The 60948-nt window shown below is 35.3% G+C and overlaps 1 protein-coding gene and 1 pseudogene across 1 annotated transcript; one reads left to right on the top strand and one right to left on the bottom strand.

The window, feature by feature from the left end:
- Nucleotides 1–19163: 19163 nt before the first annotated feature.
- On the top strand, nt 19164–20051 carry LOC102664043 (mitogen-activated protein kinase kinase kinase 20). The gene has a single exon (XM_006582608.1). It carries the CDS (start codon nt 19164–19166, stop codon nt 20049–20051), a length of 888 nt encoding a protein of 295 aa, XP_006582671.1.
- A 710-nt stretch (nt 20052–20761) lies between these two features.
- Nucleotides 20762–29775, bottom strand: LOC100797478 (probable leucine-rich repeat receptor-like serine/threonine-protein kinase At3g14840; annotated as a pseudogene).
- Nucleotides 29776–60948: the final 31173 nt, after the last annotated feature.

The following is a 60948-nucleotide window of genomic DNA, read 5'->3' as shown; positions in this document are numbered from 1 at the left end:
AGAAGCTTCTCAAGGAAGTTTTCTCAAGAAAGCTTCTCAAGGAAGCCACCTAGTCTATAAATAGAAGCATGTGTAACACTTGTTGTAACTTTGATGAATGAGAGTCTTGTGAGACACAACTCAAAGTTCAACTTCTCTCCCTTTTTCTTCCTTCAATTTCGTGCTCCCCCCTCTCTCTTTCTCTCCCTCTTTCTTTTCCTCCATTGAAGCATTCTTTCCAAGCTTCTTATCCAAGGCTCATCTTGGTGGTGAAGCTCCTTCTTCCATGGCTTATTCCCTAGTGGATGGCGCCTCCTCTCACCTCTTCTCATTTGTCTTCCGCTGCATCTCCATGGTGGAAAATCACCATTAAAGGACCTCATTGAAGCTCAAAGATCCAGCCTCCATAGAAGCCCCACAAGCAAGCTTCCATCACTTAGATTTTAATCATGGGTTAAGCAGTTGTACAACTGATGGAGATATATTACGCTTAGTTAGGGATGCTTTTGGAAAATGAGAATGAGATAAATGTTTATTTTCATCATGAAGTAGATCCAATTTTAGAAGAAGTCCCACAGATGTTGTACTTGGAATGTGATCCAATTCCAGAAGTTGTTGAAAATGAGGATGATTTAGATGATGTACCTGTTGCTGGCCATGAGGAAGGTAAGTTTTAATTCATCTGTACTTGGTCCAATATGGTTACCATAATTAATTAATATGATTAATATTTTTACTTGATCACCACTGATGCAGATGTTGGTGGTGGAGAGAGAGAGGTTGGTGTTGGTGAGCATGTTGGTGCTGGAGAGCAGAGAGATGCTGGTGAGCAGAGGGATGCTGATGATGCTGGTGAGCAGAGAGATGGTGGTGAGCAGAAGGATGCTGATGCTAGTGAGCAGAGAGACAGTGGTGTGGTGGTGAAGAGAGAGATGTTGGTGGTAGTGAGGAGGAAAAGGAAGTTGACAGTGATGAGTGGTTTACAAATTTCTCTTGTATGATGAATGAAGTTGAAGTTGAAGTTGAGACAGATGATTATCATTCAGAGGAGCTTAAAATCCCCATTAATAGTGATGATGAAGATGAGGATGTTGAAGTTTATCCTCAATATAGTCAAAGTAGTGGAGTTGGTGAACAGAAGTTGGAATTAGGGATGAAGTTTGGTACTTTGGATGAATTTAAATCTGCCTTGAGGGAGTATAGCATATTGATGGGCAGGGAGTTCAAGTGGAAGAAGAATGATAAACAGAGGGCTAGAGTAAAATGCAAGAAGGCATCTTGTGATTGGGAGATCTACTGTGCAAAGAAATGAAGTTAGAAACTCTTTTCAGATAAAGTCATTTAAGTATAACCATAATTGTTGCAGAGAAGTGAACAACAAACAAACAAATAGATAGTGGGTGGTCAGTAAACTTGAGGGCAAACTCAGAATGCAGCCAACCCTTAAATGTGTTGAAGCTTTGGATTATTTCAAGCAAGAGTTTGGAGTTCACATTGAAGTTACAAAGATGTGGAGAGCCATGAAAGAAGCAAAGCAACTAGTGGAAGGGAATGAGAGGAAACAATATGCCAAAGTATTTGATTATGCACATGAATTATTGAGAAGCAATCCTGGATCAACAGTTAAGATCAACACAGTGCCAAGTCCAAAAGGTCCACCATAATTTCAGAGGCTATATATTTGTCTTGCTGGCGGTAAGAAGGGGTTTGTTGCTGGATGTAGACCATTCATAGGTCTAGATGGATGTTTCCTAAATAGTGCATTTGAAGGAAACTTGCTCTTTGTTGTTGGGGTTGATGGCAATAACCACATCTTTGTTATTGCTTATGTTGTGGTGGACATTGAGAACAAAGACAATTGGAAATGGTTTTTAACTTTGTTGCATGAAGATCTTGGGGATTACATACAGAATGGGTGGAATTTCATGTCAGACATGCAAAAGGTATGACATGGTGTGATTTGCAATTATTATCATAAGTTAGGTATTTAATTGAAGTTAATGACATAAGTTAGGGACTAGTCTAGAAGTATTTACTACATTGCTGCAATTTTTCCGGGACTTATTCCATCTTTACAGGAAGTCATGCCTGGTGCACCTCATAGATTTTGTGTCTTGCATCTTTGGAAAATTTTTACAAAGCAATGGAAAAGCAAGGAACTTAAAGGAATTGTCTGGAAATGTGCAAAATCCACTACTGTTGCTGAGTTTGAAGGCCATATGGCCCATTTGAAGACAATCAATTGGCAGGCTTGGGAGTACTTGAATAAATAGCCCAAGCAAGCATGGACAAAAGCCCACTTCAATACAATACCCAAAGTGGACAACATATGCAACAACACATGTGAGGTATTCAATTCCAGGATTCTGCAGTATAGATGCAAGGCCTATTATCACCATGCTTGAAGAAATTAGAAGTTATATCATGAGAACCATGGCTGCCTGCAAGGTTAAACTTTCTGGAAAGCCTGGACCATTATGTCCAATGCAGTACAAAAGGCTAGAAAAAGAAATTCATTTTGCTAATCAATGGACTCCCATTTGGTGTGGTGATAACATGGGCCTGAGATATGAGGTCCACATGTGGGGGAATAAGGTTGAGGTCAATTTAGCTGAATGGACATGCACTTGTAGAGTATGGCAACTAACAAGTTGTGTTTTTTATAGTTTTTTTTTTCATTCCTAACCTACATGTGTGCTGATTTTACAACTTTGATGTAGGGATGCCATGCCGACATGCCATTGCAACAATAACTCACAAAGGAGGGAAGCCTGAGGACATGTGTCATTAGTGGTTGTCAATAGAGGCTTATAATAAGACATACCAGCATTTTATTGAACCAGTCCAAGGAGCACAATATTGGGCCCAGACACAGTATACACACCCTGTTCCACCACATAAAAGGGTCCAAAGAGGAAGGCCTAAGAAAAATAGAAGGAGATCTGTAGATGAGGACAATGTCACAGGACATAGGCTAAAGAGAAAATTGGCTGACTTTACATGTGGAAGGTGTGGCCAAACCAATCATAACATCAGAAGCTGTAAAAATATAGGATTTCCTATTAGGCCAAAGAAATATGTTGCACCACCAACTTCAAATGAGGATGACCACCTACTATCTCAAGATGAACAAGCTTTGAATGAGGCTGAAGAAGTTGCTACTCATGTTCAACAAGATCCGGTGGAGATTAATTTATCTCAGCCTGATTTGTCACAAGATAGTGACATGGAGTTGATGGTAAATATTTGTCACAACAAAGTATTTTTATCTTAACCTAATTTGTTGCAGCACTCCATTTTTATATATTACAATTATTCATGTTTGGCATTTGCATGTAGGTCCCTGCAACTATTGTTCCACCAATAGCAAGGAATAAGCTAACCATAAAAAGAGCCAAACAAAGGAAGGTTGCTGATAAAGATGATGCAGTATAAAGAAAACTAAAGACCCATTTTTTGTTGCATTTTAAAGGTTGCTGATGAAGAAAACTGAAGACCCATTTTTTGTTGCATTTTGATATTAGGATGTGTAGTTGTATATTTTGAAAGGTTCACTGGTATGTGAAACGATGTAAACATTATGGCCTGCTGAATAATTGCTTCTAACTACCATGCTTTGGGATGTCTAACATTATGTGAAATTGATTTAATGTCATGTTTCTTCTCTTTCTTTTATAAATTATACACTCTGTTGGATTTGGAGTTGGAGTAGGACCACCTAGTTTAGTGCTACTTCAATAACTTCAAAAGCTATACAGCAACAAATTATATTTAATAAACTGCAAATATCAGCAACAAATTTTACCAACAAATTATATTTAATTGAAATGGGTAATTGACAGTAGCAACAAATTACTTCTTACTACAAATTCTTCAGCAAAACAACAATTACAATATCAAAAGATGTTATTACACATTTTACCTAAAATACATTCCCCCTAAAACTAACATTGCAATTAAAAATGAAAAACCTAACAACATAGTGTTTGTTAAATTTCTCATTTTCTTCTACAAAGCTTCAATTTGTAGCCTCAAATCAGCCACTACCATTGCTTCTCTTAAGATAGAAGACGAATTAGAAAGTTGGTTTTCTTCTTCAACCCATTGAAAAAATTGACAGTTATCTGGGTCTGTTTGGGGCAATGCACAAGTATAGAATAGCCTTCCTAGGTTCCTCCTTGTTCTTGTAGTTCAAATAGCTGCACATCTTCCATGGTGGCATTGCCGAATGAAACTACCATAAAATGCACAACAATTGCCACTTGCAGACATGGAGAAATCAAGTGAACAAGCAATAGCGATTGAGCGACAGAGGAGAAGAAGAAGAAGCGACTCAGCATGAGAAACCAGCAGCTTCGTAAACCCTAATTTATTTGGGGAAGTAGAAGAAGTAACCTTGCGTGAGAGAGGATTTATAAATGCAGACCTCAGTGCCACGTTGGACAGTCTACATGGCACTGAATTGCCACCTATGCACCTCTCTAACGCTGTCACCTGGGAATTTAACGACAAGGACTATTTTGCAAAAATTATGTAAAGTTAGGGACTATTTTGAATTAAAATTTAAGTCAGGGACTAATATGCAAACTGGTTACAATCTTAGGGACTAATATGCAAGCTGAGCTTTCCTATCTTAAAGATCTTTTTAGAAAAAGAACAAAGGAAAGAGTGATCTTAGTCACTTGCTCAATGAGAAAAAGCATACTACCGATAAGATTGGTTAGGGGTATAACAAGCAAACTACCTTTTCAAAGAAAACCAAGTTTGCATCCTCAAAAAGGGTGAACCCAAACAAAGTCTCCAAAAAGAAAAACATAATGCATTATAAGCCTAAAGCAAAGACTTTTCATTATTGCATGAAAAGAGGGCGCACACCTTATAAATCCTATGTTAGGAGATTTGATGTTCCTAGAGGTAAATGTGTTTGGATTCCTAAAGATTTAATTGTGGAAATTAACCCCATTGGACCCAACCTCAATTGGGTACCACCCCTCTAATTTATTTTGTCTTGTAGGTATGCCTAAAAGCAAGAGACTCACTATAGTACTTGGATAGTAGTTGCTCTAGGCACATGAAGGATGACAAGTCCAAACTTACTAACTTTGTGTGAAAGGAAGGATGATATGTCACTTTTGGAGACAACAATAAGGGAAGAATTACGGGAGAATGAAACATTGGAAATCAACACAAGACTCAAATAAAAAATGTTCTATATGTTAATGGAGTTAAGCACAATCTCTTAAGCATAAGTCAACTTTGTGACAAAGGCTTCAAAATTGAATTCAACAAGAATTGTTGTCTCATTTGTGAATCTATATCTAGTGAGGTTGTTCTCATAGGTAAAAGCATAGATAACATCTACATGATGAATATTGAACATGCATCATTTCATGAACTTAGTTGCTTGGCAAGTAAGATTGATGATTCTTGGTTGTGGCATCGTAGGGCTGCACATAAGAACATGCATCATCTCAATGATTTAGTTAAAAAGGACTTAGTGATTGGTATTCCAAAACTCAATTTTGAGAAAAATAAATTGTGTGAAGATCAAATTGTGTCTCTCTTTGACTCAGTTTTTCGTGTATTTTACATATTGTTAGCATATGCATGAATTTTTGAAGGCATGCTAGAATAGGTTTTTCTAGTTTAGGCTAAGGGTAGGTTTCTCTTAGGTCTTATTCACAAGGACCCTAGGGTTGAGTGCCTTAGCCTCATTTTCTCGGGTAGGAACTGAGATTGATTGTGATTTCTTGTCATAATTTTATATGCATAGTGAAAATCTAATTTTGTTTAGATTAGATAACTGGAATAGCTTCTCTAGAGATAGAGAGTGAACCAGTATAAAAATTGGCATACATCTTCTCTTGATCTTATCTTTCTTTCTCATTGTATTCTTGATCAATTTGCTGAAGTTTAAAGAAACTATCTTTTTAAATAAGAACTTTAACAAAAGGATTTTGTGTTAAGGGTGATTGACTAAATATTGGTTTTAACAAAAGTTTGTGATACAATCCTTGGAAGAGAATGCCATTCAATACTCTATTTGTTTTTATTTGATTGGATTTAGAATCAATTCACCCCCCTCTTGGTTTGTGAGTTCCATCATCTTTTTTCACATATTCTCTGAGATTGCCAATATGTTGAATAATATAAACTTGATTTAGCCAATTAATCAAGTGTTAGGCTCATTTAAATTTGTGTTACTACTTCAAAGAAAATTCTAGAGAAGTGTAGAGATAAGTAGAAGTAATATTTGATAAGTATTTGGAAGAAGTGTGTAGAACTAAGTAGTTGGGAGAAGTGTGTAGAACTCTCCCTTGAAGTGTGTGAAATTTTTTTCTTGATGTATCTAGAAATCTCCCTTGGAGCCTATAAAAAGGGGAAAGGTTGTCATTTGTAATAAAGCCAAAACTAAATCATTTCTCAAGTAATAAAAACTAGTCTTCTTTCAAATATCCTATCCTCCTGCATTTCTCTTAAATACTTCCTATAACCTTCTCCTTTCCAAAAAAGTGGTATTAGAGCTTAGGTTCTGATAAGAAATCCCTATATAGTCATGGCAAGCAATGGAGTGGCATCCTTCCAAGTTCCACTTCTAAAGGGGAGCACCATGATAATTTGAGCACCAAAATGAAGGCCTTTCTTGCAGCACATGATGTTTGGGAAATGGTTGAAGAAGGCTATAAGGAGCTGCAAGATGAGACTTTGCTATCCTAAACACAAAATGAGACTTTTAGGGATTCAAGAAAGAGACACAAGAAAGCTTTCTTCCTCATCTATCAAGCATTAGATGATGATGCATTAGAAAAGATTTCTGATGCAACATCCGCTACGGAGGCATGGGATAAGCTTTAAATCTCTCACAAAGGAGAATGTCATACCCTAATTTCGTCCAGGGACCTTCATTTGCTAACATTTTGATTCTTGCTAGCCGAATTGAGCTGCTTAATGCCAGTTGCCGTGCAATCCGTAAGGTTTTTCGACGTTTTAAAAAAGAATGGGGAAAATACTCAAAAGGGAGGACAAAAGGGTCATTTTTACACTTTTTCAGATCCCTAGCTTGCCCAGGCTAGCCTCTGGCTCGCCTGGACCACCAAAATAACTTCATGGTGAAGTAACCAGCTCACTTGGGCGAGCAAGGTTGCTTCAGAATGAAGTAATCGCACGCTTGGGTAAGCTGCCTTCATCCTAAATGCCTTGTTTTGCTATAAATAGGTGTGAAGGGAGGCTGAGGAAGAGGTTCTAAGGTCTAGAGGTCTAGAATTAAGAAGAAAGAAGAGAAAAGAAGAAGGAAGAAGAGAAAAAGAAGCTAAGTCGCCGCCAAATCACGATTGCAATCGATTTCTATATTGTTCTTCGGTCGTTCTTCATTCTTCGTCCAGTTAGTTTTTATTTTTAAGTTTTGAATTCACTCTATGGACTCTTAAGGGTCCTCTTTATTGTTTTGTGCATCTTCATCTCTTTCTCCTATCATCGGTGATCGCTTTTCTTTTATAAAGTAAGTTTTAACCGATCATTAGTATCGCAATTTATCTTTAAGGGATTGAAGGTTAATAAACAAAAAAAAACAAAAAAAAAACCAACTCATAAACTTCTTCATTCCATCAAAAATAAAAAGATTGTTTCAAGGTTCAATGCCTTAACGATTCTCTTTGCTTTTCAAACTTGAGAAGATCGTTTCAAGGTCCAACGCCTTAACGATTCTTTTTGCTTTTTAAAAGTTTAAAACACTGTTTCAAGGTCCAACACCTTAAACGAATTTTGTTCGCAATTAAAATCAATCTTTCTAAAAAGATAAAATCAACATAATATACAAAATTTTAGACTAAAGAACTATGTAAGTCTGAATTCCTCATCGTACCTTAGGATACATAGGAGCAAGGGAAACATCTTTGTCAACTCCAAAAAAGTAAAAAAAAAAATATAAAAAGGGAAAATAAATATAAAAAGAGAAAATACACAATTTTAAAGTCATGTTTTTCACACTCGATTAAAGGTTGTCATCCCTTGTGACGGGCACGTGGGGTGCTAATAGCTTCCCCATGCATAAACAACTCCCAAATCCTCATTTTCAAAATCCGCAGACCTTTGTCCTTTTTGGTTTTTTTAACGTTTTCCTCAAATAAACGTTGGTGGTGACTCTGCTCGTTTTCTCCCTTGGAGACAAACGCTTTGGCCTCATCATCTTGGCCTTTTCGCACCCCCGTCGAAGGGTAGGTTGCGACAGAGAAGATAAAGTAAAGAAGGTTTCTCTCCAAACTCTAATAGGAGAGTTTGAATCCTTACATATGAAAGAGTTCGAGTCCATTTCCCATTATTTTTCAAGAATTCTCGTTGTTTCAAATCAACTAAAAAGAAATGGTGAGAATTTAGAAGATGTAAGAATCATGGGGAAGATACTATGCTCGTTAGATCCTAAATTTGAGCACATTGTTATGGCAATCGAGGAAACCAAAGATTTAGAAACCATGACGATAAAACAACTTCAAGGATAACTACAAGCTTATAAGGAGAAGCATAAGAAGAAGCAAGATATCATCAAGCAACTCCTCAAGATACAACTAAAGGAGAAGGAAGAAAGTCAAGGAAATGAGAGAAGTCAACAAGGTCGAGGTAGAGGTTGAGGTCGCGGATGAGGACAGGTTGGATGTGGCAATAGAAGATGAGGTTCAAATTTCATCAATAGCAATTACGAGAAAGAAAAAAGCTCAACAAGAGAACGTGGAAGAGGCTATAGAAGCACAAGGTAGGATAAATCTCAAACCCAATACTATAATTGTCAGAAGATTGGCCACTACGCTTCAAAATGAAGATTTGCCAAGAATAGAGTTGAGGAGGAGACTAACTATGTGGAGCAAAAAGATGGGAAGTTTGAAACAGTTCTCCTAGCACATGGAGGTAATAAAGGTAACCAAGAAAACACATGGTACCTGGAGACTGGTGCAAGCAACCATATGTGTGGAAAAAGAAGCATGTTCGTGGATCTTGATGAGTCAGTAAGTGGCAATGCCTAATTTGGTAATAATTCCAATATTCCTATAAAAGGAAAAAGGTAAGATCATAATCCATTTGAAGGATGCAAGACATGAATTCATATCAAATGTCTACTACGTCCCAAATATGAAGAACAATATTTTGAGTTTGGGACAATTACTCAAAAAAGGCTATGATATTCACATGAAAGATTCCAGTCTTTCCATCAGAGATGGGAGAAATAATATAATTACCAAGGTACCAATGTCAAGAAATAGAATGTTCTTGTTAAATATCCAAAACGATGTTGCAAAATTTCTTAAAGCTTGCCACATTGATGCATCCTGGCTATGGCATCTTTGATATGGGTACTTAAATTTTGGAGGCTTAAGTTTATTATTAAAGGGGGAGATGGGGAGATGACTACCCTTTATTAACCACCCTGATCAACTTTGTGAAGGATGTTTACTTGGAAAGCAATTCAAAATGAGTTTTTTGAAGGAGTAAAACTCAATAGCTAAGAAGCCACTCGAGGTAATACATGCTGACATTGTGGGCCAATCAAGCCAAGCTCACTAGGTAAAAATAACTATTTCCTCCTTTTCGAAGATCATTTTTCAAAATAAAAAACATGGGTTTATTTCTTAAAGCAAAAATTAGAAGTCTTTTTTGCCTTCACGAATGGTGTGGCAAAAATAAAAAATAGAATAAATCCTTGACATGGCTCGAAGCATGCTCAAAAGCAAGAAAATACCAAAATAATTTTGGGTAGAAGTTGTGGCATGTGTAGTTTATCTATCCAACTGATCTTCAACAAGAAATGTATGGGGAAAGAGACCACAAGAAGCATGGAGTAGAAGAAAGCCTGGTATCTATCACTTGAGGGTCTTTGGGAGTGTAGCTCATGTTCATGTCCCAGACGATAGAAGAGCAAAACTTTATGACAAGAGTGAGAGATTTATCTTCAACGATTATGGTTCAAGCTGAAAGAGGTACTGATAAGTGCCAAATTTCAGTTATTTTTGGGATTAAATTGTTAGCACTTATCTTTTAATTATAATAGTTTTCTTATAAACTACCCTTAAATATAGTTGTTTTGTATTTATTGTACATTTACTAATGTTGTTGTTTATATATGAAAGATTCATCCATGATTTTGTAGGTTTTGAAGGTTTTTTGTTAGATCCAGAAACAAAGCCAAAAGGAAGGGAAAAATGGTCTTTTCACAAAGATTTTTAACCCCAATTTCTCCCAGGCTAGCAACCAGCTCGCCTGGGCTAAAGATCTTACTTCATCCCTAAGCAAGCAACTTGCCTGGGCGAGCTACAGCTCACCTGGGCAAGTGGATGCCTTCAACAGTAAGCAACAAATTCCCTAGGTGAGCTACAACTCGCCTGGGTGAATTTGCCTGCTCTCCTAGGTTTTTTTCCATAAATAGCCATGCATGTTGAAGGGAAAAAAAGGATCCAGCAGAAGAAAAATACAAAAAAAACACAGAGAAAGAGGAAGAAGAAGGAGAAAAGCAAAAGTGGAGCTGAGGCGCTGCATCGTTGTGACCGTGGATGACTTCCTTCGCCATTTCTCTTGTTAGTCTTGTGCTCTGCACAATGATCGGTTAGTTTTTTTAAAGGATTGGATGTAATCTTTGTACCCTTATGTATCCCCTTTGATATTATATATGCATGAGCCTTTTCTACTCATTATTGGTAATTTCATTCTACTCGTAATGCTTGATTCTATTTGATCACTAGTGTCATGAAATTGGATTTTAAGTGAGACTGAAAGTAATCTTAGAATTTGAACTGAATGATTTAACTCTTTATGTTATGTTTCTAGGAATAAAGCATAACGTTTTGATTGCAAAAAGCACAAGAATATAATTGTAATGTTGGGGTATTTACTGCTTATGCAAGGGATTGATATTTGGTAAATATTCTTAGGTTCCAAGTGCGAGGGATCGACTTGGGATAACTATGTATGCATCAATAATGTTAGAAAATAATTTATATATGTTAATATTATTAGGATACTAAGGGTATAAATGATGAAATCCAATCCTATGTTTTCTTGAATTAATTAAAGTTCTGATTGTTGCTTCTGTAATTTACATATTTCTGACACACTAAACTATGTTATTTTTGTTATTCCCATAATTTCCGTAAATCCGTTATTTTTACTATTCTTTTACTTTAAGTTCTCTTTATTTAGTTGAACCAAAACCAATGACATTCGATTAAATTTGTACATAACTATTCAATTGATAACCTTTATTCAAATGAATTAAGTAAACTCAAGTCCATGTGGAGACGAACACTTTTATAAATGTGAAACCTGCAACGATAATTAGTACGGTTGCCAAAAGCCCTAACAAGTTTCTTTTAGATTGGTACGATTTTCGGGGACTTAAGTCATCCCCCTAGTTCTTTCAAATTTAAACTTTAAGTTTTATAGGCTATTTTCCTTTGTAATTATTTCTTTTATTTTGATTTTGTATAAATTTTCTCTGAAATTTATTTTCACTATGTGAATATATATCATGCAGGTTTGATGATGCCAAAAAGTTTATTTGATGAGCACAAATTGATTCAAGTCAACAAACAAGATCAAGAAAATCTAAGATAAGGACTTAGTCAATTTGTTAAAAGAATCTCATTGCTATAGTTAGGCCTCAAAGTCTTTTATCAAAATTCCTTTATCAAAGTTAAATCAGTTCAAATAATATCTTTTTGAACTGGTAATCGATTATTAGGTTCCTGTAATCGATTACTAGAGAAATTGTGAACATGACTTTTTGAAATTTTGAACTAGTGGAATAACAACACAAACTTATTTGAATTTTGGTCTGTGTAATCGATTACCAATGAACAAGTTTCAGAAAAACTTTTTGCAAATACATATCTCTTCAAACTATTTTAAATAGGCACAATTGGCCTATATATATGTGTGTCCTTACTTCGAAAAAAATAGAGAGAGCATTTTCAGAGAACTTAATTATCAAAATCTCTCTAAACAACTTTGGTCAAACACTTGCAAAATTATTGATAATTCTTCTAGGATCCTCAAATTGTATAATCTACTCTAAAGGAGAGAAATCAATCTGTTCATCTCTTATAAAACTCAGTCGTAATTAAGAGACAATTTGTCTCTTGCTGTGTGAGAAAATTGAACACAAGGGTGAGGGATCCTAAGGTGTGTTCAAAGATTGTAAAGGATTTACAAGGATAGTGGAAAATCTCAAGTGAGTTACTTGAGGATTGGGCATAGGCAAGGGAAGTGGTTGAACCAGTATAAATCGAGTTTGCAATTCTCTCTTCCCTTATCTTATTTTTTTTTTATTGCAACTGATTTTGTCTTGCACGTATTAAGAACATTGATTAATATAATTGCTACTTCTTCTTTTGCATTCTGAGCCTATCATATATCATTTAAAAGGGGTTTAAAATTTGTTAGTGGCAAAATTTTAAAACTTAATTCACCCCCTCTTAAGTTATTGAGGCCACTTGTTCAACACACTAACCTTGGAGCTTACAGGTTGATGTAGTGTGTTTTATTTTCCTTTTTGCGAGGTAAATTTCTTGCAAATAAATCGCCATTTGATCCATAAATTACCAAGACTGAAAGGAAGAATAGGAAGAAAAAGAAACAAGCAACCACTAAAACACTGGATAAGTCTTCTTCTTCTGATTATCTTTCAACTAATAAGCCACTTGTAGAAAATAACACGGCTAATCGAGGAGGAGAAGGAAATAGTCCACCAAGGAGGACTCTTGGTGACTATGCTTATCAACAATTACCAAAGCATTACAGCAGCATAGTCATTCCTCTTTTCAGAAACAAGGTCGTGGAATTAAAGCCAACAATACTTAGTCTAATTGGCTCACAGCCCTTTGTTGGAATGGATCATGAGGATCCATACACACATTTGTCTACCTTCATGGAACTATGCAATACTATGGGAGTTTCTGATGAAGATGCTGAATTTGTCTACCTTATAGCTTTTCCATTTTCATTAGCATGTAAGGCAAAAACATGGCTCCAATCACATTCAAATAAAAGCCTCAACATTTAGGAAGAGGTGGAGGAAAAATTCATAGCAAGGTTCTTTCCTCCATCAAGATTTATCAATGCAAAATCCGTCATCGCGAATTTTTCCCAAGGATCTGACGAACTTCTTTATGAGATGTGGGAGAGATCTTTGTTGTGGAGGTGCCAAACCATAACTTTGATGATGCTGCACAGTTGTATATCTTCTATAGTGGTTTGAAACCTCAAACCAAGATAATTCTTGATGCCTCAACTGGAAGCACTATGATGTCCAAGAGTCCGGAGGAAGCTATTGTAATCATTGACTCCATAGCAACCAGTGATTATCAAAGTCATCGTGATAGAGCTCCGACTCAAAGAAAAGGTATAATGGAGTTGGACACTCAAAGTGCAATTCTAGCTCAAAACAAACTCTTGACACAACAAATTAAGGCCTTAACAAAGTAGATAGGCCAACTTCCTAGGCAATATCACCAAGGTGGACCACATAAAACACATCAAGCTCACCAAGTTCAACAAATTTTGAGATGTGATTTTTGTGGTGGTAACCATCAGAATGGCCACTGTTTAACAACTAGTGATGGACAACAAGAAGAGGAGGCCCATTATTTGTAGAACCAAGCCAAACCTCAACAAAACTTTCAAGGAAGATACCAAGGCTATAGAGGTGGTTCAGGTTCAAGTCAGCCTTATGGTTGGAGACCACACAATAATGCATATTCTGGTCCAAATAACACTTCTTTTGCAAGTCCTTCTAACAACTCGTATGGAGGTTCTTCAAATAAGGGTCCACAACAACAAGCTCAGCCAGATAGAATGTCCAAAATGGAAGATACTTTAACACATTTTATGTTGGTATCCATCTCAAACTAGAAGAAAACTAATGCTTTTATCAAAATTCTAGAAGTTCATGTTGGACAACCGGCAAAACAGTTGTCTGAGCATGGAAGTGGATTTTTCTCAGCAATCACACAAGTCAACCCAAAGGAACATTGTAATTAAATTACAACAAGGTGGAGGAGTGTGGTTGGTTTGAAGGATAATGATGAGAAAAAGAATAAAGAAGGAGTTGAAGAAGAAAACTAGAAAAAAAGATGAAGTGATGACTAGTGAAAAAGTGGTAAGTGAAGAAGAGAAGAAGAAATCAAATGAACAAACCACTAATAAAGGTAAAGCTATAGTAAACCATCCACCAATTGAGCATCTTCCTTATCCGCATGCTCCATCATAGAAAGATAAGGAAAGGTAGTACAAGTGTTTTATAGATATTTTTAAACAACTACAGATTAATATTCCTTCTTATGAGGCGTTAGAGCATATGCCAACATATGCTAAATTCATGAAGGATTTGCTTATGAAGAAGAAAAGAATTATGGATGATGAAATAGTGAAGCCTCAGCCACAACAATAACATCCAGCTTAAAAGACGTTTAAGAAGCGCTCCTGGGAGGCAATCCAGTGTTTTTAAACTTTGTCTTAATTTTGTGTTACTTTAATCTTATGTCTTATATGTCTGAAACTTACTTTTGAGTCTTTATTCACGAATTATGTTTTTGAATTTCTAATCTATTTTGTTAGAGCTATCATTGCATGGCCTGGGGACTGACCTATTTTTCAATAGGAGGATGAAGACATGGTAGATCCTGTTGATTATTTCATTGGAGGAGACTGAGCTCCTCAACCATGATCATCAAGGAGATTGAGCTCCTCAACCATGATCTTTGAAAATTCGTGAAGTTGTCTTTATGTTTATTTATCGCTTTGCATTAAATTTCAGTACTTTATTACCTTATTTATTGTTTTGAATTTTTTAAAAAACTTACGTGTGCTTTGATATTCTATTAGTATAGTTATAGATTATAACTCTTTTTGGGACTTAAGCAAATTTTTTTTTCTTGAATATAACATGCTTTGAAAAGAATCAACAACCAGTATTTTTGAAACTTATTTTTCAATCAGAACACAACAAAAGAATTGTTTTGAAAACATTGAGAATGAAAAACAATGAAGGACTTTCCCAAAACCCAAATGAATTCATATGTTTTTGCATGGACTTGATAAAAAAAGCAACTTTCGAAACACTGATTTGATTTGAATATGGAAACAGGCCTTAAGCTTTAGTGACTGTATACAACCACAAATTTTACATTGAGTGTCCTCATTGATATGCTCAACAATTGGTTTTGCATGAATTTCTAATTGTCATAACATATGATTCATAGATATGATTTAGGCTTTCTTTCTTTACATTTTAAGCCATTGGCCAAAAAACTATCCCAATGTATATTATTTTTGCCATTTGCAAGCCCTTTGAGCCAAACACTTGATATTTTTGGAATAGTAACCTAGGATAAAAGTTTCCTACCTTACCCTAGGTTAGGAGAGCAAAGGTGTTTTGTTGGGGATTTCTATCATTTGGTGGCTAATGTGATGTAAATACTCTATTTTTAATATGGGTATTAAGGGAAAACAAAAAAGAAAAGAAAAATAGAAAAGAAAAGAAAAGAAAAAGAAAACGAAAAAGTAAAGCAAGTTCTTTGTGGATAAATAAATGTCTAAATCATGTACATTTTATCAGAGTTGTTGTAAATATCCGAATAGAAAGAAGTGATAACTTGGTTGAAACGAAAAAGGGATAGGAAGTGATCATTCATTTAAGTTACTAGCTAGATTTTTATGTCTATTCTCCTATTCTCAAAGTATGTTGAATATCTAGAAAAACTAATATTTTCTTCAAAACCAGGCCCAACCTTAAAAGGCCTATTGATTCATGATGATTATGCAAATTATCTTTGATTTGATGAGAAATCACTTGCAAAATTGATTTATGACATATCAGTGATTGGAATTAAGATGAAACACTTGCCTCTGTGAGAATTATACACCTTTGAAAGGTTTTTCTCTGTTTGAATGCATCCAGTGTTTCCTCTGATGTTCTTTAGAAACAAAATGCGAATTGATCTTAATCTCAGCTTTGGTTCTGTGAATTCCATAATTGTGCTTTCATTTCTCATTGTTGCATTTTGAAAAATGTTGTTCTGATCAATTTAGGGATTGATTTTTTACAAAGCATGTTCATAATTTTTTAAGCATATTTATTTTATAATTATACTATTGTTATTTGTAATTTTTCTTTACTTTGATTGAGGACAAGCAAGATTCTAGGTTCGGGGGAGTTGATAAGTGCCAAATTTCAGTTATTTTTGGGATTAAATTGTTAGCACTTATCTTTTAATTATAATAGTTTTCTTATAAACTACCCTTAAATCTAGTTGCTCTATATATATTGTACATTTACTAATGTTGTTGTTTAAATATGAAAGATTCATCCATGATTTTGTAGGTTTTGGATTGTTTGTTAGATTCAGAAACAAAGCCAAAGGAAGGGTAAAATGGTCTTTTTACAAAGATTTCTGACTCCAAGTATAATTTATAAAGATAAAATAATTATTTTAAAATATAAAAGTTTTGTTCGGTAAAGTAGACTCAAAATTTGGGGGAGGAAAATGGATCATGATCCATCATCTTGTATTATGTTTCATTCCTATGTTTACATACCAAATGAATGGAACAATTTCTCCTTTCACTTCATCCTTTTGACCTTCTCCATTCATCCTCTATCACAAATTGTAATGTCTTATTCACCAAAAAACAAAATTGTAATATGTCCTAAAAGTATCAATGACATTGGTACAAAATAATATCAGTTTTGCTGATGATTAATGTCCGTTGAAGAATCTGATCAATCACCTTAAGTGAAGTCTTCCTTTCTAATTACATTTTTTTTTATTTGTAAGGTTACTCAAGATCTTATTTAAGGAGATTAAGTTTAATACTACTCGAATCAACGCCTTATTTGTAGGGCCCGTAAATATATATAGGAAAATTCTTGTAGTAAATTTAGCTCTTTTTTTTTATCTATATGAAAACGAACTTGTATCATATTACTATTCAAACTTTCAGCAATACAATTAGGAATGGCATCGCGGTAGCAGGGGCCAGCTCGAAATTTGGTTGAAATTTAGCTTATTTTTTAAACCTTAGATATTCTTCATTTGTGTCATACATGAATATTATTCTTCCTCTTTTAATGTATACTTTTTAATCTACCTGAATTAATCATGTTTTGTTTGTCATTTAATTTTATCGCATAGGAGTCTATTACTTATATTTCTTTTTAATATTTTCTACATTTTATTAATATTTTTTTTAAAAAAAAGTAGAAGATAGTTGTTATAATGATAACATGTTTTTGAATTTACCTTTACAGAAATTCAAGCTGTAAATTTTCCTTAATATTGTTTTTATAAAATTATACGATTTATCTTTATGTAATTTAAATTGGCATCTTTTGAGTTATGTATAAATATTCAGTTGTTCCAATAATTAATAAATTCCATGACAGATCTACTAAATTCAATTTCAAAAAATAATATTGAGGTGGTCATCAAAATATCCATTAGATTTGAGCTCAAATAAATCTCATAGTGAACTACAATAATTAAGCGTATATATTGTTACCATATACTTATGTAATCTGAAATGCTTACCTAATTTAATTAGTATAAAAAATTGTCATTAATGTCATGGTGTAAATTCAATCACAAATAATTATTGATATAATTTTTAAGGTAATTACTATAAAAATCAATAAACTTATTGTAAAACTTATTACATAGTTGTTGGTATGATTTTTTAAGATAATTATTATAAAATAAAACTTATTATATATATGATGACTTGTGATTGGATAATAATGTAAAAATTTTAGTATATAATTTTTTCTCTCAATATTTTTTAACATATATAGATGTTAAAAAATAATAAAAAGTTTGATTGAAAAGTGTAAATTAATATCATGATTCAAAGAGAGATTGTTCTCTCATTTTTTTATTCACCTAAAAAAATTAAAAGCTAATTAGTGTCCTAACACCCTTAGATCATTGGCTAAGGAAGTATAATTAAAAGATAACTTTTTTTTTATTAAAATGCAAAGAAATACATTTTTTTTTATAATTTTTAATTGTACTCTCATATAAATTCCAATAAAATATTTCCTCCAGAAATGATAGAGACTATTCGGGTAAAAAAAAGATATATCTTTTTGAAATCAATAATTCAATTAATGCAAGCTATTGAGTTTAGTTATATTTTCGATTATTATATGATATTTTCAGGTTTATTGTAAAAGATTATACTTTTTTTAGGGACAAAAAAGATTACACTTATGACCAACAAATATTAATCCAGTTGATAAGGTTGTCGATGTAAAAACCTTACTGGTGAGTAATACAGTGAGTACTTAACCATTTTTTAAGTCTTGAGGTTTGTTCTAACTACTAAACCTGACAATTTATCGGTATCTAACTCACCTAAACTTCTGTATCTAGAACAATTTAGTAAATTACACTTATTCATTCCATGCTTTGTTTTTTCGGCATCAAAGATGAAAAAAATAGAATATGAGAAAATAAAATGAAAATATTAATCACCGTCGTTTAGATCATGTTAAATTAAATTAAATCTATTGAGATTTGTTTCATTTTATTATATTTAACTAGTCTTTCTTTCTTCTATATAATGTTTAAAATCAAAATACTATTCAATTAATGAAATATATTTTTTAATAAGAAAAATGAAATACTTTTTACGCAAATTTTTTAAATAATAATATAATACATTTTTTAATTTTGTTCCATTTCAGGTACACAATAATACACACGCTTTTTATTTTCAATTCTCTCCCTGGGACTTACTCAGACATAGTAGAAGGAAAAAGAATTCAAAATCAATCATAGGACAAGAAGGGCGTCAAGCATAATCTTTTAATTGCCTAATTTCAAAATTGAATCCAAAGATTTACAAGATTCACCCACCAATAAAGTGATCATTAGATTAAATTAAGATTTAACTGTTTTTGGGATAAGACAATTAATGATAACCATATCTTATCATATATTTTTGGTATAAATCATGTACAATCTTTTTCAGATCAGTAATTAATCTCATACTTATATGATTGCAAAATCATATCCAAATTAAGATTTACCAGATTTGATCACCACGAACGGAAGCTGTGTTACAGTGTTATATATATATTCAAAGAACAGAAGGTTGATCATCTATACATGCAAATTCCTCATAAAATAAAAGAAAAAAAGCTATCCATGGCTGCGTGGAAGAAGTTGGCAATTTTAGGGAAGGGTTCTTATGCTACGGTTTATCTTGCTACTGTTGCTCTTCCACAAGAATGCAATGAGAAGGTTGTAGCGGTCAAGAGTTCGAGCCCTTTCTCTTTCTCAATTGCTTCAATGCAGAAGGAAAAAAGAATACTGGACTCATTCTTGGGTTGCAAGGAAATCCTTCAATGCTATTTTGACCAATTCACTGTTGAGAGAAATTATGTGACATACAATCTTTTCATGGAGTGTGCTCCTTATGGTTCTCTTCTTGGTTTAGTAAACAAGAAGGGGCCAATATCGGATAGTGAAGTAAGAGTCTACACTCGTATGCTTCTCAAAGGGCTTTCTTGCATTCATCGAAAAGGAGTCGTCCATTGTGATCTCAAACCGGACAACATCCTTCTCTTTCCTTCATCTGATGATCATGCAAGGTATCAACTGAAGATTGCTGATTTTGGGTTGTCCAAGACTAGAGAAGATGCAAATGCTGAGTATGGGAAGGTCAAGTTTAGAGGGACACCTTTTTACATGTCGCCAGAATCGGTCGTTGGTCAGATTGAACCAGCGTTAGATATATGGTCTCTTGGGTGCATTGTAATCGAGATGATCACTGGATTCCGTGCATGGAAGAACCTGCGAACCCAAAAGGAGATAATGTTCAAGCTTGTTGTCCTTCAAGAAGCACCTGAAATACCCAATGGACTGAGTTGGGATTGCACGAATTTCTTGAGCAAGTGTTTTGTGAAGGATCCTAGGCAGAGATGGACTGCTACAATGCTTCTCAACCATCCTTTTCTTTATCCAACATGTTACATGCGTAGTTCATCTTTTTTCTCATATGATATTGTTAGTCATGTGCCCTTTAAGGTATAAGATATACCGGTTGATCGAATGTTTTGCTTTTGTATTCAGTGTGTTTGCTTTTTTTAAGTAATTTTTTTAGTAAAGCAATGTAGAAAATAGCTATATTGTTATATATGCAGACTGTTATGTAGTATATGGAGAATTGAGTTTATTTCCAGTATATCATCCTCATTCTTATTGGAGAACAATTACTGGGCCGAGCATGATATGATAAACAATTAAGATTACATGGCCTATAGTTTTGGGATAACAGGGTGTTGTGAGTTATGTTGCTATAACATGGTGGACACTTTGTAACGATTTAAATGCGTTGCCTGCTATTTTGATTTTAACAAACTTTATTTGCAACATTTTGTGGTTCGATTCTTGTATATCAACGTTAAACTTACCTTAAAAAAAATGAGAAAAAATTTAATTTGGTTAAGATTTGTAAACCAAGTGTTAGAATGACCAAGTGTCGTCATGAGTAAATCAAGGAAGATTGGTTTTAATTCAAGATGTCTATTTTTTTGTAATTGATCAAAAACACAAATTTCAAGGGTTAAGGAATTGCTTTTAAAAATTAATTTCAAAGTAGAGTGCCAAAGCCGTGAATTGCTTTAGCTAGGAGAACTAAAATGTTAGGGTCTAAATACCAAGTCTCAATTATTACATTAGCTAGGAGAATTCAAAGTAATTCATATAACACAAATTGTTGCAATATCTGCTTTCTCAGTTTCTCACCATCCCCTTTTCTCCCAGTAAGAATTCATGTTTACAGGATAGAGATCTGTTGCAGATGATGAAGCAGCCAATATGTCATCCGTTGAATCTCAGTTAACTTATTTTCAGTTAACTTATTTTCTTCTATTATCTCTTGGTAACGCTGTCGCATCGCCTCCAACTTCTTCTCATCCAATGCCTCACTTGACTCTGAAAACACCTCCTGAACCACAGATCTACCTTCAAGCATGCTTACCACTAAGGACATTGTTGGCCTGAGGGAGGCTGTGACATTGGTGCATAAAAGAGACACGTTGATCCTCGCTGTAACCTCGTTTTTGTAGAAGTCCAAACCCAATCTTCTATCAACTAGCTCGATCAGATTACCTTACCCTTTCAACATATGTGCCTGGTAAACAGAATGATATAATAATAGTTTGAAAGAACTCGTATCTGCGATATAATTTAGTAAGAAGCTATTCAAACTGCTGGATTCTAGTGTAATTTCTAGTCATAGTAACATAGTTTGACACTCCAAGGGAATAGAATTCCATGTAACATTTGTCACTAGTACGATTCTGCAGTCAATTTTGATATAATTATGGTAACTATGAAAAGTGTGCTCTTAAAGCGGTCAACTTCCACCATATGAAATAAAATGAGATTATGAGTAAATTAAATCTTACCATGTAATAGTTACTCATATACACTACTTATATATTCTTACATACCAAACATATACCACCCTAGCACTATTAGATACTCTATGGCTAAAGGAAAATAGCATTTTCGTGAACACATTATGGAAGTATTTACCCAATCAAGAAGATGGAATGCTTCTTCTTTCTGCCGTTGAATCATATTGCTCCGCCCACTAACAATTTCCAAGGCAACAACAACTCCGAAGCTATAAACATCTGCTTTGTCTGTCAAATATCCATGCATAGTATACTCAGGAGCCATGTATCCACTGCACAATACAAATTGTCAGCTACATTAATTGTAGAAACATAGTAAATGCTCAGACTTGTTCAAACTCAATATTTTTATTCTCTAACTAGTTGGCTAAATCCAATTCAGAAAGGTATGAAATTTTATAACATCTCTACTTTATTTCATCAAAGTCTAATCATATCATTCAAAATATTTGTACAGAAAAAAAATCCCAATATTGAAACTCACTAAGTTCCAGCAATTCGGGTGCTTATGTGGGTATTGTCCTCTTCATCTAGCTTGGCTAAACCAAAATCAGATATCCATGGGTTTAGATTTTTATCAAGCAACACATTAGTGGCCTTGATGTCCCTCTATGGACAATTTTCAATCTCGATTCCTCATGAAGGTATGTCAAACCTCTAGCAATACCAACACATATCTTTTGCCTTGTTGGCCAATCCAATTTAATGTGGTATTCTGCTGGACCATCATTAGTGAAAAAATGGAAATTACACAAAATTTTTGTGTTGCCATGTATATTAGTTAGAAGATGGAGAATATCATAGAAGTGACAACTGAAAGCAGCTAGCCACATATGAAAGAAAGAATTACCAAACAAAGTCCGAGCAAGGCTATTGTTTTCCATATATTCATCATATACCAACAATAACTGATCTCCCTCGACACAACAGCCATAGAGTTTAACAAGACAAGGGTGTTGCAAAGCTGAAATCATGCCTAACTCGTTTAGAAACTCGCGGTTCCCTTGCCTTGATTTTGAAGAAAGCTGCTTGACTGCTATTATTGTCCCATCTGATAAATTTCCCTGTATATTGGGGATTGGAACATAGTTACTGGGTTGGAACCTTAATTTTTTTTCTTCTCATAGAGTAATAGCTTCAATTAATAGATGCTTGATAAATTGACAGAATATGCTAATACTGTCCAAAATACTTTGTACACAGGACCAAACCCTCCTTCTCCAATTTTGTTGGCTTTGTTGAAGTTGTTTGTTGCTGCTTTGATTTGTCGTAAGGTAAATATACCCATTTGCAGTTTTAAACCCTTTAGCTCTGTAAATTCAAACAAAGAAAGATTGTAGATCTCTAATAGTTGAGAAAGTTCCAGATTATTAATACTATTTTCACCATTGGCACACTTGATCAACTGTCCACAGAAAAATCATCACCCGTGGCTAATTACATAAAGTGCTACATTTCCCAAAGGTGGAAAGTTGATGTACTTGGTGAATGATTGAAATAATCTAGAGTTATTAATTAGTAAATCTATGTAGTTCTTGGTTACCTGATCTATGAATTCACTTTGTTACTTATCACCATTATGTGTTGGGGAATCCCTAGTGGTCCTATTATGTTTATTTTGTTTGGTGATAAAAAAAATGTGTGAAGATTGCAATCTATATTAAAAAATATATATTAATAATTGTTGGATAATCCACACTCCCCTGAAATAAAATTGTCTATGCCCACAAAGGATCTTGTGAACACAACAAAGATTACACTATAGAAAAAATAATAATCCATACCTCTTGTCTACGTCCATGGAATCATCTCAAAAGTATTTCATTATCACAAAAATGATTACAAGATTGTAACTCACCCTAAAATGATAACATTCACACAAAGATGTTTTTTCTCTGAACAAAGTGATTTTATTTTACAATTTCTCTTCTCACACACACTCTTTTCATGTGTATCTTTTCCACTAATTCTCTTCTCTATTTATGGTGAAGATTTTCACCAACTAAAATAAATAAGTTCTCTTGAAAATTGAAACAAAATAATTTTCAATGTATCCATTCAAATAGTTTTCATCTAACAAGTAAAATTCAATTGTCCACTTGCATTTAAACCACCTAAACTTTAGTGTTAAAAATTCAATTTTCACGCATTAAAAGCACTTTATCTTTTGTTTTGAAATTTTATAATAATAAAGTGTGAAGTTTATTTTTCATACACACACTTTATATAGTGAGGATTTAGTCACTCTTTATTAAACCGTCCACGTGCTGATTCATTTTTCTTGCCAAGATGATTAACAAGCTTTGAAGGTTAACTGCATACCCTAAATTTAGGTGCATGCTCAAATTAATATCACATGCAAGAGTTCATTTTTATACATCAAAAGTCACTTTAAGCACAAAGCTTATCTTCATTATATCAATAAATGCATGTAATTATTACCTTTTGCTAAAAAAATTCTGTCCTAGACAGCCTCTCCTCTAAAGTATACCAAATACCAGCACAAGAAAAACTACTACACCAGCCACAATTGCAGCCACGGAACCTGCAGACATGCTACTTCCATTTTCTGAGGAAAGGATGAAGTCTGCTTGATTGTTATAGAAGACATTGTTATACGAGCTTATATGGCATGTTTTAATTGTTCCTGGGAATATAAAGAATATTCCCAACTAATTTTATAATTAACCAACACATTTTTTATTAAATACTTAAGAATAATATTCTCATGTTTTATTTTCAGGAATAATACTTCCAAGACAAAAAAAGTTATCTATGAAACAAACACTCCATTAGTAGTTAAAGATAAGTATAACTAACTGGGATTTACAGGTATAGCTGATATAAGACGACCATATACGGACTTAAATGGAATACCAATTGTCTCTTTTCCAGCCCAATATAAGCGGATTTCCAATGTGTTACTACTAATCACAATGGTGAATGATTTTGTGACTGCTTTATTAACTCCCCTGCTTCTTCTGCAATATTGAAATCCTTCAGCACCATATTTCCCTGCATGAAACCAATCTCAGCCTTAATGCTTCATAATGGCTACAATTTTAAGCATGCAATGTTAAGATCTTTTTTTAATAAATTGTACTAATTGACTTCATAAATGAAGAATCTAAGTGGGTAAATTTCCCCAACTGTTATCTGATATTCTGTTTATTCTAGTGATTTCACATGTATTATTAAAAGAACAACAATTCTACCTCCAATCAAATTTCTTTTTAAAAAATGAAGATCTGAAATTTGAACATGGCCACGGCCTTTTAAGTATATGAAATACTTGCTTGTCAGAGAGAAAATATAGGTAGACAACAAATATGCGCCTTCCTAGGTTGTTATATGTTCGATCATAAGTGAACATGACCTAAGCAAAGTGTAAATTCACTGTGTAGTTTCCATTTCCCAGGAAAAATCCATATTAAGAGAAATGGGAGAAACACGTGCATCCATGTATAATTCAACATCAATGATGAAAAGCTTCGATTGATTTAGCCAAATAGAATATTCTGCACGGTCATTATCCATGAAGTGACCAGTGCTGCTAGATCCCCATTTTTTTCCACCAAGGTGGAATCTAGCTGGTCCTGCTGTATCTGTATCATCATCATATGTTCCATTTCCATTGACTGTTATTTGCTTCCCCCCACAATTTATATGAAGAGAGTATGATACTGAGTCAAGCAAAATAGTGAGTTTAAACATATATGATATATTTGAACTATCATCATAAGCAAAAGATTAGATGATAGCGAGCCAGTTGTTGTGATTATAGACCATAAAAACTCCAAAGTCTTATTTTGTACTATTGTGTCTTGTTATGTGGTTCAAAATCCAAATGATTAACTCATAGTCTTGCAAAATATGGAAATTTGTGTTGGAATACAAGTGTGAGGTGAAGTTCCACATTATATAAGAATGAAAAGGTTGAGCACCATATATGTGATGAAAAGACCCATGAACCATAACCTAGAGGTTTTGAATTTAAGTATAGTATCAAGTTTAATTATGTGATTGTTCATGCTTCATTGATGAAGATCTCTCTCTGGTGTTTATCCCTCGATAACCCAACAATTTGAAATCTCTGTTATTAGAATATTTTAACTTTATCTGGGTGAGCATTTTTAGTGTAATATTCAAGCATGGAAAACAAATAAAGGTTAGTGAGACTTTAATTGTCTTCAGAAAGTTTGTGAGAAAAAGAAAACTACCTTTAGGACATGCAACGCTCTTTAGACATGAAATGATCCTCTGAAACAATGATGAAAGCGATAAAGTTATTTAGCATGATCTCATCATGTAAAACATAAAATAACCACTTGAAAGGAAAATGTCAAAAGATACATGAAACATCTCAGATAGGTTCTTTAAGCCGCAAATAAATGTTCTCATATGCAAGGATTCTTACACATTTCCCAGTTGACATGGCTGCTTCCCTGAGTTTTCCATGGTAAAGTTATTGTATGAGAGATCTCTGGTTCAAATCATAAAATTTGATTCAGAAAATATAACATGATGCATAACAGAGAAACTTCATGAAATTCTTTGAGAACTAGAAGAAATCTATGGATATTAGTCATCTCAAAGGGTGTGTTTGGGTAAATAGTTTAATTAAGCACTCATTTAATAAGCTCTTATCACATGAGAGCTTACGACATAAATTTGATAGTGATATTTATTGGAGCAAGCTAAAAAGAGCTTATTATGATAAGTACACCAAGAAATGTATTTAAAACAGGAGTTTATGGTAGTCATAATCTCCCCATAAGCTCTTTCAAATGTCCCCAGAATACAAAATTATTTTGGTTAAAAACAATACTAAAAATAATGCACAATCTAATTCCATAGGAAAAAAATTTCCAAAATGATTTAGAAAAGATTATTTAAAAAATTATGTTCGATTTGAAAGATTCTTGTCTATACATGTTGGTATGAGTCAAGGGACTTAGTATCCTTGAGCATGTAGTCCTAGGTACAATTATAGTATTCATGAAGAAAAAATGATATATGAAGAGGTAATACTCCAGGAAACCAAGTTACTTAAGATAGTTAGAACTCATCAACTATTCAATTCAACGAGACATATCATATATAAATCGCATTTGAAATAATGCTTACACATTTTTTTCTTTCTCTGTCCAGGCAGTTATTGGTCCCGTGAGGAGATTTCCAGTTAAATATCGACAATTAAAGAAGGGTTAAATATGTTGAAGTTCTCATATAAATAACCGAATTTTGTTATAGATCTCGATAAAAATTTTTTTTGTTGAATCTCTAATATATGAAAATTTGTATTTTAAAACTGTCATCAGTTAAATGATGATCTGTCACCGTTCAAACTAATCTTTCAAACATCATCAATGGTACAGTTGTGATAATACCACGTCATCCCTGACAACAATGACTCAAAACAAAAGTTGTAATATATCAAAGACTCAAAACATCAACAAATTTTATTTGGGACTAAAAATAAAATCCAATCATTTATGAGGGACTTCAAACATATTTAAGTCATAAAAGAATATCAAGAAATTATCATGCATCTGCAAAACTTGTGATTTATTGATAACCCAGTATCATGGTAAAAATTCTAGTAGTATTGAATCATATTGCAGCTGCAAGATGAAACTGAACTACTTGGCTTCCAGGAAATGTAAGCCCAGTTTTAGATTAAGAGAAAAGAAAATAACAAACTTACATATAATCTGTCTTTCTTAGGCCATATTCAAAGCTGCTTGGAATTTGACCACTTAATTTGTTAAAGCTGAGTTCTCTGAAAAAACAATTACATCCATAATAAGCTGAAGAAAAGAGCATAGAAAAAATATTCTAGAATGTCATAAACTCGAGGTAAATATGTTTCTTAGAGCATTGGTATAAACGAAATGAGTATGGAAAGTTAAAAGTAATACAAGAACATCATTATCTTGCAGTTAAGCATATTATTGGGAGAGTAACAGAAGTTACAAGGTTTGTATACTAGATTAGTCCCAAGATATTCTGGTATTGTCCCATTAATGTTGCAACTCCTCAAAATCCTGTGAAATAATAAGACAGACAGCAAAAGGAAATCAGTCTTTTAATTTCGCAGTTCTGAAATAATTGCCTTATTGAGGCATTGTCTCACAAAATGAAGAAGTTAAGAAGTTGGAGCAATAAACTCACAAAATTTCCAAATTTGTCATATTGTTGAGTGTTGGAAAATGAAAAAAGTCAGATCCATTTAGATCACTAATTCTCTTGCACGTCAAATTTTAAGCATAGATAAACACAACTATATAAAATTAAATTAAATTTTCAAATGTAGATAACTATATAATTAAGATACCATACATACAAGTCAGTTAAACTTTCTTGTAGTGAAATTCCAAAAGGAATTGGCCCACTTAATTATGTTCCTTGAATCACTCTGTCAAAAAAAAAAAAAAAAAATCGTTCAAATTAAGATATTATGTTATTCAAGAACTGTAGACAGTTAAATTGGTGCCAATAAAAAAGAAAGAAAAAGTGGACTCTCACAGTTTCTGGAGACTTGTCTAGCTTTGAACAAAATCAGGTATCTTTCCAGAGAATTTGTTGTGGCCTAATCGACTGCATAGCATAATTCGATGATAAGAAACAAAGAAAAATTACTAGCTAAAGATGGAACTTAAAATAACAATATAATTTAGGCTATATTTAGCAAAAATATTTTAGCTAGTTTCTAAATTTTTTTATTGACTGAAAAGCAGGTTTGACTGTTTGCTAACAAATCTTTTTTAGTAATTTCTAGCATTTTTTGAAATGCTACTTAAAATAACATCTTTTAAAATATTACTTCAAATAATATTTTTTAAAACACTAGCATCTAACCTTTAGTTTTTTATATATTAAATTATTCATTTGGTTCCTATAGTTTCATGATTCTTATCTTTTTAGTCCCTATAGTTTGAAAATGATTTTTTTAATTCCTATAGTTTATATTTTAATTCTCTTTTAGTCCCTGTAGTTTAAAAGTGTTCTTTTTAGTCCTTGTAGTTTTTATTTTAATTATCTTTTAGTCCACATAGTTTGAAAGTGATATTTTTAGTCCATATAATTTGTATTTTAATTACCTTTTAGTCCTTACTACAAAAAAATATAAAAAATAATGAACTACAAATTAGTTATAAATTATTAATTATTTTTTTATTATAAATTATCTTATGATAAATTAGTTACGAATTACATGCTAATATTTTTGTAGTTAATTGTAATTGATAATATTACTCATATTTTGATAATAAGGACTAAAAGAGAATTAAAATATAAAGTATAAGGACTAAAAATACCACTTTCAAACTATAGGGACTAAAAGAGAATTAAAATACAAATTATAAGGATTAAAAAACCACTTTCAAAACTATAAGGACTAAAAGAGAATTGAAATGTAAACTATAGGGACTAAAAAAATCACTTTCAAACTATAGGACCAAAAATGTAAGAATCGTGAAACTATAGAGATCAAATGAGTAATTTAACCTTTTTTATATTTTCTTCGATTTTTATCTTAAATATATTTATCAAATTTTCTCCTTATCTTTTTTTTTTTAAAATAAATCATGATTTTATTGTTTTTGAGTTATTTTACACTTTTAACTACGTAAACCGCTAATTTTATCAAATACTTATAATTTAATAAGCTAATTTTTCAATTTCTAGCTAGCTTTCTAACTTCCAAACTACTGTTTAGACTTTAGATAGTCTTGCCTTACATAAGTGTAATAAAAAGCAACAAAAATGGGAAACTTACACATCTTGCAAGGTAGTGAGTCTTGGAAAGGTTGTGGGTAATTCTCCAGTAAAATTGTTGGAGGTAAGTAGCCTAAACATATTAAAAACAAAAATAAATCATGAAGAGAAACCAAGGTATTCTAATTAAACTAATAAACTGCTATTCAATAAGCACTGACAATATTTGATATTTTTAGGGCAAAAATCAATAAATCATGGAAAGCAAAAGACCAAAACAAATTCCTAATTAAAGAAAATGTAAATGGAAAGTAAAATAAATGTCATACAATCTTTGAAGATTTGGAAGATTCCCAAGCTCAGGAGGAAGATTTCTAGACAGTTGATTGAATTCCAGGGTCCTATTCACATACAGCTAAAGTTAAATTTCACAACTAATATTTATAAATCTATTTGAGGTGAGAAATACTTATAAGCAATATATTATATGGTGGATAATCATAAACTCACAAACTTTGGAGAGGGGAGATGTTTGCTACCTCTGCTGGGATCAAACCTGCTAGTGGATTTGCACTTAGAGAACTATCATAAATAAGAAACACCTTGGCATGCATTAGCTTCTTGTTTCAAGAAGTTAGTACATTGCAACTAACGAAATTTTCCTTAACCGTTACAAAAAATATATAGATTGAATAAAATATCATTTACTAAATATACATATATTTCACCCAAGAAATGCTAATATACTACGCATTTTATTATTGATTGAAATTTATTAGAAATTACAAATTTTTGTATAAGTCTTACTACTTATTTAATATGTTTTTATGGTGATGTTTTGATTTTCAATAAATTTTAACCAATAATATAAAGTATTAAAAGAAGTGTTACTCTAACAAGATTTTAATTAATTGTTTGCAATCACAAGCATCTCCAAAGTTTTGGGGGTCTTTGCGACCTCAATTGTTGCCCTAATAGAAAACAATTTTTTATCTACTTGAAATTAACCTAAAAGACTACTACTAAAGCTAAAGAGATTAAGAAAAATAAGATAAAATTCAGACATTTCATTAATTGATTGATAATAAATAAAGATGAATATATTTATATCACAACTACAAAAAATCCATTTAACGACAATTAAAAATGGCTTTCAACGACGATTCCAAACCGTGTTTATAGCTAATGTTGTTGAAAACAAACATCATCAACGACGGTTTCAAAAAAACCGTCATAGAAAAATCGACGTTTCTAAGACGGTTAATTAACCAGAAATAGAAGAATGAGAAGCTAGAGTAAGATATATATTATTTTATATAAGCTCTAGAGTAAGAGGTGAACTAGGGAAAAAGGAAACAGATCCATAAATGCCAATTTCATTAATTAATTGACTAGAACCAAACAAGACTAACCTCCAAGCACAACATAACAAAGCACCATAATAACTTTTCCTGCCACATATAAGTTGTTCTTTTGAGTAATGAAACACTTGTAAATAACCTGGATGCAGTAAGTAAAATAATTTGAGATGTTATCCTTGAAAGAATATGAAAATAAGTAGATATAACACATAATGAGGATGGAAGTAACCTGGATTGATTGGCACCCTAATAACTGCTAAATAATTGTAAATTAATAATAGAAAATTAGGCAAATATAGGCTTAAAAATAATTATTTAGCAGTTATTTGTAATTAAAAGTTAAAGAATTGATAAAGTTTAAATTTTGGCTACAGAATTGAAGGCTGAAGGTGTAACATCAAAAAGCAAGAAAAAAACTGAAGAAAAGAAGAAAATTGGAAGCATGCCCGGTCTAGTACGCACGCTTAGCGCGTGTCACGTGCTAAGCGGGCCAGGAAGCACAAGCCCTAAGCAGGGCGTTAAGCACGAAGACGCAGAATCCGTTACTCACGCTAAGCGCGGAGCACGCGCTAAGCGAACGATTCAACAGAAGCACACGCTAAGCCTGCAACACGTGCTAAGCGCACGATCTGAACGCGCTTAGCGCGGGGTGTTGCGCTAAGCGTGCCTACGGAAGCCCGAGGCCCATTTCAGTAGTTATAAATAGAGAGCCAGTCCAGGGGGAACAACACACCTCGCCTCAGAGCACTTCTCTCAATATTCTAAGCCTGAGCTCTCCCTTTCTCTCTATATTCTTTATTTACTATCCATTCTTTCTTTCACCCCTCAGTTGTAAAGTCCTCAATGGCCATGAGTGGCTAATCCCCTAGTTAGGACCAGACAGGCCTAAAAAGCCAACGATGTATGGTGTACTTCAAGAGTTATCAATGCAATGAGGATTCCTTCTAGTTTTTATGTTCTAATTTTTTTTCATTGTATCTTGTATTTACATCTTAAATGTCTTTTGGGTTTTATTCGCTCGGGAGAAGGTACTTCCTAATAATGGTTTAAGAAGGAATTCATGCATCAGTTTTAAGGGTTATACGCTTGGGAAAGGGTAACACCTAATGGAACAAATAAAGAAAAGAATCATAGGGTCAGCATTGCTAGGCATAGAATGATGGCCTAATGCCCATGCATTTAGTAAACATCTAGAATTCAATCTTAATGCATTTTAATTATTCAGTCTTCACAAAGGCATTTGAGAGATAGGCAATTGAAATAGGCTTGTTATCGTGAGGCATCAGGGGCAAGTAAATTGACAGATGTGGGTAGAACAGGTTCAATTGCATTGGTAATAAAACATCACAAATGCATGCATCGTAGGCCAATTAGGTTTGTCCGGTTTTAACATCCTCATCTTAATTGATTTCTTAATTGTTTGATTTTACAAATTACTCTTGCTTTTATTCTTGCTTTGGACTATTTATTTCTTACTTACAAATTGAAGAGTATTCAATGAAAGTGCAATAAAATCCCTGTGGAAACGATACTCGGACTTTCGAGAATTACTACTTAGAACGAATTGGTACAATTGCCAAAGTCCTCAACAAGTTTTTGGCGCCGTTGCCGGGATTTTGTTCTCGCACTTGATTGCCATATTATATCAATTTGTAAGCTCATTTCTTCCTTTCTTGGCTAATTCTTCTAGTATTATTTACTTCTTCTTTTATACTTTCTTTCTTCTCCCATAAATTGCACAGGCAGTGCCTTTTGGTTTTATGCGAGGTAGAACTGCATCTGGAGACGTTGTTCCCATTAATTTAGAAATTAAAGGTACTTGCCGATGTAACAATGCTACAAGAAAAAGAAGGGAGCAGGACACAGAAGGAAGCAGTTACACCTCACCTCCTCCTTCTCCAGATCACACTCAGATGGACGGGGAGTCGGCATGAAGAGTCACATTAGAGGACTTCTCTAGTACCGCCACCCCATAGTTCTTCACAAGTATTGCAAGGTCAAAAGTCCAAGCGGCCAACATCTCCTACCCTCACTCTCTTATTCAGTTGATTCAGGGGAACCTCTTTCATGGTCTCCCAAATGAAGACCCATACACTCATCTAGCCTCATACATAGAGATATGCAGCACCGTCAAGATAGCTGGAGTTCTAGAAGATGCGATACGCCTTAACCTCTTCTCCTTTTCACTAGCAGGGGAGGCAAAAAGATGGATGCATTCCTTCAAGGGCAACAACTTAAGAACATGGGAAGAGGTTGTAGAAAAATTCTTAAAGAAGTACTTCCCAGAATCAAAGACTACTGAAGGGAAGATCGAGATTTCTTCCTTCCATCAATTTCCAGATGAATCCCTCAGTGAAGCGCTAGACCGTTTCCATGGGTTACTACAAAAAACACCAACACACAGATACAGTGAGCCGGTACAGCTAAACATCTTCATAGACGGCCTACGACCTCAATCGAAGCAACTACTAGATGCATCCGCAGGAGGTAAGATCAAGCTGAAGACACCTGAAGAAGCGATGGAGCTCATCGAGAATATGGAGGCTAGTGATCAAGCCATCCTTCGTGATTGCACTTATGTCCCGACAAAAAAAAGCTTCTTGGAGCTCACCACACAGGATGCAACTCTAGCACAAAACAAGCTACTGACTAGACAAATAGAAGCTCTCACAGAAACCCTCAACAAGTTGCCTTAACAATTACAAGCATTAAGTTCTTCCCACTCTTCTGTTATGCAGGTAGAAGGATGCCTCACATGTGGAGGGACACATGAGCCTGAATAATGTGCAGTCCAGCATGATCCCTCTCGAGAAGTAAATTACATGGGCATACCAAATCGCCACGGATTCCAAGGCCACAACCAGGGAAACCCGTCTGGATTCAATCAGGGGGCAATAGGATTTAATCATGGGCCACTGAGATTCAATCAAGGAAGAAACTTCACACAGGGCTCAAGCTGGAGGAATCAGGGAAATCAATACAAGGAGCACAGGAACCAGCCACTATACCAGCATCCCAGTCCGGGTCCGAATCAAGAAGAAAAATCCGTCAACATAGAGGAACTGGTGCTACAATTCATCCAGGAGACAAGGCCACATCAGAAGAGCACGGATGCAACCATTCGGAATCTGGAGGTCCAAATGGGCCAATTGGCTCAAGAAAAAGCCGAACGGCCCACTAGAACTTTCGGGGCTAACACGGAAAAGAACCCGAAGGAAGAATGCAAAGCAGTGCCAACCCGAGGCTAGAAAAGAGCACAGGAAGAGGGTAAGGCAGAAGAAGAGGACCAGTTCGAGGAAAGGAGGACAAAGAAGAAAGAAGAAGAAAAAGAGGTAGAGGAAGAAGAGAAGAAGGTTTCACTTCCTAAGACCAAGAGCCAGATAGCACGAGAGGCCAAGAAGGAAGAACCACAAGCCCTCCCACAGGATCTCCCATATCCTATGGCTCCCACCAGGAAGAACAAGGAGCGCTACTTCAAGCGTTTCTTGGAAATATTCAGAGGGCTAGAAATCACAATGCCATTCAAGGAAGCCTTACAACAAATGCCCTTCTACTCCAAATTTATGAAAGACATCCTTATCAAGAAAGGGAAGTATATTGACAATGAGAATATTGTGGTAGGGGGCTATTATAGTGCAATAATCTAGAGGAAGCTACCCAAGAAATTCAAGGACCCCGGAAGTGTCACCATCCCTTGTACCATAAGGAAGGAAGTGGTAGACAAGGCCCTCATTGATCTAGGGGCAAGTATCAATTTCATGCCCTTATCAATGTGCAAAAGAATTGGGAACTTGAAGATAGATCCCACCAAAATGACGCTTCAACTGGCGGACCGCTCAATCACAAGACCATACGGAGTGGTAGAGGATGTCCTGGTCAAGGTACGCCACTTCACTTTTCCAGTGGACTTTGTTATCATGAATACTGAAGAAGACATAAAGATTCCCCTTATCCTAGGCAGACCCTTCATGTTGACTGCCAACTGTGTGGTGGACATAGGGAATGGAAACTTAGAGTTGAGTATTGACAATCAGAAGATAACCTTCGACCTTTTCAAGGCAATGAATTACCCACAGGAGGGTTAGAAGTGCTTCAGAGTGGAGGGGATTCATAAAGAAGACGTCAGTATTCTCGAGACACCACAGACTTCGCTGGAAAAGCCATGGTAAATGCGTTGGACTGCCTAACCAGTGAAAAGGAAGAAGATCTGAAGGCTTGCTTGGAAGACTTGGTTCGGCAATAAAGTATTCTTGAGGGAGAAGCTGCTTTTGAGACACTAAAAATGGAGGCTCCATCCGAGAAGAAGAAGGTAGAGTTAAAGATATTGCCCAATCATCCGAAGTATGTGTTCCTGGAGGAAGATGATGCTAAACTTGTAGTGATCAGTAATGCACTCACAAAAGAAGAAGAAAACAAGTTGGTAGACATTCTGAAGAAACACAAGGAAGCAATTGGGTGGCACATATCGGATCTCAAAGGAATCAGCCCTGCTTACTGCATGCACAAGATAATGATGGAAGACGATTACAGGCCAGTCCAACAACCCTAGAGACGATTGGACCTAACAATGAAGGAAGAGGTAAGAAAAGAGGTGCTCAAGCTTCTAGAGGCTGGGCTCATATACCCCATCTCTGACAGTGCTTGGGTAAGCCCAATACAGGTGGTTCCTAAGAAAGGCGGAATGACATTCGTACAAAATGCAAGGAATGACTTGATACCTACACGAACGGTCACTGGCTGGCAAATATGCATCGATTACCGCAAGCTGAATGAAGCCACAAGGAAGGATCACTTTCCCTTACCTTTCATGGATCAGATGCTGGAGAGGCTTGCAGGACAGACATATTACTGCTTCTTGGATGGATACTCAGGTTACAACCAGATCATGGTGGATCTCAGAGATCAGGAGAAGACGGCCTTTACATGCCCTTTTGGCAGCTTTGCTTACAGAAGGATGCCATTTGGGTTATGTAATGCACCAGCCACATTTCAGAGGTGCATGCTTGCCATTTTTTCAGACATGGTGGAGAAAAGCAATGAGGTATTCATGGATGACTTCTCGGTTTTTGGACCCTTATTTCATAGTTTTTTGAAGAACATAGAGATGGTACTACAAAGGTGCGTAGAGACTAACTTGGTGCTAAACTAGGAAAAGTGTCATTTCATGGTTCGGGAGGGCATAGTCCTGGGCCACAAGATCTCAACTAGATGGATTGAGGTTGACCAGGCAAAGATAGATGTCATTGAGAAGTTGCCACCACCATTGAATGTTAAAGGTATCAGAAGTTTCCTAGGGCATGCAGGTTTTTACAAGAGGTTCATTAAGGACTTCTCGATGATTGCTAAGCCCTTAAGCAATCTGCTGAATAAGGACTTGGTTTTTAAGTTTGATGAAGAATGTTCAGCAGCATTTTAGACACTGAAGAATAAGCTCACTACTGCACTAGTGATGATTGCACCAGACTGGAGTAAAGATTTTGAATTAATGTGTGATGCCAGCGATTATGCAGTGGGGACAGTTCTGGGACAGAGGCATGACAAGGTATTTTACGCCATCTATTATGCTAGCAAGGTCCTTACTGAAGCACAACTGAATTATGCCACCACAGAAAAGGAGATGCTAGCCATTGTCTTTGCCTTGGAGAAATTTAGGTCTTATTTGATAGGGTCAAGGGTCACCATTTTCATAGATCATGCTGCCGTTAAGCACCTGCTTGCCAAGACAGACTCTAAGCCGAGGATGATTAGATGGGTCCTACTGATACAAGAATTTGACATCATCATCAAGGACAAGAAAGGATCCGAGAATGTGGTCGCCGATCACCTGTACTGGTTAAAGAATGAAGAAATCACCAAGGAAGAACCAGAGGTAAAAGGAGAATTTCCTGATGAGTTTCTTTTGCAGGTAGCCACCAGACTTTGGTTTGCGTACATGGCTAACTACAAAGCCACGGGAATCATTCCAGAAGAATTTAATTGGAGTCAGAGGAAGAAATTCTTGCATGATGCCCGCTTCTATGTGTGGGATGATCCTCATTTGTTCAGAGCAGGGGTTGATAATCTATTAAGGAGATGCGTCACAAAAGAGGAAAAACGAAGCATTCTTTGGCACTACCACAGTGCACCCTATGGCGGTCACCACAGTGGGGACATAACAACAACAAAAATGCTACAATCAGGTTTTTTCTGGCCCTCTATTTTCAAAGATGCTTACGAGTTTGTGCGTTGTGATAAATGCTAGAGAGCAGGGGGGATTTCTCGAAGGAATGAGATGCCTCTATAGAACAACATGGAGGTAGATATTTTTTATTGTTGGGGCATTGACTTCATGGGGCCTCTTCCTTCTTCATACGGGAATGTCTATATCCTGGTAGCTGTGGATTACGTCTCCAAATGGGTGGAAGCCATAGCCACTCCAAAAGATGACGCCAGGGTAGTGATAAAGTTTCTAAAGAAGAACATCTTTTCCTGTTTTGGAGTCCCACGAGCTTTGATTAGTGATGGGGGAACACATTTCTGCAACAATCAGTTGAAGAAAGTCCTAGAGCACTATAATGTTAGACATAAGGTGGCCATGCCTTATCACCCTCAGATAAACGACCAAGCAAAAATTTCTAATAGAGAGCTCAAGCAAATCCTTGAGAAGACAGTTGCACCATCAAGAAAGGATTGGGCCTTAAAGCTCGACAATACTCTCTAGGCCTACAGGACAACATTTAAGACCCCTATCAGATTATAGTCTATGGGAAGGCATGTCATTTACCAATGGAGTTGGAGCACAAAGCATATTTGGCTCTCAAATTGCTCAACTTTGATGATAATGCATGCAGAGAAAAGAGGAAATTACAGTTGTTGGAACTGGAAGAGATGAGACTAAACACCTACGAGTCATCCAGAATCTATAAGCAAAAGATGAAGGCGTATCATGACAAGAAGCTATAGAGGAAAGAATTCCAGCCAGGACAACAGGTATTACTCTTTAACTCAAGGCTAAGGCTATTCCCAGGTAAGTTGAAATCCAAGTGGTCAGGGCCGTTCATAATCAAAGAAGTAAGACCTCATGGAGCAGTTGAGTTGGTAGACCCTAGAGAAGAGAATTTTGAGAAGAAATGGATCGTCAATGGATAGCGCTTAAAGATTTATAATGGTGGACAATTAGAGAGATTGACGACCATCATCTACTTGAATGACCCTTGAAGAAAGCCTAGTGTCTAGCTAAAGACAATAAACTAAGCACTGGTTGGGAGGCAACCCAACATATATTGTACAAATGTAGTCATTTTTCTGAAAAAAAGGGGCCCAACAGGTGCAAATAGCAAAATAAGAGGTGTAGAAAGTAAAAGCCCAACAGGTGAAGTCAGCAACAACAGAAAAAGTGGGCTACACGAAGCCACGCGCTTAGTGCACAACTAGGCGCTAAGCGCGCACATGATGTCATCCACGCTCAGCGCGTACACCCGCTAAGCGCCCAAGTATTTTTCAAATTTTAAAATTTAAATCTTGAGGGAAATTCCAAGGGGCGCTGCCCTTGGTGCACTTAGCGGCACCTATGTGCTAAGCGCGCATACCATAACTACTAGGCAGTTTTCGAAATTACCCAACTCCTCAGCTGCCTCCTGTGCATTTTAAATTTTCAGCCGCATCATTTTTCCCTTCTTCTCTTTTGCACACTCCCACTCCCTATACTCTCTTCCTCTACATTTTTCCTAAAGCTTACTCACTTTCATGTGTCCTTTCACAAAGTTTTGCACGAACAGAGGTAAAGCTTTGGGTCTGGATTGTTGCTAAACTCATTTGTAGGTACTATCATGCTAAGCTCTACAAGAGGCTTAGCGGGAAAAAATAGGTGGGAGATGATAGGGCAGCGCACTAAGCCTGCCCCAGGCCACAGATGGGAAGAACGATACACGTGCTTTGTAGAAGCAAAGCTTCATGGTGAATCAGAGGTGATTCAAAGGCGTTTTGATGATAACAAAAGATGATGACAAAGGTGATGACAAAAAGCTCAAAGATCAATCAAAGAACAACTCAAGTGAATCAAAGACCAATCAAAGAACAACTCAAGTGAATCAAGAACAATTCAAGAGTTCAAGATAAGAATCAAGAAGAATTCAAGATTCAAGGTTCAAGATCTCAAAAATCAAGATCAAGATTCAAGACTCAAGATTCAAGAATCAAGAGAAGGCTTAATCAAGATAAGTATGAAAAGGTTTTTCTCAAAAATTGAATAGCACATGGTTTTTCTGAAAAACATGTTTACCAAAGAGTTTTTACTCTCTGGTAATCGATTACCAGATTGTTGTAATCGATTACCAGTAGCAAAATTGTTTTGAAAAAGTTTTCAAATTGAATTTACAACATTCCAATTAATTTCAAAATGTTGAAATCAATTACAATGTTTTGGTAATCGATTACCAGTGCCTTTGAACGTTGAAATTCAAATTCAAATGTGAAGAGTCACATCCTTTCACACAAAATCTTTGTGTAATCGGCCTTGTGTAATCGATTACACTAATTTGGTAATCGATTATCAGTGTTTGTTTCTGAAAAATCTAAAGATGTAACTCTTCTGGTTTTAAGTTTTTCTAAAAGTTATAACTCTTCTAAATGGTCTTCTTGGCCAGACATGAAGAGTCTATAAAAGCAAGGCTTTGATTTGCTTTTCAATACACTTTTACACTTATTCAATCAATCTTTTACAAGCCCTGAATCTCTTTGAACTTCTTCTTCTTCTTTGTACCAAAAGCTTTTTGAAGTTTTCTGGTTTTCCAAACCTTGAAAACTTGTGCTATTCATCTTTTCATTCTCTTCTCCCTTTGCCAAAAAGAATTCGCCAAGGACTAACCGCCTGAATTCTTTTTGTGTCTCTCTTCTCCCTTTTCCAAAAGAACAAAGGACTAACCGCCTGAATTCTTTTGTGTCTCGCTTCTCCCTTGTCAAAGAATTCAAAATGACATAGTATGAGAATTCTTTTGATTCTTCCCATTCCCTTATACAAAAGTGTTCAAAGGACTAACCGCCTAAGAATTCTTTTGTATCCCCATTCACAAAGTATCAAAGGTTTAATAGCCTGAGATCTTTGTCTTAACACATTGGAGGTTACATCCTTTGTGGTACAAGTAGAGGGTACATCTACTTGGGTTTGACTGACAACAAGAGAGGGTACATCTCTTGTGGATCAGTTCTAGTGGAGGGTACATCCACTAGGTTCAAAGAGAACAAGGGAGGGTACATCCCTTGTGGATCTTTTCTTGTAAAAGGATTTTTACAAGGTTGAAAGAAATATCAAGGACCGCAGGTCGCTTGGGGATAGGATGTAGGCACGGGTTATTGACGAACCAGTATAAAAACTCTTGTGTGTTTGTTTCCTTCTTCCCTAGTCTTTTACTTTCCGTTGTGCATTTAATTTCCGCTTTTACTTTCTGTTAAGTTTCTCTTCTACTCCTCATTCTCTTAACAATTTAGTAAAAGCCTTAGAAGAGTAATTTTTAATTAGTAAAGGTTTAGGAATAATTAATTCAACCCCCCCTTCTTAATTATTACGAGGCCACTCGATCCAACAAGTGGTATCAGAGCCAGGTTTCTTGTAGAAAGTCTAACCACTTCAAGATAAATGGCCTCCTCAAATCCCTTGTTTCCTGAAGGAAATTCCATTCACAGATCAACCATTTTCAATGGTGAGGGTTACCATTATTGGAAAACCCGCATGCAGTTATTCATTGAAGCCATAGATCTAAATATTTGGGATGCAATAGAATTAGGACCACATATACCCAGTATAGTAGATGTAAGCACAAGCACGACAACCCAAAAAGCCTAGAGATCAGTGGACAGAAGAAGATAGGAGAAAAATCCAGTATGATCTCAAAGCCAAAAATGATGCAATCCTACCCCACAAGGGCATTGGATAGAAGACTCCAAGTAGATTAGGCCAGAGATCCAAGAGAAGGCCCTAGGGTTCTCATGAGCCTTAGGGTAGATTTTGAGCCCATGGGCTAAGTATGAGCCTGCTTATCTTTGTAAATATTAGAATAGGTTTTTTCCTTCGTTTAGGCATTTTATTTTGGCTATTCTAGTAGTATAGGGTTTTAGTCTTGTATTTCGAGGCATTTTGAGTAGTCTTTGTAGTAGGGACTTTTTTTTTTGTATTTTCATGTATTTTGTGATGGGGATGAGCTTAGCTATTATAGGGGGCATGTAGCTAAGTTCTAGCTTCTCATCTCAAGGAGGTGAGCTTAGCTATTAGAGAGGTGTGTGTAGCTAAGCTCTAGCTTCTTTAGGAATCTTTTCAAGGAAGTTTCTCAAGGAGGTGAGCATAGTTATTAGAGGGGTGTGTGTAGCTAAGCTCTAGCTTCTCAAGGAAGTTTTCTCAAAGAAGCTTCTCAAGGAAGTTTTCTTAAGAAAGCTTCTCAAGGAAGCTACCTAGTCTATAAATAGAAGCATGTGTAACACTTGTTGTAACTTTGATGAATGAGAGTCTTGTGAGACACAACTCAAAGTTTAACTTCTCTCCCTCTTTTATTCCTTCAATTTCGTGCTCCCCCCTTCTCTCTTTCTATTCCTCCATTAAAGCATCCTCTTCAAGCTTCTTATCCAAGGAAATTCTTGGTGGTGAAGCTCCTTCTTCCTTGGCTTATTCCCTAGTGGATGGTGCCTCCCCTCTCCTCTTCTCCTTTGCCTTCCGCTGCATCTCCATGGTGTAAAATCACCATTGAAGGACCTCATTGAAGCTTAAAGACCCAGTCTCCATAGAAGCTCCACAAGCAAGCTTCCATCAAAAAACATCATCACTTCAGCCCTAGGGATAGATAAGTACTTTAGAGTGTCAAATTGTACTAATGCCAAGGATATGTGGAATACTCTCCGGTTAACCCATGAAGGAACCACATATGTAAAAAGGTCTAGAATAAATACCCTTACCCATGAATATGAATTATTTAGGATGAACCCAAATAAAAATATCCATAGTTTGCAAAAAAGATTTACACATATAGTAAACCATCTTGCATCTTTAGGAAAAATCTTTCCTAATGAAGATTTAATTAATAAAGTCTTAAGATGTTTAAGTAGGGAATGACAGCCCAAGGTAACTGCTATTTCTGAAAGCAAAGATCTCTCTTCCATGTCTCTTGCCACTTTATTTGGTAAATTGCAAGAACACGAGATGGAACTTCAACGCCTCAATCAGAATGAAGAAAATGAAAAAAAGAAGAGAAGCATAGCCCTTAAATCCTCATCTTCAATACAAGAAGAAAACGAAGAAGAAGATTCAGATGATGAAGAAGATTTTTCTTTCTTTGTTAAGAAATTTCAGAAATTCATCAAGAAAAGAAGAATTGACAGGCGTCAGAATTTCAATAATGGAAGAAAATCACAAGATGATTCTCAAGTCCTTAGGTGCTACAAATGCAACCAAATTGGTCACATCAAGGCCAACTGTCCGTCAAATGAAGAATGGTCAGAGAAAAGTGAAAAGAAAAGATTTGACAAAAGAAGAACTAAGAAAGCATACATTGCATGGGATGGCAATGATTCATCCGATGGTTCAGAAAAGGAGATTAATCTTCTAACCAAAGATTATGAAAGTGACGAGAACATCTATCAAGGATGAAAAACAAGGAGAAAAAGAATGATCCTCATCTTTGAAGATCTAGACACTTCAATCTTGAAAAAGGTAATATCAAAACCATTATCTTATTAAAATTTCTCTTAAAGTTGAAATTTTTATTCAAACAATTTGATTATGATGACTAACAATTCTTTATTTGTGTGTTTTTTTTTATTGTTTTCATGAGTATATTTGCTTGATTGATTTCATCTTATTTGCATGAAATATTCAATCATATATTTAAGTAAAATCAATATTCTTCTTACTTGTGTTTTGTTTGTTTTTGATAAAATTGATTATCTTCATGTTTTAAATATTTTTGCATGACATGATATGTAAATTACATGATTGAAAATTATTCATAAAGTATTTTCAAATATAGTTTTCATAAAAAAGTACTTTGATAGTAACTCAAAACTTCTTCTCTCCTAGAAAGCCTTCTGTTTTTGTTTTCTGGCTAAAATAACCACTGGTAATCGATTACCATAATAGTGTAATCGATTACAAGCAGTTATTTCTGGCAAAGTTGCTCTCTGGTAATCGATTACCATATTTGTGTAATCGATTACAACGCGTCCCTGCACCTATATATTCAAATTTCAAATTCTGAAACCTGCAACTCCTCTCTCTCTCTCTCGAAAACCCTCGCCCCCAATTTTTCATCCAGCCATATCTCACTCAATTCTTGTCCAAATCACTCCCCGCAAAGCCCAAACTTCATCTTTTTTCACTCATTTTCATTTGAACTGATTGAAATCTTGAAAAAACCCCTCAAATGGAGGAACCATCGAAGAAGCGGAAAGGATCCACGAGTCGGAGTCAACGACATTCCGGGTCACAGGAAACACCAATTCCTCTCTCCATTCCCTCTGGATCATTGTTCTCATCAGAGGAACAGCGTATACGGTACACAAACCTCTTTTCATCTCGTTCCATTGTAGACCCAAAATTCATAGATATGGAGTTATTCTCAAATGAGAATTTTGAATGCTTCCAAGCATTTGAAAACTCCAATCTTATTCCATTCATGTCTCTGAAATTACCTGTCTATTCTGAATTAGTCAAAGCTTTCTATTCTAATTTAGAAATCCATGTAGGTATCCTAATGTCTGAAATCTATGGGATTAAGATGGTCATTGACCAATCCCTATTTTATGATTTAACAAAATTGCCTAGTGAAGGTGTGCCTTTTGAGGGTGCACTGATTGATGATTGGAAATTCAATTTTTCTGTGCATGATGCCCACCGGTTGGTTTGCACCAACCAAGCGGATATGATCGGAAGGATTCTTGCCGGTTCATTGGCTTTTGAGAGCCGTATCCTCCATTACCTTATTGTTCGCATCTTACTCCCTAGATCTTCAAACCTTGCTCAGGTTTCTGAAGAAGATCTCATTGTCATGTGGGCCTTTCATAAAGGTTAACAAATTGATTGGGCACACCTTGTTAGATATCGCATGCATAAGGCGTTGCAATTGAATGCCCCATTGCCTTATCTTCATCTTGTTACCCTTTTCCTTCAACACTTCAACATCCCTCTTGATTCTGAACCTTATGTTCCAATCAAGAGATCATTCCTTATAGGCGCTTCAGTCATAGCATCCTTTGGTTATATAAAGGAGCATGATGGCTCTTGGGTGAAGAAGGGTGCTAGAAATGTTGGTGAAGAAGGACATGAAGGAGAAGATTCATCTCTTCTTTCAAAGATTATGGAAAGGTTTGATGGTCTTCAAACCTTTGTTGGTGAGAGGTTTGATACTTTGGAATTGCAAGTGGATATGCGCTTCAATGAAATGGAGTCAAGAATGACAAAGGTTGAAGAAGATGTATCTTACATCTGGTCAAGCTTTGATCTTCCACCACCGCCGCCACCATCATCTTAGAATTATATTTTAATATTATTAGTACTTTGATTTTCAGTCTTGTATTTTGGCTATATTATTATGGTATTTGAACAATTTACTATTTCCTTATTTGCATGGTATGGTTGAACAAGTATGTTATTTGACTATGTGGATTTCATAGTTAATCTATTTATGATTGTTGCTTCATGGTTCTTACTTCATGATTTGATTGATGGTTTTTCATGAATGCTGTATGAATGTTTAGTTATATTTGCATACTTAAATTTTGATACGCACTTTGGCTTTTTGTTGATGCCAAAGGGGGAGAGCAATGGGATTAATTCAAGAACTCACAAGAGTAATCAATTTAATTTTAAGATAAGCACAAATTCAAAAACAAAGGGGGAGAATTTATGTGAGTGATCGACTAGGAAAAAGTGTGTCTGTGTTTCTTGATTTCAGAAGTTGTCATCATCAAAAAGGGGGAGATTGTAGAAGCAAAGCTTCATGGTGAATCAAAGGTGATTCAAAGGTGTTTTGATGATAAGAATGATGATAACAAAAGATGATGAGAAAGGTGATGACAAAAAGCTCAAAGATCAATCAAAAAACAACTCAAGTGAATCAAAGATCAATTAAAGAATAACTCAAGTGAATCAAGAACAATTCAAGAGTTCAGGATAAGGATCAAGAAGAATTCAAGACTCAAGAAGAAAGTTAAGAGTCAAGAATCAAGATTCAAGGTTCAAGATCTCCAAAATCAAGATCAAGATTCAAGAATCAAAAGGAGGCTTAATCAAGATAAGTATGAAAAGGTTTTTCTCAAAAATTGAATAGCACATGGTTTTTCTCAAAAACATGTTTACCAAAGAGCTTTTACTCTCTGGTAATCGATTACCAGTAGCAAAATTGTTTTGAAAAAGTTTTCAAATTGAATTTACAACGTTCCAATTAATTTCAAAATGTTGTAATCGATTACAATGTTTTGGTAATCGATTACCAGTGCCTTTGACGTTGAAATTCAAATTCAAATGTGAAGAGTCACATCCTTTCACACAAAAGCTTTGTGTAATCGATTACACTAATTTGGTAATCGATTACCAGTCTTTGTTTTTGAATAAATCAAAAGATGTAACTCTTCAAAAGGTTTTTGACTTTTTCAATTTGGTTATAAGTTTTTCTAAAAGTTATAACTCTTCTAAATGGTCTTCTTGGCTAGACATGAAGAGTCTATAAAAGCAACACTTTGATTTGCTTTTCAATACACTTTTACACTTATTCAATCAATCTTTTACAAGCCCTGAATCTCTTTAAACTTCTTCTTCTTCTTTGTACCAAAATCTTTCTGAAGTTTTCTGGTTTTCCAAACCTTGAAAACTTGTGCTATTCATCTTTTCATTCTCTTCTCCCTTTGCCAAAAAGAATTCGCCAAGGACTAACCGCCTGAATTCTTTTTGTGTCTCTCTTCTCCCTTTTCCAAAAGAACAAAGGACTAATCGCCTGAATTCTTTTGTGTCTCGCTTCTCCCTTGTCAAAGAATTCAAAACGACACAGTCTGAGAATTCTTTTGATTCTTCCCATTCCCTTATACAAAAGTGTTCAAAGGACTAACCGCCTAAGAATTCTTTTGTATCCCCATTCACAAAGTATCAAAGGTTTAACAAGCTGAGATCTTTGTCTTAAAACATTGGAGGGTACATCCTTTGTGGTACAAGTAGAGGGTACATCTACTTGGGTTTGACTGAGAACAAGAGAGGGTACATCTCTTGTGGATCAGTTCTAGTGGAGGGTGCATCCACTAGGTTCAAAGAGTACAAGGGAGGGTACATCCCTTGTGGATCTTTGCTTGTAAAAGTATTTTTACAAGGTTGAAAGAAATCTCAAGGACTGCAGGTTGCTTGGGGACTGGACCGCAGGTTAATTTCCGCTTTTACTTTCTGTTAAGTTTATCTTCTACTCCTCATTCTCTTAACAATTTAGTAAATGCCTTAGAAGAGTAATTTTTAATTAGTAAAGCTTTAGGAATAATTAATTCAACCCCCCTTCTTAATTATTCTGATGCCACTCGATCCAACATGCTTAGTCAACACCATCGCGCTAAGCGCGCTCATGACCTTCAATGAACATGCTAAGCGCATAACTAGGGCGCTAAGCGCGTGCCTGCAGCAGCCAGGGAGATGGCGCTAAGCGCGTCTATGTAGGGATGGGCCTCCAAGCCCATCAGCCTCTATTTTTCTTTTTGCACCCCCCATAAACGCCGAGCTGTGCCCACACTCGGGGAAGCGTCCAACTGGGACTCTTCCCGTTTTACATTAGAGACAACATGGAATAGATAGTAGGACAACATTCAGCTCCAGAACATTCTCACAGAGAGGAATGTGGAGCTTGCACCTGGGATGTTCGATGAGTTCCTTCAGGAGCTCCAGAGGCGACGATGGGATTAGGTTCTGACCAGGCTCCAGAGAAGAGGATTGATGTCGCTCTGGTGAAGGAGTTCTACTCAACTTATATGATCCAGAGAACCGAAGTCCAAAGTTTTGCAGGGTTCGAGGACAAGTGGTCAGATTCGATGCAGAGACAATTAATGATTTCGTCAACACCTCGGTCATCCTGGCAGATGGGGAGGAGTACCCAGCTTACTCCCAGTACCTCCGCACTCCTCCAGACCACGAGGCCATCATTGCTACCTTGTGTACACCAGGGGGATGTTTTGTTCTGAACATTGATGGTAACCCCTGGAAGCTGCTGCGGAAGGACCTGGCGTCACTTGCTCAGACATGGAGTGTCCTTTCTTATTTTAATCTTGCTCCTACATCTCTCACTTCTAATATTAATATTGACAGGGCCCGACTCATATATGGCTTTGTGATGAAGAGGGACCTGAACTTAGGCAGCTTCATTTCTCTGCAGATCAGTTAGATCGCCCAGTCCAGCAATTCCAGGCTTGGGTTTCCAACGTTGATCACAATGTTGTGTGACATTCAGGGGGTCATCTTTGATACCCTGATTTTTGAGTCACTTAGTCCTGTATTAACCTTGCTTATATTGGAAGAATTGCTGGAACCCCGTTGACCCATCTATCACATTTCCAGGGGTCCGTCGCACACGCACCAGAGCCCCAACATCAGCATCAGAGGCTCATCTTCCTCCATAACCTCCTTCTCAGCCTTCCTCTCAGACACCTATTCTTCCACCGTCATCCACTTTAGCACCGCTGGATATGCATGGACAGATGTTGAGGTCTGAGTATCAAGGCCAGCAGATCATTATTAAGGACCTGCATCGGTTGTCCCTGCACCTGAAGATGGATCCGCCTCTCATGACTCCATAGGCCTATCTTCAATAGGTTGCATGGTCAGGAGTCCAACCCTCTACTGATAGGGGGGATAGCCTTCTGGAGCTAGAGCCGGAGAGGATGCTGCAGTTGATGAAGACCTTATTGTTGACTTGGCAGCAGTAGATTGGGGCCCATGGGCAAATCTGGGCAGAGGCAGCACATGATCTTAGTTTTCTATGTCTTTATGTTTTTTTTCCCATGTTTTTGATGTTTTTATGTCTTTATTTTCAAATGTAGTTTATGTCCTTATTTTAAATTCTTTCTTGAACTTAAAAAGTAGTAGTAATAATATTAAAATTCAGTATGTGTTTTCTGAATAATAATTGCATGATAACTTGAGAAGTCATAATTCTTTAGCTTGTTCTGAAAAGTCCAACACTTGAGATGCTACTGATCACTGGAGAAACATTGGTTCTGGAAGCAAAAGTCAGGTCAAGAAATGGAACATGAACCACACAGAGGAAAAGGTTAGCTTGATGGAACGAGGTCATACTTGGTACACTGAATACTTACTTAGTCCCAGTGAGAGTGTGAACTTAATTGTGAGAGAAAATGCCTGTTCTTAAGCTCCTAGTTTTGCATCATTCTTATACTGTTAGATTAGTTACTTAAGGTGGATATGATCAAGGCCATGTTTGTTTTGTTTAGCTATTTAGCCAAAAAGCCAACCCAACATAATTCTACCCCTTGCACCCATGTTGAGCCAATAGATTATTTTGAATTGACCCTTGAGCGAAATATTGATAGTCCTGACCTTTTTAGGATTCTAAGAGAGCAAAAGGGTTGTAAAGGTTTTAATTTGGGGGATGTTGGATAAAAGGGTAAGTATCCAAGATAATAGAACAACACACAGTAAGATACCCTCTACAAATTGCAAGCCCAGTCCTTCTAAAAAAAAATTGTTATTATAAATAAAGGGCAGAAAAAAGGAGGTGTCAAAGGAAAAGTGTTGTGGAGAAATAAAAGGGCTAAGTAAGAGGCGTAGGCAGAAATTCAAGTTTTTTTTCTCTCTTATAATCCTAAGTTTGAATTTCCAAGAAAAACCATGGTTTTTTTATCTACCAAAGGTAATTAAAGATAACCTTAACTGAGATGAAGTGAAAAAATCTGGAGTCTTACTTGCAGGTTGTTGAATTACAAACACTTAACCAGACACTTATGAGCAGAGGGAAACACTAGCCTTGTGAGGAAAGTAAGCCAAACCAAACTTGACTGAATTCCAGATAATTAACCAAATTTCAGCTCATGAGTTTTTGTGCTTTCATTTTAAGATTATGACAGATGTAGAAAGGACCAGTCAAGGAATATAAGGACTGCAACCATTGACAGTGTTGGAACGTTTAGAGCTTGCTTGTGAATTTTTATATTTGCTTGGGGACAAGCAAAGTTTTAATTTGGGGGATTTTGATAACTGCTAAATAATTGTAAATTAATAATAGAAAATTAGGCATATATTGGCTTAAAAATAATTATTTAGCAGTTATTTTTAATTAAAAGTTAAAGAATTAATAAAGTTTAAATTTTGGCTGCAGAATTGAAGGATGAAGGTGTAACAAGCAAAAAGCAAGAAAAAAAACTGAAGAAAAGAAGAAAATTGGAAGCAGGCCCAGTCCAGTACGCGCGCTTAGCACATGTCATGCGCTAAGCGGGCCAGGAAGCACAGACACTAAGCGGGGCGTTAAACACGAAGACGTAGAATTCATTACTCGCGCTAAGCGTGTGATTCAACAGAAGCACATGCTAAGCCTGCAACACACATTAAGCACACGATCTAAATGCGCTAAGTGCGGGGTGTCGTGCTAAGCGCGCCTACGGAAGCTCAAGGCCCATTTTAGCAGCTATAAATAGAGAGCCAGTCCAGGGGGAACAACACACCTTGCCTTAGAGCACTTCTCTCTGTATTCTAAGCCTGAGCTCTCCCTTTCTCTCTATATTCTTTATTTACTATACATTCTTTCTTTCACCTCTCAGTTGTAAAGCCCTCAATGGCCACGAGTGGCTAATCCTCTAGTTAGGGCCTAGCAGGCCTAAAAAGCCAACGATGTATGGTGTACTTCAAGAGTTATTAATGCAATGAGGATTTCTTCCAAGTTTTATGTTTTAATTTCTTTTCTTTTTATCTTGCATTTACATCTTAAATGTCTTTTGGGTTTTATTCGCTCGGGAGAAGGTACTTCCTAATAAGGGTTTAAGAAGGAACGCATGCATCAGTTTTAGGGGTTATACGCTTGGGAAAGGGTAACAACTAATAGAACAAATAAACAAAAGAATCATAGGGTCAGCATTGCTAGGCAAAGAATGATGGCCCAATGTCCATGTATTTAGCAAACATCTAGAATTCAATCTTAATGCATTTTAATTATTGAGTCTTCACAAAGGCATTTAGGAGATAGGTAATTGAAATAGGCTTGTCATCGTGAGGCATCAGGGGTAAGTAAATTGACAGATGTGGGTAGAACAGGTTCAATTGCATTGGTAATAAAACATCACAAATGCATGCATCATAGGCCAATTAGGTTTGTCCGGTCTTAACATCCTCATCTTAATTGATTTCTTAATTGTTTGATTTTACAAATTACTCTATCTTTTATTCTTGCTTTGGACTATTTATTTCTTACTTACAAATTGAAGAGTATTCAATGAAAGTGCAATAAAATCCCTGTGGAAACGATACTCGAACTTCCGAGAATTACTACTTAGAGCGAATTGGTATACTTGACAAGGTCCTCAACACACCCCTATCCATAAGAGATCGCATAATCTAAAAAGGATAATTCCTCAACAAGCATAATCATTTTCATAAAAAATGCTAATTCATAATCAATGTTAATATTAATAACTTACAATTCTTTCTTATTGAAATCAACATAACAGAGATGAATAGAATCAGATAATGAAATTCCCATATTTTATAATATATCACACATAAAGGACTGCATTATTGGCAGTCACCACAACATGAACAATAAATAATCTATAATAGACTATGAAGCGCCGATAGGCTTTACCAACATTTTGTAATTGTTGTCTCAATGACACTGAGTAGACTACAATAATACAAACAGGAACAATAAATTCATAATGCTTAAATTTTCCTCACAAAATGAAAAGTTAAAATTTAGCAAAGACTTTTTTACCATCACCAGAGTTCAAACCAATGAGCAAATCACGCCCATCCTTAGCATCCTGATCAAATGCCTGGCACACAGGATTTGAGTTACTGAAGTGAATAGACTTTATGGGGTCCTACATGCAACAAGAAACCTTTGATGAAGCAAATCCAAAATTCTTATATTAAAATTCATCACATTCTGACTAGTTCTTTTGCCTTGCATTATATGATATACAATACTAGCTAGTATATTTTTCTCTCCTAATACTTGTTTAATTTTGTATGTATTTTGCAAATTAATGATGGGGAAATAAAAGTTTACCATGCATCCTTTTGCAATTCCATGGGTTGACAGGTAGTCATATTTTTATTTTTAGCCATTTTTAAAGATATATCCATTTCCAAGATATGAACAAGAGATGTTGTTTTCATGGACTTTTTTTTCGACAATATAAATGATTGATAGTATTGCCTTAATTGAATTCATCATTTTCACTGCTAAAATTCTAAGAAAGATACATTTAATTTAAAGTGCATAATACACATTAAAAGAGACAAACATCGTATCTTCACAAGTATAATTGTGAGTTTATTCTTAAGCTAGGTGGCAAATAAGTGAATCTCTCAATTTTTTATTTAATAATTAAGGGAATCATTATATATATTTTTTAAAAATAGTGGCAGTAGTAACTAGTCAAAATATTGGCATTGTATTTCTTTCCTTTTTTGGTAAAAAAAACTCTAGGAAAAAGATTTTTTTCCATATATTTTTAGTTAAATTAGTTTTTTATTTTATTTTAGATACAATTATTTTTTGAAAATGCATACTGAAAACAAAAATGTTTTAAGACTATAAAATAAAATTTACACACTTACAAATTGAAAATGCTCTATGTTTGCAGCCACTGATGAAACATCATCTTCAGCTGAAAGGAAGAAATTAAGAATTAAGACTATAACCGGGCACATCTTCAGTTGAATGCAAATTGTTATCTGAAGCTGCTGGAGGCATGGAGACATTCTGATGATTACCACTTTGGATGGAAGAGTTATGCATGGATGGCCTGGCCTGTGGCCTAATTAATGATTAAAAAGAAATCATTCTTTTTGTTGCATTAAATTACAGTAAACAACTTCACCAAAAGCTAGCGTTTCTTGTTCATTAGTCAAGAAAACAATTGGATTTATTGAAACCAGGAAGAAGAACAAAAATATGTAAGACAATTGAAATCTTTTCTACAAAGAAGATAAATTCACTTGCTACGTTTACTTTTGTCATTGGTCACTTTTCTTTGACCCCTAGATAATTAAATGTTTGAAATACAGAAAGAAATAATGATTAAAAAAAAAAAAGAAGTAATGAGTGAAGTAAAAATCCAAGAAGACCCCATTTAAGAAATTTAAAAGAGAAACAAACATATAATAAAACCTTAAAAAGAAATGTGTTTCTTTCACAAACATACTTGTGTTCCTCTTCAGTCCAACAGGTGTATTTCCTCTTTGCATGAATGGGATTCGCTCCTGTAGCTGTGTTCTCACGATTTTTGGCCATTCGATCTTTTTGGAGTTGAAAGATCCAAATCTTTGGGTGCGGCCAGTGCATGGATGTGTTGTCTTCCTTATACAAGAAATTTGGACTCTAAGATACCTACCTATATAAGAATGACTATCAGAGTTCAAATTTCTAATTAAAATTTTATTGGACCTATTCTGCTTTGAATTTTCAACAAAATAGTATAATGTACTATATATATATATATATATATAGAAGCAATATATACAGAAATATTGGAGGGATTAATAGTATATAACTAGAAGCAATTAATCTCCCAATGAAACATGCATCCTTACACATATGTGTACAACACTACAACAAGAGATCAATGGAATTTGAAGGAGAGGTTGATTGATTGTGTCCTGGGGCTGAAAATTAAACAGGTATCATTATGTCTGTTGTAACGAATTCGATGTTTCTTATATATAAAAGTTGCATTCAGTTTTTATATATATGTGTGTGTGTGTGTGTGTGTGTGTGTGTGTGTGTGTGTGTGTGTGTGTGTGTGTGTGTGTGTGTGTGTGTAGTTGGTATAGGGTTGTGGGAGGTAATCCCAATTGGATTAACTCACCATCCTTAATTTGCCAATTTGTTATCACATTTGTTGTTGGATCACCTATGATGTCTTGCTTCCACGGGTAATCTATATCCTTTTTGATGGTATAAGCATGGAACCAGTCAAAGAAAAAGACATTAATTTTGACTTTTTTGACAAATGCATAGAATTTGTCTTGGATTTGTTTTCTGTTTGAACCCTTAAAATGTTGAAAAAATCATCTCCTTCGAGGTTCATTCTACGGAGAATAAAATTCTTTTCTAAGGGTTTCCTTATCAATGCTAAAGTTGTCAGATAACATCATAAGGTTCCATAGAAGAATAAGTTGGGGATTGGATCGACTTTTGGTCGTCCTCTTGTTCTTGGTTGTATGTTGTTCTAGGTATACTAGATGTGGTATCTAAACCTTGGAGATTTACATTAGGGAACTGATTGTGTGACTTAGATCTAGTTAATCTTACTGAGATTGAATGGGTTCTAACTGAAAAAGACCTTATGGCTGACTCATATTCAGACCTAGAGGCTTCTATCCTTGATGAAAAGGAATTTCTCCTATTGAAGGTTATTTATACCTTACCGGAGTTATCTTGTTTGATTTGTTCTATTGTTGGAGCGGGTCGGGGGACAGACAGTGTGGGCTTATCCATGACCTATTTTTCAGGAAGAGTTACCTCATCCCATTTTATTGTTCTCAGAAGAGAAACATTGGCCTTTGTCATATCAGTGATAAACAAAGTTGTCTCTCCTTTTTGAGGTTTTAACAAGACTCTAGACGCACAAGTGTTCATGACTTTGTACTGGATCCTATAGATTAAAGCTGCTGGAATTGATCCTTCTTTCATGTCAAGGCCATGAAAGTGGATGTTTGAGAACAATCAAGAATGTTCTTGTCCATCAGACTCACTGTTTTGTTTGGATAACAATTGAAGTAGACTGGACCTTGTCCTAGGCTTGTTTCTGCTATCCCTATTAAGGAATCTTCAAATTTATTATGCCTAATATCTCTTAGGCACATTAAAACTACAACATCTATGCCCATATCTATTAAGGGCTTGATGGCTACTTGAACACAACCTATGTGAAGATATTTGTATTTATGACTGTGTTCATAAATTGAATTTTTGGAAAGTAAATGAAATTCTTCCCCTATATCTTATCCTAGAGGAATATTATTTTCAACTATTTTGATTATGTAATCAAAATTATGTTTGTCTTTAATTGTCTCAGAAACATACAGGTATCCTGAGGGATTTCTGGAATGTTCCAGTAATCCATGTTTTGGTTTATATCTTCGAATCGAACTTCCTCATCCAAGAGATTGTGTTTTGGGGTGACCTCGTGGGTATGGTTATCTTATTCATTGAGTAAATTATTGGTTTTGGGTGAATTCATTGAAGAAAAGGATGAAGGCAAGTTTGATCTAAAAGAAATGCGAGAGAAACAATGTAAAAGGCGAGACATATTGGATTCATCCTCAAGTATCTTTGCCGTCATATGGTTCCATAAGGTTATATGTCACCAGTATAACCACTAGAGGTTATATGTTTCTATACTTGGGAATGAAACAAGGTTATATGACGAGAATTGGATCTAATAGAGTGTGGTGAAGTGGGGATAAGGGAATGGGTGGGGTTAAAGAGTGTGGACTGCATTCTAAATATGCAGAGAAGTGGGTGAGCGAGGGATAATGGAGGGACTGTGCGAAAGTTTGAGGGGAGAAATTAGGGTTTTCAGAGAGACTATATTTGGGAATAAAAACCAAGATGGATTTGTATTAATACCTATCATCATTTTTCATTTCCCTAATTACAAAGTTGCCACCTAGTGATATTTTAAGACGGTTCCTGATAACCGTTTTAAAACGTGTATTGCTAAAACAATTTTCATTGTCTTAATTACAGAAATGCCACCGCGTCAAATTCTAAGACGATTATAATAGAACCGTCTTAGAATGTGCGTCGTAGAATATCCTTTTCCTAGTAGTGCTTTTACTGAATCTGATGTGAAAATCATGGTATCCATCTTACTCCTAATCCGTAGAGCAGATGGTGGCTGCAAAAAGTAAGGAATATGTCTAAGCTTGAAAAATTCTTTGACAAGTAGTTCAGCATTCATTGTTTTTCACCAGTGATAAGAGAACCATGCCATGCGCACCACCATGTGTACCATATGTTGTTGGCATTCTTATTAGTACCCTCAATTAAATCTTATCATCTTAAATGCCCTACCAAACAACATCATATGATCAATCAAAATATGAAAAAGGAAAAATGGGAATGAAAATAATACAAATACTTCAATATTAGAATAAGCACAGGGTGGTAACTTGTCTTTAATTTTCCTTTGATGTTGTATTATGCGAATTATCCAAGCCATAAGATAGCAAGGAAGGATAATAGTAGCCACACAAAGAAAGAAAAACTAGAAAACATTAAGTATTTTGCAATCCATCTATCAACTATATAAAATGCATCATGACTAATCACATTGATTACAACTTACATAAAAATATGCTAAAGCTTTCTCCACATCAGCATTGAAGAGGGAGCAACGTGCCTCAAAAGTAAAAGAGCCATTAACTTCAAATTTTGGGACAGACCCAACATGAATACTAAGGAAACTGACCATGAAAAAAGATTTAATACATAAGATTTACAAATATTGGGACTTATTTCCAAAGAACTAACAACATACATAAAAGCATTGACATAATGTAGTTCCACCAGTGCCAACATTGACACAATCTTCATGCTCATCAGTATCTGGAACTTAGTAGTCCACAGCCGCAATAGCTAAAAGTCGAGCATTGTGCAAATCTAAAGGATTACTAGTGATTGCCCAATCATCACTTCCCAATATGCAGAAGTATATATTAAATCATAGAACAAGCAGCAATAGTTCTATGAGTAATAGAAGCATAGTAACTATCATATCTATAAGTAGGAAGCAAACATAAATTCTACTTCAGATTGATAACTCAAGCAGCATTAAGCATGGTTGGACTATTGAGATTTGAGAAACATATCACTACCATACTCTCCTTCAGATTACAAGTAGCATCATGCATTAAAGTTTATTTAGAAACCAAAAACTAAAGAGAAACCTCTATATTCAAAACCCTGAGTGCAAGGAATTTGATAAGAGAATAAGAAAAAACCCATACTACGTACAATGATTTTACAAGAGGTCATTGAAGTAGCACAAGAATTTCCAATAAGTATATCGATAGTGTAGTCTCCTAATGTCTACAAATATATGATTCCTACTGAATGTATTTTAATTCACATGCAAAACCAAAGGTATTGCTATGATCAAGCATCTTATTATTATATAGTTTAAAATCAAAAAGGAGAAAGGAGGGATTTAAACATTTCACGCCGATAATATCAATCAATTACATCAAGTCAAGATTTTGAATCTAAAAAAAGATTGATGACAGGAGTAAAGCACCCAAGCATCACAATGAAAATTTACACTTTTACAAAACAATAACCAAATGCATTTTGGCAACTCAAACCACGTATACTATTGCAGATTTAAAAGTGTATACCAAAGCCCATTTTGATCAGAAGCAGACAAAATGTTTCCTCAATCATAATGATAATCCATGTTTATAACCTTTAAGAGAGACGGAAGGATAAGCTTCACTCCTTGAGCACTAAGTCGAGACATCATTGCACAGGCAACACATTCAACTGCTTCATTGACTGCATTAACTTGATCATAGAACGAAACCAAAAGTAATGGCAACATCTGAATCACATACCTGAACACAATAATTGTGAAAATAATTAAACAAAAGCACTATAAAAATAAAACTACATTTAAAATCAATTATATATTTTAGGGATGAAATACTTGGCAACTTACGGTTAAAATATTCTTCCAAGTGTTTCACAAGGGCACTCAAATCCAAGTAAAGCTCCTTCCCAAGATTTTGCAGAACTCCTGCAGTTTAAAAAGAAATTAACAAAAAATAATGTTGGGTGGGTGTTAAGTAAACTTAAGCTCCTTCACAAAGGCACTCGTGGTTTGCCTCGTGCCCCTATGGGTTCAAGACTCTGAACATCAAACTAAAAGTGGCCTTCGTGAGCCCCATCCTCCTCAATGACGTCATCATGCGCGAAGATTTAGACGCGATTAAGAACTTGATTAAACGATAGCATTCCATGCACATGGAATTGTCACCCACCCAAGTCGAGACACTCCTCGAGGCCATTACCCAAGCCTTTGTGAACCTGCAAATCAATTTTTGTGATGGATAACAGCGGCGCTTGGTGGCCGAAAATTGCCTCACGGTGGCAGAGACTAAAATCAAAGGGGTTTTGTTGCGGACATGGAGATGAAGTGATTTATGGTGGTGGTTTCTTGGTTCACGATTGGAGTTGGTCGGAAAAAGGAATGAAAAAAAAATGTTAGGCTTTATGAAAGAACAAAAAGAGAGAACCAAAGGAAGGTTGAACGTCATTGTTGTTGTTGTCGCGAGCATTTTGCTGTCGTAGCCATTAGAGGCGACGGCGAAGCAGCAGAAGAAGGAGAGGTCGGCATGGTGGAGTATATTAAGAACTGCTTCATTTTTTGATATAAAGACACAAATAAGAATTATTAATGCTCGTTTTGTGTTGCACAATTTCATAAGAGACGAACAACAAACTGATCAACTTTTAGAAGTTCAAGACTCAGAATTCTTATCTGTTGTTGATGAAGAGTTAGTCCATCAATCAAGGGAAGGAGTTCAAAATAATGTCATAGATGATATCACAACTATTCAAGCATCTGAGGAATGGACAAGATTTCGAGATACATTTGCTATGACTATGTTTGCTAAATATCAAGTTAGAATAAACTTTGCTTGGGGATAGTTCTTTTTTAAATGTAATTTGCTATTGCAGACAAAATTTGTGTGCTTTGTTACTATTGTACTTTGCCATTGAAGATAGACTTTTATGTACTTTGCTATTGCATAAAAACTCTGCTTGAAATATTTTTTATGATTGCGCAGTGGACTAGTCAAATGAATAAAGTATGTTGTATCTAATATTTGTTATGTGCAGGTTAAATAAGTGACATTAACTTCAATGGAGTCATCTAATGAAAAAATGATGGGCAAAAGAAAAGTTTTAGGAAAAAATAATGAGGAAACAAGAAGTTATTTTGCATGGAATTTGGAGATGGAACATGTATTGGCGATGTGATTACCCCCCCCCCCCCAAGGGCATTGGATAGAAGACTCCAAGAACATTGGGCCAAAGATGCAAGAGAAGGCCCTAGGGTTCTCATGAGCCTTAGGGTAGATTTTGGGCCCCTGGGCTAAGTATGAGTCCACTTATCTTTGTACATATTATATTAAGGTTTCATTAATTTTGGGTCTTGTATTTAGGGCTACATAATGTAGGTAGGGTACCCTAGAAATATAGGATTTTTCAACCCTTGTATTTTAGGGCACCTAGACTAGTTTTTGTATTAGGGGTAGTTTTGTAATTTCACATGCACTAAGTGAATATTTGATGTGTGTGGTTGGGAATAAATTTAATTGAATTGGTAGAAGCCCAATCCAATTAAATTTTAGATGGGGAGGTGAGCATTTGCTTACTACACCCCATTGCCACATCATATAGTCACACTTTGTGCATGTCCTTCATGCTTTTCATGCCTCATGACACCTAAGCACACTTAGTGGAGAATCTTGGAATTGATCTTGGATTAGTGGGCTGAAACATAACTAAAATTCACTAATCATAATTAGTGAAATTTTGGCTCCACAAATTCAATTTCAAATTCAAGTGAAATTTGAATTTCCCTCCAATTTTGTGACACTTAGGCTATAAATAGAGGTCATGTGTGTGCATTTTTTTCAACTTTGATCATTTGAATATTAAACTTCAGATTTCAGAGCTCATTTAGAGCACAAAATTTCGTGCTCTTCTCTCCCTCTCCCTTCATTCATCTCCTTCTTCCTCAAAGCTCTTATCCATGGCCTCCTATGGTGGTGGGCTTTTTCTAAACTCATCTTCTCTTTGAAGTGGCGTCTCCTCTCTCTCTTCCTTTCTCCATTCCACTGCCATTCATCTTCCAAGAAGCAAAGGAATCCATTGATGAAGAAGATCCTAGGCCTACAAGCTCCAATGGAGCTTACATCATGATGTACTTAGAGATCAAAGTAATTTGGGCAACAAGGGTGATGGAGGTTGGACAAGGTCAGCATTGAATGCTGCAGCCACAGTGTTGTCTACAAGCTTCAATGTTAATATCACATCAGATAATGTCAAAAACCGTATCAAATTATGGATATCGTGGTATGGTATTGTAAGTGACATCCTTGGCCAGAGTGGGTTTGATTGGGATGGCACTAAGCACATGATCACAGTTGAGAATGAAAATGCTTGGAGTGAATATTGCACTGTAAGTATTCTTTAATATGTTGCTATTTGTTATTCAAAGTAGATTGGATTTGATTTTTATTCTTTTTTTTCAGTCGCATAAATCGGCTAAACCGTTTCGATTCGAGGTGCTTCAAAACTGGGATGATATAGTGGATTTGTGTGCTAAAGATAGAGCCACTAGTCATAAAGCTGAAATGGCTATGGATGCTGATGAAGCGATGAGTAGAGAAACAAATGAAGTGGAATTCATGGGGTTAGGTGCTACTACTACCATAGACTTAGAAGAACCAAGCTCTAATCCAAAAGGAAAAGGACAAGGTTCAACTTCTTCGGGCACACATTCTCACACGAGAAGGATGGGAGAAAAGGAAGGAATAGCAGCTTCTTTGGATAAAATGGTCAACTCTTTTAATCGAATGGTAGAAAAAATGGATGGTAAAGTCAATGATGAAGATATTCAAGAAGTGTTACATGAGGCAGCTTTGATACCAAATCTTAATAGACAACAATGGGCTAAAGCTATTAAATGGTTAGCTGACGATCCAAAGCAGTTAGCTATCGTGAAAGCTCTTCCAATTCACAAGAAGACAAATTATGTTTTAACACATCTTGCAGAATGAAACTTGGTGAGTAAACTTTTGTCTACATTTCCAATTTCAATTTTTAAATTATAAGATTGTGTCTTTTTTATGTCTAGTTGAAGTGATATTTTCACTATAGTTATTTGTCTTTCCTGTTGTGACTTATATTATCTTGTTTCTTCCATGTCAGGTTATTCTAAGCAAGGAATAGAGAGGAATTGCATTCTTACAAAGCAAGAAAAGAAAGTTTATTATTCTAAAATTGTTTGATTATGTTGTTTGTTTTGAATCCTCTAATTTGTAAAATAATTCGTGAATTATTGAATATTATAAGTGAACTGACATCAATGTTAATGATATATGATTTTAGGTCTTGATATGGATTGAAGTATTTTCTTTCCTTACGAACAATGAAATTAATATCATCTGAATTTTGTATGAGATAATTGTCCTCAAATTTCATAATTATTTAATTCTAATATATTTTTTAAAATTATTGCGAGACTAGGTAATTAATTTTTTTAACAAGAATAAGGAATTACATATCATTCATCTTTTAATTTTGCACTATTGTTTAATCCAAGTTTTTTTGTGTGTTACTACAAGAATATTGTGTAATATTCAAAATTGTTTAGCATTAAAATTATTTTGATTATTTAATTATTAAATATTAAAAGAATTTATTAATATATATTGTATAATATTAAATTTATTTTGAATATTTAACTATTTAAAAAATGACTCATATTTATTTTCATTCAATATTAAAATTTTAATTTTCAAATAAATATTTAAAAATGAAAATTTGAATTTCATTGAAATTGAATTACTTTATCCAAACAAGGAAATTAAAAGACAAGCAATTGAATTGCCTCAGCCAAACAAAATATTTATAAAATGAAAGAAATTTAAATCAAGCCAATTAAAATGTTGTGCATTTGAATTTCCTAGAAATTTCTAAATCCCTCATCCAAACACAGGGTTAGAGTCTTTTTGTCTTGTGTTGGTGGCTAAGCGAGTACTTTCGCTAAGTCACTCAGCCCTGTAGGCTGAATAAGCCTGGGCTAAGCGAGTCTGCCTCGCTAAGCCCAAGGCACTTGTGTTTTTCCTAGTTTTTGTTCGTGCGCTAAGCCAACCCGCTCGCTAAGCGTAATTTCTTCTTTGTTTGGTTTATTTTTGGAATTGGGCTCAATTATGTTCTAGTGGTCTGTTAGGGCTAAGCGCCTGCTAGCACTAAGCTTGTTTAGTGTGTCGTGCTAAGCACAGCCTACGCGCTTAGCGCAATTATCTCTGTTTGAGAATAAGGCTTAGCGAGCCCAACTCACTTAGCCAATGTGGTTTGTCAGGCTAAGCGAGGGTGTCTCTCTTAGCCAGAGTTATGTTTCTGTGTTGACGCGCTAAGCGCGCCCCTGTCATGCTAAGCCTGCATCTATCATGCTAAGCACATAAGT

The sequence above is a fragment of the Glycine max genome, chromosome 6 (assembly GCF_000004515.6).
Source record: "Glycine max cultivar Williams 82 chromosome 6, Glycine_max_v4.0, whole genome shotgun sequence".
Taxonomy (NCBI): domain Eukaryota; kingdom Viridiplantae; phylum Streptophyta; class Magnoliopsida; order Fabales; family Fabaceae; genus Glycine; species Glycine max.
The sequence above is the reverse complement of the archived record's forward strand: the minus strand, read 5'-3'. Positions and strand labels throughout refer to the sequence as shown.

What these genes read in the sequence shown, in the direction of transcription:
- LOC102664043 (XM_006582608.1), top strand. Translation starts at nt 19,164, where the DNA reads ATGGCTGCGTGGAAGAAGTTGGCAATTTTAGGGAAGGGTTCTTATGCT.